The following is a 69729-nucleotide window of genomic DNA, read 5'->3' on the forward strand; positions in this document are numbered from 1 at the left end:
ATCCTCTGAGAACCCATCCTGTTATCCTTTCTATCCCTCTAGAGCTGCAGAGTTGTTCCTTCTGTTCCAATAAGAGGCTTGGGCAGCCAGCGAGAGAGTTTTTGAAAAGTCAAGATGCCTACTCAAAACTCCGCCTCTTTTACATGCACCACCCGGAAAAGAGGAGAAGGACACACCCTGGATAAGAGATGGGCAACCACACTTGAGCTGATGCCCTCGCCAAGCCAACTCTTGCCACGTTAGCAAGCCACGGTTCCTCTCTGCATTAAACATACTCCTTAACAAGCATGGTATTGGACCTGGGCACTTGAGAGACCGCCTGCTGCCGATCACCTCCGCCAGACCGATTAGATCCCACAGATTAGGCCTCCTCCGAATCCCATCCGCCGGCCAGTGTCGACTGGCGACCACCCGGAGGAGGGCCTTCTCTGTGGCTGCTCCGACCCTCTGGAACGAGCTCCCCGTGGAGATTCGAACCCTCACCACCCTCCAGACCTTCCGCAAAGCCCTCAAAACCTGGCTGTTCCGACAGGCCTGGGGCTAAAGAGCTGTTGCCCCCGTCTCGAATTGGTATGACTGTTGTGTTTTTAATCATGCATTGTTTTTTTTATGTCGTTTTAAATTCTTGTTTGTATCCCCTTTCCCTGGTTGAGTTGTGAGCCGCCCTGAGTCCCCTTCGGGGGGGGGGGGAGGAAGGGCGGCATATAAATAAAATCAACATTCAACATGTACACAGGACCTGGTGAGAACATATTGGCAGCCACAATGCTCCATCCTGCCCCATCGGGGAATCGATTGAATAAATCAAAATAATCACAATGCCCATCAAAATCAGAGGGGGGGGGCTTCCACTGTAACACGGGGGGGGGGGAGCTGTCCTCTTGAACATTTTGACTATAATCTGCAAAAAGTTGCGTTCGGTTTTGCCACTGAGAACACGCAAGAATATCCCAGGACATTGGAAAGAAAGAACCCCCCCCAAAAAAGAAGGGGCTTTCCTCCCCCCCCCCCCACTTTCTGCATATATTTTTTTACAGTCTCCATTTCTGGCTGCTGTTGCTCTGGGTGCAAAAAGGCGCTGGCAACGGTGTCATTTTAATGAGGGCCTCGCTGCACAATGGGCGGCTGGGCAGAAGTGGCCGAGCGCGTCTTGGGTTGCATCCGTCAGATTAAATTCCCCCGATTGTCACGTCCGTCCGTTCGTGGGGGAGCCCCCCCCATCCATTTCATCTGTCAGCGAGATGTACGGCCGCCTTCCTGCCCTTCCAGATGGGTGATCTATCTGCGTCGCGGGCCATCCATCACTTTGAGGTTGGATTTGTCCCCTGCCATCTCTTGCTCGGCTGGCACCTTCCTAATTCGCCCCCCACCCCCGCCGTCCCGGCTGATCTTCCCTGACTCCACCGTCGCTGGTCAATAAACCCTGGGGGTGGGGGGGGGTACTCGGAGAGCCATTAGGGTGGGATGATTGAGTGACCCCCTGGCTCCAGCTGCAGCACCGCAACACCCGGTCCTTTTGTCTGGCCAGGCCTGGCCAAAAAGAGGAGATGGATGGGACCCATCTGTAGGGGAGAAAGGAGGGCCAGCGGGAGGGGTGGGGTGGGCGACGCGCTGGTTTCAGGTGAAAGAAAAAAGAACGTGCGTTTCTGGATCTGAAATTGGGGAGGGGGGCGATGGAAGTTTGTTTAATAAATGAAATAAATGGAAAAAAGAGCCTGATTTGGAGGCCAGGGGGAGGAAGGTTATTTTATTGAAAACGCCGCCCCCCCTCAGGGGAAACAGGTGGTTGGGGTGGGCGAGGTACCAGGATGGAGAAGAGCGGAAACCTTGGCATGATTTTTCTTCCCTTCCTTTCCCTTTTCTCTCCCTCCCTTCCTCCTTTCCTTCCTTCCTTCCTTTCCTTCCCTTCCATCTCCTTTCTTTTTCCCTTCCCTTTTCTCTCCCTCCCCTTCCTTCCTCCTTCCTTCCCTTCCTTTCCCTTTTCTCTCCCTCTCCTTCCTTCCTTCCTTTCCTTTCCTTCCAACTCCTTTCCTTTCTTTTTCCCTTCCCTTTTCTCTCCCTCTCCTTCCTTCCTCCTTTCTTCCCTTCCTTCCTGTTTTCCTTCCTTCTTTCCTTTCTCTTCCTTTCCTTCATCTTCATCTTCCTTTCCTTTCTTTTTCCCTTCCCTTTTCTCTCCCTCTCCTTCCTTCCTCCTTTCTTCCCTTCCTTTCCCTTTTCTCTCCCTCTCCTTCCTCCTTTCCTCCCTTCCTTCCTTTCCTTCCCTTCCATCTCCTTTCTTTTTCCCTTCCCTTTTCTCTCCCTCTCCTTCCTTCCTCCTTCCTTCCCTTCCTTCCTGTTTTCCTTCCTTCTTTCCTTTCTCTTCCTTTCCTTCATCTTCATCTTCCTTTCCTTTCTTTTTCCCTTCCCTTTTCTCTCCCTCTCCTTCCTTCCTCCTTTCTTCCCTTCCTTCCTTCTTTCCTTTCTCTTGCCCCATCTTCCTTTCCTTCCATCTGTCCTGTCCCTTCCTTTTTCCTTCTTTTCTCTCACTCTCTTCTCTCCCCCCTCCTTCTCTCATCTTTCTTTCCTTTCCTTCCATCTGCCCTTTCCTTTCTTCTTCCTTTTTCTGTCTCCTCCCTCCCTCCTTATTTCTTCCCTCCCTCTCTTCCTTTCCTTCCGCCTGTCCTTTCCTTTCTTCTTCCCTTCCCTTTTCTCTCCCTCTCTTCCCTTCCTCCATCTTTCCGTCCTTCCTACCCTACCCTACCCTACCTTACTCTCCCTGGATTTTGGATATTAAACCTGGATAACCCTTTCTTTTAACTGACTACATCTACCATCCCTTACTTTGCTCCCTTCCTCCCTCCCTCCCCTCCTCTCCCCTCTCTTCCCTTTCTCCTTCCCTTTCTTCACATGCCTGCAGTTTGAGGCAGGATGGCAATTATGTTCTCTGCACCAGGACTGGCTCAAAGCAGGGTCCTGTATAAGGGGCAGGGGCACCGCCAGAAGAGAGAAACCGTTTCTCTTCAGGATTCAGCATTCTCCGTTTGTTTTGAAACCTTCTGTCCTTCTGTGGCGGGATTCCAAATGCAATTTGGGCTCTCTTGGATGGAAAAATGGTCTGGCCATCGAAGCAAGAAAGGATGGGGGAAGGTGAAATCCAGGGGTGTGTATGTTGGAGTGCTGAAGGGTATGAAGAACAGTTGTAGGAATTGGGAATGTCCAATGAAAAGAAGGATTAGGGGAGACATGATAGTAGTCTTCCAGTATTTGAAGGGCTGCCCCAAAGAAGAGGGAGTCAAACTATTCTCTTTCATATTCTATTTTATTCTATTCTATTCTCTTTCATATTATTCTATTCTATTCTATTTCTATTATTCTATTCTATTTCTATTATTCTATTCTATTTCTATTATTCTATTCTATTTCTATTATTCTATTCTATTTCTATTATTCTATTCTATTTCTATTATTCTATTCTATTTCTATTATTCTATTCTATACTATTTCTATTATTCTATTCTATTTCTATTATTCTATTCTATTTCTATTATTCTATTCTATTTCTATTATTCTACTCTATTCTATTTCTATTCCTATTCCTATTCTATTCTATATTCAGCTCCAAATATCTACACTAGAAGGGAGGGAGGGAGGACTAAGCGGCAGGGAAGATTCCTGAGGAAACCCACTTCCTCCTCTCGTATTTTGGAGAACCCCCCCACCTAAGCCCCCTCCCCAGCATCTTTGCACCATCCAGCGCTGAGCAGAAGGGGAAAGTGTGTGTGTGTGAGAGAGAGAGGGGCTTCTCCCCCCTTCTTCCCCATGTCACCACCACCTTCTCCATCCATGAATCTTCCCTCTGCCTCCCAGCTGCAAAGCGAGGTACAATTGGGGTGGGGTGGGGGGCTGTGTGTGAGTGGTGGTGGTGGGAGGGCGCTGCGAGGAAAGGCAGGGAATCTCCTTTTTGGGGGAAGACCCAGGCGGTCGGTGCCTGGGCTGGCAGGATGATGGGGAAGGGGATGATGGATGGGGAGGAGGGAGGAGGGCGCTGCTGGCAGGGGGCGCGTGGGGTGGGGATGATGGATGATGGGGTGGGGTGGGGGGAGTGGGAGGCGCCGCTTGTGTGTGCCCCGAGCGAGGGGACGCGGTGGGGGGGGGGGAGAGGAGAAGAGATAGAAAAGAGGCAGATGGATGGATGGATGAGCGGATGGGGGGAGGAGGAAGAGGGAGGAGGGAGGGAGGGACGGGTAAAGGGCTCCCTTGGCCAGTTCGCGGTGCGGGACAGACGGAGGCAAGAGCTCCTGCGCTTCGCCCTCGCCTCGCTTCGCGGCTGCCTCGTCCGCCTCTCGCCCCGTCCCGTCCCTGGTCCTCCTGCCCTGCCTCTCGCCTCCGCCAGCCATGCCCAACTTCGCCGGGAACTGGAAGATGAAAAGCAGCGAGAATTTCGACGAACTCCTGAAAGTCCTTGGTAAGGCGCGGGGGGGTGGGGGTGGGGAGCGAGGAGGGCTCGAGTTTCAGAGGCTTACCCAAGGCGCTAGGCATCAAGGCGGCGTCTGGAAGAAACCCCCCCGGCCAATTACACACGCGCACACACACAAACACACCAGCCGCGTTGGTTTACTCGCGAGTCAGCGGGGAGGGAGCGGAGAAGGATGGAAGCAGCCACCCGATTCTTGGAGAGGAAGAGTACTTGGCGCTGGTAGAGGGGAGGACGAGGAGGAGAAGAAGAGAGGAGGAGGAATGGGAAGAAGGAGAGGAGGGGGAAGAGGGGAGGAGGAAGAAGAGGAAGAAGAGAGGAGAAGAGAGAGAAAAGGAAAGAGGGGAGGAGGAAGAAGAGGAGGAGGAGTGGGAAGGAGGAGGAGAGGAGGAAGAGGGGAAGAGGAAGAAGAGAGGAGGAGGAGTGGGAAGGAGGAGGAGAGGAGGAGGAAGAGGGGAGGAGGAGAAAATGCAGAAGAACGAGGGAGAATAGAGGAGGAGTGGGAGAAGGAGAGGAGGAGGAAGAGAAGAGGAGGGGGAGGAAGAAGCAGAGGAGAAGGAGAAGGAGGGGAGGAGGAAGAGAGGTGGAGGATGAGAAGAGAGGAGACCGAAGAAGCGGGGGGGGGGCAAGGCGCGTGAGAACGGGGCCAGATAACTTTCTAGAGAGTAGAGAGGCGCGGAGTATCCTCGCGGCTGGAGGTGGGCTCGGAGCGAGGGGGGGGGCAGGCTTGGAGCGCTGCTCTTCCATGGCACCCCTATGCTCCCCCCTTCTCTACCCCCCCCCCAAAAAGAGGCTTTAGACCTGAAGGGGAGGGAGAACCCAGGTTCCTCTGGCCAAGGGAGGGGACACTTGCCCTCAAGTAAACCTGCTTAGACCCCCTCCCCCGTTGCCATTGGGACGGCTCTTGAGGTCCCAGCCTCCCTCCCTGCACACCCAACAACAGGGCTGGGAGTGGGTCATCCGTGGGGGGGAGCAAGCTGCTTGGACAGTGGACCTTTGGAGAAGGCCAGTCCATCCAGGCGCCCGAAGGGCTCCCTGTTAACACCCCCTTGCCCCCCCCTCCCATGTCTACCCAGGAGTGAATGCCATGCTGCGGAAAGTGGCGGTGGCCGCCGCCTCCAAGCCCCACGTGGAGATCCGCCAGGACGGGGACCAGTTCTACATCAAGACCTCCACCACCGTCCGCACCACGGAGATCAGCTTCAAAGTAGGGGAGAGCTTCGACGAGGAGACGGTAGATGGGAGGAAATGCCGGGTGAGACTTCTCCTGAGGGTAGACCTTCAAGGCAGGGTGGGGGTCTTCTTGGGGCTCCTCCTCCTCCTCCTTCCCGAGGTTGGGGTGGAAGGAACATTTCCAGAACAGGAACAAATGTCCTGGAGATGAGGTCCTTCTAAAGCAGAGAACGTCCAACCTTGGCCGCTTTTAAGATTGTGGAATGTCTGGGGAATTCTGGGATTTTGCCCCCGGAAAGTCCCCAAGTCTCCAAAGTTGCCAAGTTTGGACATCCCTGTCCTAAAAGAAAAGTGTTCTCCGATCTAGAACAGTTCCTTGGAACTTCTTGAGAACATCACAGAAGGGTTTTGGCCAGTTGTCCTCTTCTAGAACTTATTGAAGCCAAGCTGGATGTTTTGATAGCGTGTCTCCCCTCCCACACCCACCCCCCAATGTGCTGGAAAAGCCACACCACACAGAAACCCATGGGGGGGGGAGGAAGAGTTGGTGGGACGAGTTGACCCCCATCACATTGGCATGGTGCCACCTGTTCAACTTTGGGGGCAGCAAGATCTCCAGAAATCCAGTGGTAAAATAAGAGCAAGATTCCCAAGTGGACTGCGAAGGCAGAGAAAGGTTTTCTCCGCCTGTTTTCTTGTGCACCTTTAACACAGATGCAGACAGATGCAACACCCCCCCACACACACAAAAAAAGAGGGAAGTCTAGGTGAATTTTGCTCTCCCCGCAAGCCACAAACCAGGGGATTGATTTCTTGACAAAAACAAAAAGCAGAGTTCGCTATTCTTTTGTGGCAAACCAGAGCCACAAAACATTTCTCACTTCCTCCTTTGGAGATCTTTAAAAAACCAAAAAACTCACTCGCTCTCCATGAGTCGCACAGGGATTCCCCAGGCTGATGAATCAGGATTTTGGGGGGTAGGAAGGTTTCGCTGTGGCTTCTCTGCCATCCCGGGAATTCGGATGCTGGACATCTCCCCCCCTCCCCGCATGTCCAATGGCCTGGCTTTAGGATTTCCCTCCGGCCTCATCCAACCTCTTCTTGGTATCATGTTGGCACTTTGGAAGTATCTCTCAGGTTGGCAGTTTTCTGAGTAATTGCCCAGCTTGGCAGTTGATGACCTCTTTTTAATTTTATTTTATTTTAAAGCATGCTTGATTTGGCTTTGGGGAAGAATTTTAGGGATGTCTAATTCTTGGTTAGGGACATGGTGGCTCAGTGGCTGAGATGCTGAGCTTGTCGATCAGAAAGCTCAGCTGTTCAGCAGTTCGAAACCCTAGCGCTGTGTAACGGAGTGAGCTCCCGTGACTTGTCCCAGCTTCTGTCAACCTAGCAGTTCGAAAGCACGTAAAAAATGCAAGTAGAAAAATAGGAACCACCTTTGGTGGGAAGGTAACAGTGTTCTGTGCTCCTTGGCTGTTGAGTCGTGCCGGCCACACATGGATACGGAGACGTCTTCGGACAGCGCTGGTTCTTTGGCTTTGAAACGGAGATGAGCACTGCCCCCTAGAGTCAGGAACGAGTGGCTCATCTGTGCGAGGGGAACTTTTAGCTTTTTACTTTAGGCCAGTGGTTCCCAAACTTGGCAACTTTAAGACTTGTGGACTTCAACTCCCAGAATTCTCCAGCTGGCTGGAGAATTCTGGGAGTTGAAGTCCACAAGTCTTAAAGTTGCCAAGTTTGGGAACCACTGCTTTAGGCTAAGGGGCAGGGATAAGACTGAGAATGGGGGTCCCAGTCTGTCTGTTCATCAGCTTAAGGAGAAAGATCATGATTACATGGAATTATTGGGGTGTCCTAGATGAAGACAAGAGAATGAGGAAACCGCAAACAGCATTATAAAAGAGTTAATTAGGTGTGGTATGCAAAAAAAAACAACCCACAAGAGGACTAAGTCATGTTCCTGGAAAGGATCAGAAGAATTATACCCCAATTCCGTGTGGGTTGTGGCTTGATCCAGTGATCATTTCCATTAGAAAAAAATATATAATTGTAATTGTCTTAAGATGCCTGGAGCAGCAATTTTCCCAAACTTGAAATGGAACCACCAGCCAAATCTTTGGCTGAAGGAATCCAACAGGGCAAACCTTTTCTTTCTGGTTGGGGTGTTTTACTGAATCTGGTTTGATGAAATCTGGCATTCAGTTCGTTTTTTGTTTTTTTTTAAACTTTAATGATAAAAGTCTGTCTGGGAGTTTTCCAGGAGAAAATATAAAGCCCTCAATCCTGGGAGGTCTGGAACTTCAGACGCAGAAACATCTGCCCAGCCATGAAGATCTGACCAACAAATCCCCCTCCAACCCCCGCTCTTGATTCCCTATAGTTTTAGCCTTAAGTCGTCCCCCCCCCCAGCCTTAACTAGAAGTTAGGCCCATTCTGAGCTGCCCACAAAATTGTGCACGGTGCTTCATCTCTGGGGGCTTTCAAGAAGAGATTGGACTGCCGTTTTGTCAGAAATGATGTAGGGTCTCCTGCTTCAGCGTGTGTGTGTGTGTGTGTGTGTGTGTGTGTGTGTGTGTGTGTGTGTGTGTGTGTTGGACTAGATGACCTATAAGGTCCTCTCCCAACTCTGTTCATCTGCTCTGCCTGGTATCTGCTGCACAGACGGAAGCTCATTTGCAGTGTGTTGAGGTGGCTGCTGCCAGATGTTTATTCCCGTTTGCTGCTTGGCTGCAACCGTTGGTCCTAACATCTGGCCTCCCCTCCTCTCCACCGGGAGGGGCAAATCTTTTTTTTTTTTTGCAGAGTTTGGCCACTTGGGAGAATGAGAACAAGCTTTACTGCAAGCAAACGCTGCTGGACGGCCAGGGTCCCAAAACCTACTGGACAAGAGAGCTGGCTGGAGATGAGCTGATTTTGGTAAGAGTTTTGAGCACCTTCCCAAAGGAGAGGGGCTCAATATTGGGGTAGCAGGCTAAAACGGCAACGAAGACCCCCCCCCCCCAAGTTTAAACTGGGTTGAGCACAGCTATAGCTTCTCCTTTTCAAGGCTCCATTCGCTTATAGTCAACCTTGGAATTTGGTGAGAAGGTTCAGCCCAGGATAGAAAGACTAAATTCTTAAAAACTTCTCCTCCTCCTCCTCCTCCTCCTCTTCCTTAGAACAAATTATGTTCTAAGCTTCTTCTTCTTTCTTCTTCTTCTTCTTCCTCCTCCTCCTTCTTTGTAAAGGTGCCTTGGAAGTGAAAGAGCTCAGCCTCTTAATTCCCATGCCACCCCTCAGCCCCCCGTTAAGTCCGTTCCACTTGGAGAAAATTGCAATGAGATTTTGACTCCACCTGAACAATTTTTAAGGGTTTTTAAATAAGGGTATAGCCCTCCAGGCCCATCGGCCCGGGATGAGGTGAAGATGGGAGAAGGAGGGAGTCAAGTTCCAAAATTGCTTATCACCCAAGGCAAAGTTTTCAAAAGTTCAGTATCAAAAGATCAGCGGTCTTGTCTTCCTCCCTTCTCGAGCTCACTCAACACACATGCGCACCCAAAGGCCCACATGTCATATAGTGGGGTGCAGACCAATGAACCTTCTCCCAAATCACGTGCCACAGGTCCACTGTAAGATCTGAAAGTTCAGATCAACTTTTAAGACTTGTGGCCTTCCAACTCCCAGAGAATTCTGGGAGTTGAAGTCCACGAGCCTTAAAGTTGCCAAAGTTGGAGACCCCCGATCAGGCATCTCTCTTTGACCTGGAGTGATGCCAACGTACCCCCCCCTCTTAAGCCATCACTTGGGCTCAACCTAGCTTGAATCCTGGCTCTGCATGTTCTGGAGAAGCACCACGAGACCCAACTCTGAGCAGTACAGCTAGTCCTCATCTTACGACCAAAATCGAACCTGAAACTCCTGTTGCTCCTTGAGACAGGGGTGCTTTTTGCCCCACGTTAGGGCCTTTCTTGCGACGGTCGTTAAGCGACTCATGGCAGCTGTTCAGTTAGCCCCACGGTTGTTAAGGGAATCTGGTGTCCTCTTTTAGTTTGCTTGTCGGAAGGTCACAAAAGATGATCACACGACCCCGGGACATTGCAAATGTCATAAGAGTCGGCTGCCAAGTATCCGAATTTTGACTATTGGGGAGGTGCAACAGTTGTTCGAGTGTGAAAAACCGTCGTAAGTTGGCTTTTTCGGTGCCGTTGCACTTTTGAGCGGTCACTAAACCAAACTGGTATTAAGTTGAGGGCTACCTGTAGATGAAAGGGTTGCACACGTGATTTGGAGGTCTTCCAAATTCTAGGCACATCCCAGCAACGCAAGAACTTCCCAAGAATTTAGGAGACCACATTTCTTCAGACACTTTTGAACCTTGCGAGGAACAACGTAGAAGGCCTCCAAGTCGGACGAAGGTTCACCAGCTTCTCCCCAAGCTGTCGAACCTTCTGTAGATGTTGGCTTCCTGGTCTCAAACCACCACGGCCTTCTCTAACAAAGACTTAAAAGAGAAAAAAAGTCTTCTTCTGGTTTCAGGTTCTCTTTTATTTTTCTTCCCTCCTCCTTTGCAGACCTTTGGGGCCGACGAAGTTGTGTGCACGAGGATTTACACGCGGGAGTGAAAAAAAAAAAAGGCCAACTTGCCCTCCCTCCCTCTCCCCCACCCCCTTGCAGGAAAAGCCGGAGGAGGATCAACCGCAGGTGTTGTGAACACAAATCCGGCCGAGTAAACATCCTCGCGTGTTGTTTGAACGGGCTGCCTCCTGCGTGATCGTACATGTCGTTTCAAATCCCAGCTCGCCGGCCGTATCTCGAGATTTTTTCCCCTCCTTTGTTTTGCTTAGATGGCGAATCCAGGTCCCCGTAGATTTTGTGGGCGTGCGTGCATGTGTGTGTGTTTGCGGGTACAAACCCCCCTTTCATTTCCCCTCCACCCCGCTGCTCACTGGTATTTATATACCTTCACATTTGTACGAGCAGACGATTAAATCTCTTGGTTCTTGTTGACCAGGCTTTGCAAACCGATGTTTCTTTTACTTATTAAAGTACATCCAGACACGTCAAAGGACACCATGGGAGAGGGGTAAGACCTTCCAAGCTCACACCTTTGCTACTCTAGGTGTCTCATCTGGTTGTTGTCAGGTTTCCGAAAGATGCCCTGATTTAACTTACGAGCCTCGAGCCAACTTGAGAACAAGACATGGAAATGCTTTACCGGTTTGAGTTCTTTTAGCTCCCCGTTTTTGTACCAAAAAAAAAGGAGTTTTCCCAACCAGCTGCAATCGCTCCGTGCTGGATTTTTGCACAAAGGCAGAGATACTCTTTTTCTGTTTAACTTAAGGAATTTGTTGCTGCAAAAGATGAGTGGAAATCAGTCCCCGTAGACCAGGTTGTTGTTCTCCCCCCCCCCCCCATCATAGTTAACTACCTAATTATTATGGCCTCTATAAAGTTGGGAGAGTATTTCAGGTCACGTCGCAAAACATAGGCTTGTCCCCTTTCGAATCATACACATCTGTGTGTGTTTTTTTCAGGTGACTGGAGCGGAGTTCTGCCCCCAGATTTAATTTTTGCAAACGAGAACGTCAATCTTAATCTGGAAAGAATAATCACTGGAGGAGAATATTCATAGCTCAGGGCTGAAATGAGGGGTTCCTTGGTGCTCTCTGAGCTTGGTTGTTTTCTTGCGGACGTTTCGTGACCCAACTAGGTAACAGCATCAGTGCTAGAAAAGAGCAACACCCCCCCCCCAACTCCCTTTCAGCACCTGCTTTGGGAATGAAACGTCCGCACGGAAAACCCCAAACCCCTGAGGTTCCTCTGTGCAGGACAGCCTTTTATAGAGAAAATTCCTGAAGAGAGAAAACCAGCAACTTAAGGAAACATTTTCAATGGTCTCGTGGCCTTTCCTGAAGGTACAAATTGTGCCAGTGAAGGATTTCTCTTCTCCAGGCTGAGAAACACACGGATTGAGGATCCCACTGACCAGGACAAAAACATGCCTTCCGTCTAATGGATGCCATTATTCCTCAGCCTCCACTTTTATCTGCTTCTATCTGCTACAGGCGAACCTGTAGCACCCAGGCCAAAGGTGGCACACAGAGCCCTCTCTGTGGGCACGAGCACCATCGCCAGCGGCTCTTCTGGTTTCCGGAACGGATATGCACACTGGCCAGCTGGTTTTTGCGGGGGCCGCATTGCCGGAAAACGGCCTAAAACCCAGCCAAAAAGCAGGCCATTTTCCAGGCTGTTTTCAAGCCATTTTCGGGCTGAAAACAGCAGAAAATGGCCCAAAAAACACCCCCCAAAAACAGGCATGCACGCACTAGCCAGCTGGTCTTCCAAGTTTTCGGTGTGCATATTCCAGTTTGGCCACTCGGTCCTGAAAAGATTAGCCATCTCTGCCATAGACATTTCCAAGCTGGAAACTATTTCAGGAACCTTGTAGTGGCGATTTGGGGGGAGCAGCCCTCCCCAGATCTTATTTCTCTTCCAGACATTCGAATTGTGTGTGTGGGGGGGGGGGGGGAGAAACACTTGACCAACAATTTAATTTTTATGGAAACGATCCACTTCAGCATCAAACTCTCCTGAATCAGAGGAAGCTTGCCAAGAGTCTCTTCGGATCTTGGCCACGGAACGAAAGCTCGCCACAATATTTTCCTTTTAATGTTTTTTTTTTTAAGGCAGCATTTATACAGAAATGACGGGGGCAGATCCCTTAATTGTGTGACGTTCCCTCATTAGGACCATCGCCTGCTTCATCTGCCTTTGACCCCGATTCCTTCGTGAAAAGGGGACACCCCCCCCCCCTGGTGGCTAATTTGGCACAACGTTGAGGAGCTGACAAACCGAGGCAGTGGCCTGTTAAATTAAGTCTGAATCCATTCAGGCCGCGTTAAATTTTATGGACACTTCGAACTCAGCCATTATATTTTATGGGTGTGTTTGTGTGTGTGTTTTCATCCCGAGCTTGCCATTCAGAAGCTGACCTAATTAAGAGATAAGGACACTAGGCCAGAATTTGTATGACTATTTCACATGCTCCCAAAATAATAATAATAATAATAATAATAATAATAATAATAATAATAATAATAATAATTGCCAGGCTGGTATTTAAGGGGGGGAAAAAAACAATGTGCAGAAGGATTCGGAAATGTTTCCAAATGGATTCAACAGCAACACACAGAGAGAGAAAACTCTCTCATCACAAGGCAAACAAAACAATATTGGTCTTGGATTCACATCGTGCCTGGTGCACACTTGAGTTAGCACACTGAGGTTTATGGGCTGCGTTCACACTGGATGAAATCCATCGACATTCGGCGCACCCCCCACCCTGCTGGCAAGTCCATCCTGTCCTTATTAAAAATCCTTTCAGCTGGGGAGCCGAGCGGGGAGAGAAATAAAGGGGAATTTTGCTGGCTTTCCAACTTAATTTCCTTGTATTTGAGTACAAGGAGAATGAAGATTATACTTCTACTTTGCAACCTCTCTGAATTTGAAGAGACGTTGACAGGCGCTCTCAAATGCCCTTTCACAGAACGGCGAGAGCTGGAAGGGACCTTGGAGGTCTTCTAGTCCAACCCCCTGCTCAAGCAGGAGATCCTAGATTATTCCCAGACCAATGGCGGCCTGATGTCTTGTTCAAAACTTCCAGGGATGGAGAACCCACAACTTCTAGAAACAAGCTAGTCCCTTAACCGTTCTCACTGTTAGGAAGTTCTAAGGTTGCGAATGCTGGCTGGGGGATTCTGGGAGTTGAAGTCCAGACATCTTCAAGTTGACAAGGTTGAGAAACACTGCAGTAGAGAATCAATCCCTCAGATGGGGCAGGGAAGTCAAGTGATCAGGTAGAAGCTGCAGGACCTTGGATAGCTCCAACGAGATCCCACAACTTCCGAAGGCAACTTCTGTTCCATGGGTTGATTGTCCTCACTGTCGGGAAATTCCTCCTTATTTCCAGGTTGAATCTCTCCTTGGTCAGTTTCCATCCATTCTTCCTTGTCTGACCTTCGGGGGCTTTGGAGAACAGCTTGACCCCCTCCTCTTTTGGCAGCCCCTCAAACATCCCCCTTTCCCCCTTTTTGAATTGTTCGCCGCCCTGAGTCCTTCCCGGAGAAGGGCGGCATACAAATAATAAAATTCAATTCAATTCAATATGAGACTCTTGCTTTATGAGGCATGACCCCCGCCCCAAAACCTTGCTTTATGAGACACGGATGGTCTTAGGTGGAGGTGGCGAGTGGTTAAATGTAGCACTGCAGGCTACTTCAGCTGACTGCTGTTCTGCAGTTCGGCGGTTCAAATCTCACCGGCTCAAGGTTGACTCAGCCTTCCATCCTTCCGAGGTGGGTAAAATGAGGACCCAGACTGTGGGGGGCGATATGCTGACTCTGTAAACCGCTTAGAGAGGGCTGAAAGCCCTATGAAGTGGTATATAAGTCTAACTGCTATTGCTATTTCTGAACCTGCAGCCTAGCACCTTCTACTCATTGTCCACCTCCTTGGAGGAGGTGGTGGTGGTGGTGAGACAAATAACAGAACCTGTTAGCATGGATAGCTATAAAAACGTCAACGAATTCAAGAAATATATGAGCCTCCATCTCCAGTAGCACCAGAAACCAGACCCAAACCATCATTCTTTTGCAAAACTATCTTAGCTTTGGAACCGGAAGGGAATCGTTGCTGGCGCCAAAGCCCGAATGAGAGAGACAGAGAGATCCGACTACGTACTTTTCGGATCCCGTCAGTGAAGACTGGGGGGGCTGACCGGGGGGTGATCAGGAAGGACGACCGACATGGATAATACACAAGTAGCCCTGATAGTTTTAATGGACATACTGCACTACAGTCAAGTTTACAACATCTGTATAGAAATCATCACATGAATAGGTGGCAAAAAGAAGGAGAAAGAAGAAGAAGAGAAGAGAAGTAAGAAAGAAGAAGGGGAGGAAGGCTGAGGAGGAGAAAGAAAGAGGAGGAGAAGAGGAGGAGAAGCACATTACAGAATACGAAAAGCCATTTTTTTTTAAAATCAGAAGGAACACCTTGTGTTGCTGTTGGCACAGGCCAGGATTGGACCTTGGATCTTAAGATGTCAGACACCAGGGTGATGGGGACCGGAGAAGGGGGAGGAGGGAGAGAGAAAAGCAACATTGGGAGACACCCCCACCCCCACTAGAGGGAGGTCTGGAGTTTCAGTAGACTTGAAGGCGATTGTCCCCCCCCCCCCCAAACCCCAGACCTGGGAGATGCAAGGATTCTGCCCTGATTTTTATCTGCCCTGCTTAAGGAAAACCTCGGGTGAAATTCATGGAAGAGAACCAGGGCGAGACGTTCTTGTTTTTTGGAAACACCCCCCCCCCCCCACGAAGAAGCGCCGGAGATGGTTCTGAGAGCGGAGCAGAGGGAAGAAGCGCACAGGCCGCGTGGGGGGGGGGGACTCCGCAAGGGCCCTGCCGAGACCCCCCCCTTCCCCCAGCCCCTCCCCAACCTTATTTACAAGGCCGGGATGGGAGCCTGGGGCGGGGGGTGGGGGGAGGTTAAGTTTATTGCTGGCATACTCAAGATTTTGCTTATTGGATTCTGGCTCGGAGGAGCTGCTACTGCTGTGCCCCCTTCTTCTTCCCTGGGGAGTCTTTCTCCCCCTCCCCGCCTCCCTCCCTACCAACTCCAAGCCCCCCTCCCCTTTTCCAGTAGCGTGAGAGAATTCCCGCAGGTGTCTGCTCTCTTTTCTGTCCTGTTGCCTTGGACCATCACCAGGCTGTTCTGAGAGACTGCCGCACTGATTTAGGTGTGTGTGTCTCTCTCTCTCTGAGAGTGTCCATGTGTTTGTGTGTGTGTGTGTGTGTGTGTGTGTAAGCAAAAACCAGCCCCCTCCCTCCCATGTGCAGGGAAACCCATCTTTTTGAAAAACACAAAGCCACTCTGTCAACTCATAAATCATTTGCATGTGGATTAATTAGGGCATCTTTCGGAAACCTAACACACCAACTGCTCACAACTTCCAGGCCAGTTTTGCAAAGATATGTGTGTGTGTGTGTGTGTGTGTGTGTGTGTTTTCCATATATATACGGAAGGCAGCCAGAGAAAGAGGAAAGGGGCTCTTTGCAAAACTGGCCTGGAAGTTGTGAGCAGTTGGTGTGTTAGGTTTCCGAAAGATGCCCTAATTAATCCACATGCAAATATATATATATATATTAGATTTCTTTTACAACCCCCGGTATGCCCAAATATAGGAGGAAGATCACTACTTCCATTCTCTGTCCTTCGGCTCATCACAAGAGACCATCCAGGCAGAAACCCAATATTTTTACTGTTGTCTTTTTGTTACATTTTGTTGTATTTGTGCTGATTTATTTAGATAAATAAATAACCTTTATTTATTTATCAGCACAAATACAAATATACATACATACATACATATATATATATATAATGTTTTCTGAGGTTTTCGCGGGTGTTAGTATGTAGGTCTTTGGTTATTCGGGTTTTCTCCTGTGTAAAATTGGAAGTGTCTTGGCGACGTTTCAACCAAGTCTCATTCGTCATCTTCAGGCTTGTTTGCTCAACTTGGTGCTTCCATGAGCAATGTGAGATTAAAAGGAAGAAACAGCCGAGATCTCACATTGCTCCTGGAAGCACCAAGCCGAGCAAACAAGCCTGAAGATGACGAATGAGACTTCGTCGAAACGTCGCCAAGACACTTCCAATTTTACGTGGGAGAAAACCCGAATAACCAAAGACATACATACATACATACATACATACATACATACATACTTGTGTTGCATTTGTGTGATAAATAAATAAAGGGAGACTAGTATAGATCTATTCCAAGCTATTTAGCTCTCATCAACTAGCCATACCTTTACTGGGATTCGGCCCTGGGCTGTTTTTACATATTAGGCAGTTGTCTTAGCCTCTAAGCCACAAGCTCTCCTCCCTTATCAGCTGAGCCAGGGGAATGATTAAGAGTTATGTCAAAGCACTGGGTACGCCCAAATCCCACGAATCCCAGTAAGGGTATGTCTAGCTGACGAAAGTCTCACCGTCTTTCAATATTTCTGGGTTTGTCCCCGCGCAGAGGAACGCAGCTCTGTTAAAATGCTGGATGGGAAACTTAACCATGTTTTTATTTCCCCAAAAGCAGCAGAGAAAGTCATACAAAAAAGCCCCCGCCATCCTCAACGAGGGAACCCAGCCTCCCTTTCCCCCCTCCCCCCCTAAGTGTGATATTGGCTGGGTTGGAAGACGCTGTTGGTGGATACAAAGCCCACCCACCCAAAAACCTGAACTGAAAACGAGAGTGAGATTTTTTATTAAAAAAAACAAACCCTGGGCTTATACAGGCAATAGATTTTTGTCTTATTCAACAGCAGCTTGAAATGTGTCGAGCTGCAGCTACGTGTGTGTGTTCTCACTCCCCCACACCTGTGCTCAAGCTGCCTATAGGTCAGGTAGATTCTCCCTGATGAGTAGATCTCCAACAGATCTCCTCCCCCCCAAAGCAACCTCTCAGAACAGAGCGAAGGGTCCAGGCAAACCCTGTCTATCTTTCCCAGGAAGAACTAAGATTCTTCTCCTTATTGTTCATGTATTTGTGTGTTTGTGTGTGTGTGTGTGTGGCAGTGGGCGGGGAGGAGATGAGGGGTTTCATTTATTTTTACAAAACAAAAAGAAGAAGAGAGAAACAACCTTCCACACGAAAAGCATCGCAACGACAACTCCCTTTGGTAGAAAGTGTAATAAAATGATTTCGCCCGCTCTCTCTCTCTCTCTCTCTTAAGGTACTAAAAACCCTGAAACCATCCGGTAACTCCAAAAGGGGGGGGGGGGAAGGCTAGTAAGAATTGTACTAGCACGTTAAGCACACTTATTCTTTTAATTAAAAAAAAAAATCGACAAATATGTACATTTATTTACAAAAAAAAAAGAAAGAAAGAAAACCAACCAGGAAGAAAGGGGCGGGGGGCGGGCGGGGAGCGGAAGGCGAAGAACCGGTTTAAAATCGGTTGTGGCTGCTATTGTCAAAGCGTGCATGTGTGACTGATAAGATTGTGTATGTGTGTGTCTGAGAGAGAGAGCGAAAGAGAGAGAGAAAGAGAGTGTATGTTTGTGTGGACAGCTGGTGCGTGGCACTAAGAGCCTAGTAAACAAGCAGGTACAAAAACATAATAATAGTCATAATAATAATAATAATAATAATAAAACCCAAATAAAACGGTAGTTCCACTGGCACTAGAAAGAACAGACTGATCTTAAATCGGTGTTTAGGGGACATTGGGAGGAGTCCCCGCTCACAGGAACGCAACGGATGAGAAGGAAAAGTTGAAACGGCAGACCCGTAGATGCCCAGGGGTCTGACCCCCCCCCACACCACCCCCCCCCCGGTTAGTCTGCAAAACTCAGGAAGCGGCTCAAAGTTTGCAAAAAGTCTGCCCCACCAAGTCCCGTGGAGACGAGGGGACGCCGCACTCCCGGTGTTCCTTAAAAGATTCTCTGGCCTTAAAACTCGTGTCTTTCAGGAAGGAGACGAGGAGGGGGAGAAAGCGCGGGGGGGGGGGATATATGCCACGCACCGAGAGTCTCGTCGAGCTACTCAAAAGCACCCGAAGGGGGTCAGGGGCTGCTGCTGCTGCTGGTGGTGGGTAGAGAGGCCAGGTGTGTCTCCCCTCGGGCGACTCGCGGACCTTCCGTGCCCCGCGGGGCGCTGATCCTGGCTGCCGGGCCGGCTTTGGTTCCACAAGACCCAATGGGAAAACAGGCCCCCGGGACGTCTCTCCGGTCGGAAGTGGCAGGTCGCGGAGCCGCGCGAAGGAGGGGGGAAACGGGGAGACGAAGCCGTCCTCCTTATTTGGCCCACGCCGCGCTGCCCTCCCGCGGGGTGTGTGTGTGTGTGTGTGAGGGCGCTTCTCCCCTCCCGCTCCAACCAAACGCGTTTCGTTTTCCCTCTTTCCCTCCCCGCAACCGGCGTTCAGGGCGTCTTACAAATTGGGCTGTATTTCACACGGTATTTGTTGATGCTCACAAAATGCAAGTCCTCGGCCTCGCGGGTGGTGGTGCAGGGCAGCAGGCCCTCCAGGGCTTCGCCCATTAGCCATTGGCTCGTCTCGGCCGCCATCTCCCGGGTGATGTGCTCCTTCGTCCACCGGTCCACCCAGGCCTGAAAACGCTGGTGCAGCCTCTTGCTGACTCGCTCGTGGGACTGTGGGGGGGGGAGGAAGGGAGGGTGACGTCTTGGCTTGGTGGAAAATTCCCCCCCTCCCTGTGGGGCTGCAAGCAATCAAGCCAGTGTGGACCGAATCCTAACCTGGGAGGGTCACATTCCCCCGGGGCAGGAATCTGACCCTGTGCTTGATGATCATCATCTAACAGGACTTGGGTGCTAACCTGAGAGGGGTGCCAATTATTGGGGGAGGTGGCATTTTGAGACGATGTTGATTGGCGAAAGTACATTCGCCCCGGTCCATTAAATAAAGGCAAAGAGGAGATGATGGGCAGCACAGAGCAGGAGCAGCGATAAAAGGTTTTAGATTTGTGTGTCAGGCCTGCAGTCATCTTTTCTTTTGGGTCTTTGGCCTGCCACACTTTCTATTATTCTGCTATGCCTTTTTCTATTGTGGGAAAATGGGATTGTATGGAGTTTAGATGCTATGTAGCCATAACAACATTCTTCTTAGAAAGCCAAGGTCATCTTTGTCTCTGCACCTGGCCAGATCTGGATGGGAGGAATCTGTCTTCGTGGTAGTGGGAGATTGGACCATGGGATGGACTGGTGGGTGTGGGGGGCAAGATCTTGAACTTTCAACTGGGTGGGGAAAACTGGGAAGCTTTCAGATTCGGGTTTTCCCAGATGTGCCAACATGTCTCTCTTCATGAATTGAAACTTTGAGGAATCCTTTGCTTCGGACTCTGATTTAATTTTTCGATGCTATTTTGAACCCTGACACTGTGTTTCTCAACCTCAGAAACGTTACGGGGTTTGAACTTCAACTCCCAGAATTCTCATTCCTTCCTTCTCTCTCTCTCTCTCTCCCCCTTGCATTTTAAGACAGAAAACGTGGGGCAGCGGTTGCTTGAGGCCTAAAACCGCCAGTGTGGTTTTAAATTCCAAGGAAACCCCCCCCCCCCTCAAAAAAAAAGGACCTGGGAGAAGAGCAAAGGGAGAGAGGTGGACACTCCCACCTCCCGGAGTTTCGAGTTTCAAGGAGGGGAAGGGAAACACACAAAAACTACAAAAGTACAGGCCATTTAAAAACAACCAACAGCCACACGATTCGAGAGGGGAAACTCATCGACTCCAGGCCTGCCGACACAGCCAGGTTTTAACGGCTTTTCGGAAGGCCTGGAGAGAGGTGAGGGTCCGAATCTCTGCGGGTCTTGTGGGGTAGCTTGACTTGACCGTTGCGCAGGGTGGCCCTATCCCCTAGGGTCCTTCCCCACCTCCAGCCGCCCCCAACAACCACCCTTCCCTAGGTGCCCCTCTCCCCCCCAAAAGAGGATGGGGCTCATGGGCTCCCCCACACCCCTCCGGGCTGACCTGATGGGCGCGCAGCAGAGCGGTCCTCCGGTACATGTAGTCTTCCGAATTGATGACGTAGACCATCTTGTAGGAGTTGAGCTTGAACTTGCATTCCAGCTTGTCGAAGCTCTCCAGGTTCTCCAGGGGCTTCTTGCCCAGGCCTTCTTTGCTGTCCTTCTCCTGCTGCTCCCGGCCTCTCTGACACTTGCGGATCTGCCGAAGGTTCCTGAGAAGCAGAGACAGCGCCCCCACCCCCGATGCTGGAATTAGGGTCTGCCTGAAAAGCCCCCACCCCACTGCTTCCGCTGCGTGGAAGGCTTGACTCACGGAAGACGGTGGCGTCCGGAAAGTAGGAGGTTGTTTATTTATTTTTATTTATTTTATTAATTAGACTTCTATACCGCTTCATAGGGCTTTTAGCCCTCTCTAAGCGGTTTACAAATTATTTTTTTAGCAAATTGAGTCAGCAACTTGCCCCCAACAGCCTGGGTCCTCATTTCACCCACCTCGGAAGGATGGAAGGCTGAGTCGACCTTGAGCCGGTGAGATTAGAACCGCTGAACTGCAGATCACAGTCAGCTGAAGTGGCCTGCAGTACTGCACCCTACCCACTGCGCCACCTCGGCTCTGGTAGCTGCCCCATGGAGCCCCCCCAGCCAGCACTTATCCCCCCACCCCGGTCAAAAGAAGAGAAGCTCCGTAGCTCAGGGTTGAGCTGTGGAGGGGGGGGGGGAGCTTGGTGGTTTTACTGCAGACGTTTTAAGTGAAAACCACCAAGGGTCGTGCCTGCAAGCCACCTTTCCTTTTGGGCTTTAGGTCTGCCCCACTTTCTACTATACATTTTCTATGGTGGGGAAATGGGAGGGGGGATTATACGGAGTTGGTTGATAAGATTGGATTACTGTAATGCGCTCTACTTGGGGCTGCCCCTGAAAAGTGTTCGGAGACTACAATTAGTCCAGAATGCAGCCGCGCGAGCGATATTGGGTGTACCAAGGTACACCCCTACACCACCTATCCTCCGTGAGCTGCACTGGCTCCCCATTTTTCTCCGAGCACGATTCAAGGTGCTGGTTATCACCTTTAAAGCCCTACATGGCCTAGGACCCAGATATCTACGAGACCGTATCCTGCCGCATACCTCCCTCAGACCAATAAGATCGCACAGGATGGGCCTTCTCCGGGTGCCTTCAGCTGGACAATGCCGGCTGGCGACGCCTCGGAGTAGGGCCTTCTCTGTTGCCGCTCTGGCCCTATGGAATGAGCTACCCCCAGAGATCCGGGCCCTAGCCACTCTCATGGCCTTCCGTAAAGCTATTAAAACCTGGCTTTTCCGGCAGGCCTGGGGCTGTTGACCTCTTGACTGAGGTCCAGCCCCCCCTTTGATTGGGTGCATGTTTTGTTTTCTTCTTATTCTTGTTGTATCTTATTGTTTTAATCCTTTTTAACATTTTTCATTTCTGTAAGCCGCCCGGAGTCCTCCGGGATTGGGCGGCCCATAAATTCAATAAATGAAATGAAATGAATGAAATGTAGCCATAACAACATTCTTCTTAGAAACTCAAGGTCATCCTTGGTCTCTGCACCGGGCCGGAACTGGATGGGTGAAAGCTGCCAGCGTGGCAATGGGAGATTGGACCATGGGATGGACTTGTGGGTGTGGGGGGACAGGATTTTGAACTTTCAACTGGGTGGAACAACATGGAAGCTTTCAGATTCGGGTTTTCCCAGATGTGCCAACGTGGCTCTCTTAATAAATTGGAATTTTGAGGAATCCTTCGCCTCGGATTCTGACTTGGATGCTATTTGGAACCCTGAGACCGAGCTTGGGGAATCGGACTCCAAAAACCGAGACAGACACGACGAGGTCCTTCTAAGTCCGGGTGTCTCAAACTTACGTTGTCCCGCCAATATCACATGATGGATCAGGACTTTTTCCCGCTTAGCTAAACCGATGTGGGCGTGGCCAGGACATCACGCATCCGGGGTGCAAATTTGACAGCCCTGCTCTAAGCAGTTTCCTTTATCTTTCCATCCCCCGTGGATGGAAACCTTGCCAAACCGAAAAGCAGAGTCTTTGCAGCATAAACCCCAAGTCTCTGGGAACTCTTGAGGAGGAACTGTCCTTGCCCTCTTTCTCATACACAAGCAATTTAAACTGTGTGACCCTTGCTCGCACGCCGCTCCCTCCGGGAAACTTTTCATCACGTTCAGAAAGCACCAAGGACTCCACCATTTCCCCCTCCCCAGCCCAGCAGAGCGGGGCGGACTGTGGCTAGAGGCCACACAGGCCTCAAAAACAGCGCGACGGTTGCTTTGGACAGGTGTGAAGGGCGTTCTCTCACCTGGGCAGAAAGACCGGCTTCTGGACCAGCTGATCCCGCAGTTCGGGAGACGTGGAGTCGGAGTTGACGTAGCGGTCCACGTAATCCGTCCAACGCTGGAAAGGGAACCGAGAGACGATTAGTCAACTCCTTCTAAAGGCGAGGGAAGAAAAAAGCAGCTTTTCTGCCGTATGAAATTCTAACCCCATCTTTACCGTCAGGCTCCAGGAAGAGAATCTCGCAAGCCTGAAAGCGTTTTCTTTATTTTGACTTCCCACGAAATTTGAGATCTTTTTTTGAGATGCCTCCAACGCCCCATTTCGGTCTGGGAGCTGAGATGCATTTGCGTTCTGGGAGGAAAAAATTATCCCCAAAGTAAATAAATTCCCAAGTGGTGTTTCTATTTGCCTTCCTAAAATGTAATTGGTTAAATCTTAACTAATTAAAGGAGAGAACCAACCTAGAACTAAGGAGAAATTTCCTGACAGTGGGAATAATGAACCAATGGAACGGTTTTCCTTCGGAAGTTGTGGGTTTTTTTTTCAAAACGCTCGTGCAATTGGGAACCAAAACATGGCAGAAACCGCTCATGGGCCACAGCCCACCCTTACCTCCGCCTCAACGGGATCGTCCGAGTTCTCCTCTTCGGTATCCAGCAGTTCAATGGTTAACTGAACATGGGTTCTGCCCTGTATGAACATCATCTACACACCAAAAACACACATCGTTCTTATTTCGGTCACATCAAAGAGAAGCATTGCTAAATCAGGGAAGGGCATTTATCTTGTGGGAGCTCTGGAGGCTTTCAAGGAGGGGTTGGACTGCCCTCTGTCAGAAATGGAGTAGGGTCTCCTGCTTGGGCGGGGGGGGGGGTTGGACTAGGTGACCTACAAGGTCCCTTCCAACTTGTTCTTTCTTTCTTTCTTTCTTTCTTTCTTTCTTTCTTTCTTTCTTTCTTTCTTTCTTTCTTTCTTTCTCTTTCCTTCCTTCCTTCCTACAGCTTGCCTTCAGAAGCTGTGAGAGTTTCATCCCTGGAAGCTTTCAAGGAGAGACTTCCCTCTGTCAGAAATGGAGTAGGGTCTCCTGCTTGGGCGGGGGGCGGGCTGGGCTAGAAGAACCTACAAGGTTCCTTCCAACTCTTGTTAATCTGTATTGAATCCCTTTGATATCTGGGCCCCCAAGGCCGCAATTCTCTGCAGACCGTACGAGACAGCCAGAGTCCCATAAATGGACTTTGAGAAGTATTAAATGCACCTTTCGAGGGGAAAGATCAACCCTGTCGTCATCCCCCCTTTCTAAAAAGCAACCCAGTTCCTTCCAAGGGGCCAGCAAAGGCTCCTGCCCAGCCCTGGTTCACCTTGAAGCAGTTCTCGTCCTGCATCAGCTGCTCGGCTTTGCGCTGGTAGGCCGTTTCCACCAGGGAGCGAGAGGGCTGTGAGGTCAGCAGCCCTCCCGTGGCACCGTTGTGGCTCTCGGACAGGTAGAGCTCGGTTACCTGCACACAGATTTCGTCACTCACTATGTGCTGGAGCTGAAAAAAACGTTTTTAAGAAGAAAGAGAGAGAGAGAGAGAGAGAAAGATGATTAAGATCGACTTTTTTGAAGCTCCAGCACCAGGTGCCCGCTCTCTTCCGCCGTACGGTGCATATGCTACGCCCGAGGCCAGCCCATGCCAGCAGGCAACATGTCTAGGCAGAAATAGCTCTCTCTGCTGAACTTCTAACCTCCGTTCTCTCTGCCCCGGGGACAAACAAGGCACGGAGTAGAGCAGATGCTTCCTCCAGCCACCGACGCGGCTTTGTTCCTGCCCCGCCACGCTGGATCCAGAAGCCGGCCGTGAGAGCAAGCGGGTGGGGAGGGGAGGAGCCCAGCAGTGGCCGCAATGGGCATGTTGCGGAGTTGGGGAGGGTGAAGGAGAGTTTCTGCCTTAAAGGTCCCGGTAGCCCTCCTGACTTCAGGCTGTGGCCACCTCTGCCTCTGTTGTTGTCTTGTAGAGGCAAGGAGGAGCCCCCTTGGGTTTCTTCCCACCCCCCCAATCTCTCTTTCAACCACCCTATATACACATATCCATACACCCTCCCCATTCTTTCCTTCTTTCCCTTTCCCTCCTCCCTTCCTTTCTCTCCACCCTTTTCCATCTCCCCCTCCATCCTTCCTCCCTTTCCCTCTCTCCCCACTTTCCTTCTTTTCCTTTCCTCTCCATCCCTCTCTTCCTCTCCCCCTCCATCTCCCTCCCCTCTTTCCTTTTTCTCCTCCTTTCCTTTCTCTCCTCCCTCTTTCCCATTCTCCCCCTCCATCCTTCCTCTCTCCCCCCACTTTCCTTCTTTTCCTTTCCCTCCTCCCTTTTCCATCCATCTCTCCCTCTCCCCCCGCCCCAAAATCACCTGTCTGACAATGCTCTGGATGAGCTTGTCCATGGTGAAGGCGATGTAGGCGTGAATGGTGAACATGTCACGCAGGGAGTCCTCATATTGGGAGGAGTCCATGTTGCCATCCAGGAGATTCCGCACCATGTCCAGGAAAGCAGGGTAGTAATCTTCCACCTCGATGTCCACTGAAATTGAAAGGGGGGGCGGGGGAGAGGAAAGGGGAAGGGGGGGGGGAGACAGACAGAACAAACTCATTATAATGGCTTTGCACGGGAAGGCCAGGCCTCACCGAAAACAGAAGCAGCAGAGATGCTGGAAGGGCCCAGGTCGTTGCCTGCGCAATTTAGCTGTTAACTGTGACCGTTGCAAAGCCTCTCCAATGTCATAATCCCTTTTGAATGGTTCATCGACAAATGCGCGCTCGACAAAACCGCGCCGCGACGAAACAAACAACATTCTGCGACGCAAAAACAACGTTATAACCCTAACCCTAAACGTTGTTTTTGCATCCCACTATGTTGCTTTTTTCGTTGCGGTTTTGTCGGCGCGCATTTGTCGGGTGACGCTTTTGAATGGCATCTGTTCAGAGAACCCACAGTTTGCTCTCCAGTCTTTTGGCCAAGAACCAGAAATAAAAGCCCGTTCCTCCCCTCCCCCCCCCCAAGAAGAAAAAAAGAAAGAAAAATCATAAATAGGAGGTGTGGCTGCATTATTATTATTGACCCCTTTGATTATTATTTTTTACTTTCCGTGTTTCATCGGCTGTACGCTTTAGCGTTGTCATTTCATTCTGTTGTTTTGCAAGCACACCGAGGGGCTTCTTGCCACCAACAAATAAGTACCATATTTTTCAGAGTATAAGACGCACCTCCCCCCACCAAAGAGTGTGGAAATGTTGGTGCGTCTTATAAACCAAATACAGCCATTTCCGGCCTCCCAAAACCCCACCCCCAGCATCCCATTTTTGTGAAAAACGGGGGCATTTCTGCCTTCCCCCAGCCCTGCTGAAGCCTGCAGAATGCTCCTAGGGACGGAGGAGGACAAAAACATTTTCCCTTACTTACTTCTTCGAGATCTTGGTGCATACTATACACTGGTGTGACTTATGGTCCGAAAAATACGGTATTATTTTTATAAATTATGGCCATGGGACTGTGGGACCCAGGTTCCCCCCCCACAATCCCACATCGCAGCCACCGGAAGTGGGTCCTAAGTGCCTATTGAGGCGTCTGTCATAACTTACAACTGTCGTTAAGCTGGTGGCCCCCCAACCCTTTGGGACACCAGGGACCGGTTCCGTGGAGGGAGGATTCCTGTGGATCGGAGGGGACGTGGTTTCAAGTGGTGCCTGAATCCCACGGATGGGGCTTTGCTTGTCTGCGCGGCCCAGTTTCTGGCCTGCCGCAGCCTCGGAGGCTGGTCCATGGACTGGGGGGTTGGGGACCCCTGGGCTAAGCAACCGGTCGTTAAGCCGAGGACTACTTTGCACTCCCACCCACAATGCTGTCCATCTGCCCTGCCCTAGACAGACACTCTGTGGTCGCCTGTCGGCCCCTCCAGCAGCCGAATCAGAGGAGGAAGGGGGGGGCGCGTGAGAGTCAGGGTCAGCATCAGGGCAATCTGGGAGCTTTGAGGGGGAATGGAGCTTTCAGAGAGAGAGAGGAGGGGGAGGGAGGGAGAGAAAGAGAGGGAGGGAGGGGGAGGGAGAGGGAGGGGGAGAGAGGGAGGGAGAGGGAGAGAGGGAGAGAGAGAGGGAGGGAGAGAGAGAGAGAGAGAGGGAGGGAGGGAGGGAGAGAGAGAGAGAGAGAGAGAGGGAGGGAGGGAGAGAGAGAGAGAGAGAGGGAGAGGCGGAGCATCGCCGGCCGGCCGGCCGTCAGCCCTCAGATGGAGAGTCAACAGCCCCCAGGTCTGGAGGTGGCTGATGAGGAAAAGGAGGGTCCAGTTGGGTCCGGTGCCTAACGCACAGATGCCCAGACAGCAGAGGAGAGAGCAGTGGAAATCTATGGGACGGTCCTTGGGACGGAAAAGCCACCACTGCTAGGAAAGCCCCACCCTAGTTCTGGGGATCAAAGGCAGGAGGCGGAGATGAGCAGATGTGGCAGACAACTACTCATCTCCCTGCCGGACGGACTTGTTAGCCTGCGGTGAGAGAGAAACTTTTTGCCGGGGCTCCTAACGAAGGAATCTTTTGAGTTGACCCCAAGAGGGCTTGCCGTGTTTGGGGAGGTGGGTCAGAAGACACTCACTGGGGTCTTTCAAGCGCAGCTGGATGGCTGGACTGTCGCTCTTCTCTCGCTTCACCCCCAGCACTTCCCGTTCCCACTCCCGTTCCCGGCTGTCCTCCTCGATCTGCCGCTCGGCCTGGCTGTATATCCGCAGCAGCCGCAGGCAAAGGATCTGGTGGAGCCGCAGGAAGATGTACCAGTTGTTGTTGACGTGGAAGAGGTTGTAGGCCTCGTCCAGGCTGCGCAGCTTCTGAGCCACCGTGCCGCTGAAGAGCAGCTTGGCTTTGGGGGAGCTGCCCCCCACCCCGTTGTGCTTCTTCACCGCCCCGGAGCTTTCGTCCACGTCCATCTCCTCCTCCTCTTCCTCCTCCAGGTCGGAGAGCTCCCCTCGCTGGGCGAAGAGGAGGTCCGGGATGAAGTGGTACATGATCTGCTTGATTTTGTACTTGTCCTCTTTCTGGATGCCCGTCTGGCGCTTCACGTGGTGGATGATCAGGGAGGCGGCGTCCTCCAGAATCTGCTTGTCCTCGTAGGCCAGGGAGAGGTGAGGGCCGCTGCTGTCGTCCGAGGTCTGTTCTTGCCTCTGAAAACCCAGGAAATGAAGAGTCTGAAATAGTCCTCGAGGCAGTCGGTCTGTTCCTCTTCCCCCCTATTTATCTCTCTTTCCCTCTTCATCACACTATTTATTTACCTCTCTCTCTCTCTCTTTCCCCTGTCTATTTATATATAGTATCTCTCTTCATCCTGTCTCCCATCTCTTTCCCTGTATTTCTTTCTCTCCCTCTCTTCCCCCTCTCTATTTATCTCTCTTTCTCTCTTTCTCTATCTATCTATCTATCTATCTATCTATCTATCTATCTATCTATCTATCTATCTATCTATCATCTCTTTCCCCTCTGTCTATTTATATATAGTATCTCTCTTCGTCCTGTCTATTCATCTCTCTTTCCCTGTATTTCTTTCTTTCTCTCTCTTCCCCCTCTCTATTTATCTCTCTTTCTCTCTTTCTCTCTTTCTCTATCTATCTATCTATCTATCTATCTATCTATCTATCTATCTATCTATCTATCATCTCTTTCCCCTCTGTCTATGTATATATAGTATCTCTCTTCATCCAGTCTATTCATCTCTTTCCCTGTATTTCTTTCTTTCTCTCTCTTCCCCCTCTCTATTTATCTCTCTTTCTCTCTTTCTCTCTTTCTCTCTTTCTCTCTTTCTCTCTTTCTCTATCTATCTATCTATCTATCTATCTATCTATCTATCTATCTATCTATCTATCTATCTATCTATCATCTCTTTCCCCTCTGTCTATTTATATATAGTATCTCTCTTCGTCCTGTCTATTCATCTCTCTTTCCCTGTATTTCTTTCTTTCTCTCTCCCCCTCTTCCCCCTCTCTATTTATATCTCTCTTTCCCCTATTTCCCTTTCGTTTTTTCTCTTTCTGTCTCTGTCTTTCTCTCTCTCCCCCTCTTCCCCCCTCTCTTTGTCCATTTATATACAGTATTTCTATTTCTTTCCCTATCTCTCTCTCTCCCCTGTCTATTTATCTCTCTTTCTCGCTCGCTTCCCCACTTTTGGTTTTTGTCTATTTATATATCTCTCTTCCCGTTTATTTCTTTCTTTCTCTCTCTATCTCTCTCCCTCTCTTCCCTTCTCTTTCTCTCTCTTTTTCCTGTCTTTGTCTATTTATATACAGTATCACTCTCTTCCCTCATCTATTTATCTTCCCATCTTTCTCTCTTTGTCTTTCTTCCTCTCTTCCCCCTTTGTCTGACTGTCTCTCTATCGCTCTCTGACTTTCTCCCTTTCTCCCTCCATCCATCCATCCATCTATATCTTGCCCCATCTATTTCTCTCTCTTTCTGTCTTTCTCTCTCCCCCTCTTCCCCTTTCTCTGTCATTGTATATTTATATCTCTCTTCCCCCTCCCTCCCCAATCTGTCTATTTATCCTTCTCTCTTTCTCCAGCTACAAATTGCTGAAGGACGACTTCTTTCTACAAAAGGTTCTACTGCTTCCCTCGATTGTCCCCAAGTCGAAGGACAAGCACCCTACAGCTCTTTGATGTTCTTCAACCTTCTCAAAACCCCGCTGTCGGAAAGTTACCGCGGAAGGGAACGTTTGGTGGACTTTCCCAACGTACCTCATCGTAGATGGTCTCAATCTCGCTCAGCAGGCTCTTGGACCGCAAGACCTTCGTGTCGTTCTGCTTAAAGTTGATGCCTTGATGGTCCAGGGATTTCAAATAGTATTTCTCGTTCTGTTCCCGCCACACTTTGTTGAATCCCCTCTGGGCTTCCCGCCATTCCTCTTCTTTCATTTTCAACCTAGGCCGGAAGAAGAAGAAGAGGGCAAGAGGGAGAGAGACCTCTAGGTTTAGGACATCTGGTACAGTGGTGGGATTCAAAAATTTTTACTGCTGGTTCTGTGGGCGTGCCTTGGTGGGAGTGGCAGGGGAAGGATACTGTAAAATCCCCATTCCCTCCCCACTCCAGGGGAAGGATACTGCAAAATCCCCATTCCCTCCCCACTCCAGGGGAAGGATACTGTAAAATCCTCATTCCCTCCCCACTCCAGGGGAAGGATACTGCAAAATCCCCATTCCCTCCCAACTCCAGGGGAAGGATACTGCAAAATCTCCATTCCCTCCCCACTCCAGCGGAAGGATATTGCAAAATCTCCATTCCCTCCCCACTCCAGGGGAAGGATACTGCAAAATCTCCATTCGTCCCCACTCCAGGGGAAGGATACTGCAAAATCTCCATTCCGTCCCCACTCCAGGGGAAGGATACTGCAAAATCCCCATTCCCTCCCCACTCCAGGGGAAGGATACTGTAAAATCCTCATTCCCTCCCCACTCCAGGGGAAGGATACTGCAAAATCCCCATTCCCTCCCCACTCCAGGAGAAGGATACTGCAAAATCTCCATTCCCTCCCCACTCCAGCGGAAGGATATTGCAAAATCTCCATTCCCTCCCCACTCCAGGGGAAGGATACTGCAAAATCTCCATTCGTCCCCACTCCAGGGGAAGGATACTGCAAAATCTCCATTCCCTCCCCACTCCAGGGGAAGGATACTGTAAAATCTCCATTCCTCCCCACTCCAGGGGAAGGATACTGCAAAATCTCCTTTCCCTCCCCACTCCAGGGGAAGGACACTGCAAAATCTCCATTCGTCCCCACTCCAGGGGAAGGATACTGCAAAATCTCCATTCCCTCCCCACTCCAGGGGAAGGATACTGTAAAATCTCCATTCCTCCCCACTCCAGGGGAAGGATACTGCAAAATCTCCTTTCCCTCCCCACTCCAGGGGAAGGATACTGCAAAATCCCCATTCCCTCCCCACTCCAGGGGAAGGATACTGCAAAATCCCCATTCCCTCCCCACTCCAGGGGAAGGATACTGCAAAATCCCCATTCCCTCCCCACTCCAGGGGAAGGACACTGCAAAATCCCCATTCCCTCCCCACTCCAAGGGAAGGATACTGCAAAATCCCCATTCCCTCCCCACTCCAGGGGAAGGACACTGCAAAATCTCCATTCGTCCCCACTCCAGGGGAAGGATACTGCAAAATCTCCATTCCCTCCCCACTCCAGGGGAAGGATACTGTAAAATCTCCATTCCTCCCCACTCCAGGGGAAGGATACTGCAAAATCTCCTTTCCCTCCCCACTCCAGGGGAAGGATACTGCAAAATCCCCATTCCCTCCCCACTCCAGGGGAAGGATACTGCAAAATCCCCATTCCCTCCCCACTCCAAGGGAAGGATACTGCAAAATCCCCATTCCCTCCCCACTCCAGGGGAAGGATACTGCAAAATCTCCATTCCCTCCCCACTCCAGGGGAAGGATACTGTAAAATCTCCATTCCCTCCCCACTCCAGGGGAAGGATACTGCAAAATCCCCATTCCCTCCCCACTCCAGGGGAAGGATACTGCAAAATCTCCATTCCCTCCCCACTCCAGGGGAAGGATACTGTAAAATCTCCATTCTCTCCCCACTCCAGGGGAAGGATACTGTAAAATCTCCATTCTCTCCCCACTCCAGGGGAAGGATACTGCAAAATCTCCATTCCCTCCCCACTCCAGGGGAAGGATACTGTAAAATCTCCATTCCCTCCCCACTCCAGGGGAAGGATACTGCAAAATCCCCATTCCCTCCCCACTCCAGGGGAAGGATACTGCAAATCTCCATTCCCTCCCCACTCCAGGGAAGGATACTGTAAAATCCCCATTCCCTCCCCACTCCAGGGGAAGGATACTGCAAAATCCCCATTCCCTCCCCACTCCAGGGGAAGGATACTGCAAAATCTCCATTCCCTCCCCACTCCAGGGGAAGGATACTGTAAAATCTCCATTCCCTCCCCACTCCAGGGGAAGGATACTGTAAAATCTCCATTCTCTCCCCACTCCAGGGGAAGGATACTGCAAAATCCCCATTCCCTCCCCACTCCAGGGGAAGGATACTGCAAAATCCCCATTCCCTCCCCACTCCAGGGGAAGGATACTGCAAAATCCCCATTCCCTCCCCACTCCAAGGGAAGGATACTGCAAAATCCCCATTCCCTCCCCACTCCAGGGAAAGGATACTGCAAAATCTCCTTACCCTCCCCACTCTGAGGCCAGCCAGAGGTGGTATTTGCCGGTTCTCTGAACTACTCAAAGTTTCCACTGCCGGTTCTCCAGAAACTAAGCCCCCTGTGGGCTGGATCTGGCCCGTGGGCCTTGAGCTTGACACCCCTGCCCCGGACCTCAGGATACCTCAAAGCTTGCCTAGCGTTTGTCTTTCAACACTGCAACCTTTCAACGTAATTTTGTTTGCGTTCCATTCGGACGCTCCTCCCCGTTTCCCCCAATGACCGGGGGTTACCTTTTCAGCACAATGGGGACAGCCACGGCGGGATTCTTCCGAAGGCCGTCGATGATGTCGGCCGCTTTGTCCGCGTATATCCTCTGCAGGGCTTTGCGGTGGATGACTTCGGAGGAGCCCCCCAAGGTGTTGTCGAGGCGGAATTTGGCTTGCTCTTCGGCCGATAAGCGGGAGAGCTTCTTTTGTATCGTTTCCAAGACGCGGATGGTGGCCAGGTTAGTCTCCAGGACCACGTCCAGCTGGGAAAGGAGGAGGAGGAGGGACGTCAGCTTCGCTAAGGAAGGGAGCTCGTAATGCAAGTTGACGTTGGAATTGGGACCCCAGGGTGATTTTGTTTTCCCACGAAGCAACTGGACTCTCTGGTTTTTCTTTGGAAGACGTTTCGCTTCTCATCCAAGGAGCTTCTTCAGCTCTGACTGGATGGAGGAGAATGGAAGGATTTATATTTCTTGCAGACAGCTGGCCATTTGCGTCCTTTCAGAGGGTCCTTGAGGTCATTCCCCACCATCCAGTCAGAGCTGAAGAAGCCTCCCGGATGAGAAGCGAAACGTCTTCAAAGAAAAAACAGTTGCCTCTTGGGGGGAAAAAAAGGACCTTTGGGACAACTATAATCTGGAGGACAGAGAATCTCTACAGACTTTTAGCTACACAATTTGGGACGAATTCCCTTTGAATGGTGTGGGAGTAGGAATGGGTTTCCAGAGAGGGAAATAAAAATTGCAGACTACAGAAACCATTTGCACCACTCAGGATGACCCTGAGAACATGGATAAAACCTCCAAGTAGCCTCAACGACGCTCTAAAAGGGATGCAAATGACCAGCTGTCTGCAAGGAGTATCAACCCTTCCCTTCCCCGCCATCCAGTCAGAGCTGAAGAAGCTTCTTGGAAGAGAAGCAAAATATTTTCCAAAGAAAAAGCAAGAAAGTCCAGTTGCCTCTTGAAAAAAGCATCTTTGGGACAACCACGGCCTGGAGGATTATCTGACCTACCTCAAACCGTTCATCCTCACATCGGTAGATGTGCTCTTCATACTGAGTCTTCTTCGAGCTCACAAACGTAGAATCTTCAGACCAGGAGGGGAAGGAGACCCAGGTGTCATTCAAAACCTGAGCAGTGGAGAAAAAGCGAGAGAGAGGAGGAAGGGGGGAGAAAGAGAGAGAGGGGGAGGAAGAAAGAGAAGGACGGAAAGATGAAAGAAAGGGAAGGGAGGGAGAGGGAGATAGATATAGACATATATATATAGAGAGATAGATAGAGATAGAGAGAGAGAGAGAGAGGAGGGAGGGGGGAAGAAAGAGAGAGAGAGAGGGAGGAAGAAAGGAAAGAAAGAGAAGGACAGAAAGTTGAAAGAAAGGGAAGGGAGGGAGAGGGATATATATATATATATATATATATATATATATATATATATATATATATATATATATATATATCGAGAGAGAGAGAGAGAGAGAGAGGAGGGAGGGGGGAAGAAAGAGAGAGAGGGAGGAAGAAAGGAAAGAAAGAAAGAGGACGGAAAGATGAAAGAAAGGGAAGGGAGGGAGAGGGAGATAGATATAGACATATATATATATAGAGATAGATAGAGATAGAGAGAGAGAGAGAGGAGGGAGGGGGGAAGAAAGAGAGAGAGAGAGGGAGGAAGAAAGGAAAGAAAGAGAAGGACGGAAAGATGAAAGAAAGGGAAGGGGGAGGGAGAGGGAGATATAGATATAAAGATAGATATAAAGATAGATAGATAGATAGATTATATATATATATATATATATATATATATATATATATATATATATATATATATATATATATATATATATATATATATATATATATATAATATATATAGAGAGAGAGAGGGAGGGAGGGAGGGAGGGAGGGAGGGAGGGAGGGAGAGAGAGAGAGAGAGAGAGAGAGAGAGATAGATAGATAGATATGGATGATAGATTCTAGATTAGCTGACATTGCTAGTCAGGTCACCATCAAGGAATATGGTAGTTTGTCACAAGAGAATGGTCAGCTGTACAAGGGCGCCCCTTTGTGGGTGGAAAAAGGACTCCCGCTGAGATACTACAGGAATACTACGAGCTTTTGACTCTTTGAATGTACACTACTCGGCATACATTAAAATGAAACAGTTTACGAAGTGCACTCCACAATGGGTTAGGCTTTAAAAATTGTGTTTTTAATTCCAACCTAATAATGCACCCAATAAATATTTTATGTTATGGGTATCTCCCCTGCTGAAGGAACTTCACATGCAACGAGAGATTCAATTTATTCCACTGGTCATGTCTAATTCTCTTGGTACTCCTTCAGCTCTTCTTCACGTCCTTCCTGGGCACGTTTCAGAGCGTTTCTTGAAACTAGAAGTTTCAGACCGTTGGCTCTTCCTGTCACCAATTCCACTCGGTGTAGTAATGGACCCCACGGGACATATGAAAAAGGCTGATTGGTAATCTCCTTACAGGCAGTTCTCGGAGTTGAACGAAGGGACCTTGGGGTTCCGGCCCCCGAAGTGTCCTGCGATCACATGAACACAATTCCTGACATTCCCTGCCGGCTTCCTACAAAGTCAGTGGGGAAGATGGCGGGAAATCAGAAGTGGCAGTCAGGTGAGGTCCTTGCTGAACTACGCAACGTAACCTCTGGGCTAAGCCGCATGGTCCAATGACGTTGCGCTCTCTCTCTCTCGCTTCGTTTCAGCAGTTCCAGTCCCCAACTGCTGTCATAAGCCAAGGATTACCTATACAGGTAGCCCTCAACTTACGACGGTTCATTTAGTGACTGTTCAGTTACAACGGCGTTGAAAAAAATGGACTTAGGACCATTTTTCACACTTATGGCCGCTGCAGCAGCCACTATGGATGCTTCTATGACAGTGGCAGTGCCCTAGGTTCACATGACCCTCTTTTGCGACCTTCTGACAAGCGAAGTCAGATTCATTTGACGACTGGGTTATTGATTTCACAAGCTTAGCAATTCGTATAAAGGGATTCGAAAAGTCGTAAAGTGGAGCAAAACTCACTCAACAAATGTCACCCTTAGCAACATACATTTTGGGCTCGATTGTGGTCGTAAGTCGAGGACTGCCTGTAATTATTGGGAGGGGGGAGGGGAACGGGAATCCCTGGAGACCCCACCAGTCTTGCTGGTTTTCAGCAATATTTAAACCCTCAAAGGGGGGAAAAGATGGCCGGCTTAACATGAGTCGTGGTGGCCCAGTGGTTAGAGTGCAGAACCGCAGGCTCCTTCTGCTGACTGCAATTTGGCAATTCGAATCTCACCAGTCTCAAAGTTGACTCAACCTTCCAAGGTTGGTAAAATGAGGACCCAGAACTATTGGGGGCAAGAGGCTGACTGTGTAAACCACTTAGAGAGGGCTGGGAAGCACTACAAAGCGGCATATAAGTGTAACGGGCTCTTGCTATTACCTCCTTGCACAACGGCGTTCGACCCGTGCATTTGGGCTGCTGGTAGCTTTTGGGCAAGGCTCGGTAGCTGGAGCCCAGCCGTTTGCAGGAAGCATAGTCTATCTCCATCGCTATCCCCTCGGTCGCTCGCTCCTTCGGAAAGCTTTCCAGGTGAGAGGATTCTTTGTAACCCAGGAAGTTTTTAAACCAAGTGAACAACTCTGGAAATTTTCTGAAAAGGACGAAACCAAAAAAATAAACCAATGAAAACCGAACGCACTAGGTTAGCGCCGCTGCTGTGGCAAAGAGATTTTTTTTTACACTTCTTAGTAAGGTTTAAAGTTTGCATAAGCTTCTGATCATCTTATAGGGCCGGGATGGGGAACCTGTGGCACGCGGAGCCTTTTCTCAGGGCACAGTGAATTCAGCCTTTTTTAAAGGCATTTTTCGCTCTCCGCAGGCTCCAGAGGCATCATAGGAGCGACTTCCGGTTTGCTCCTAGGGTCATTTTTTGCCCTTCGGAGGCTTCAGAGACACCTCCTGAAGGTCCCTGGAGCCTCTGGAGGGCCTTAGGGGGGTAAGGGAGGCTGTTTTTGTTCTCCCCAGGCTCCTATAAAGCCTCTGGAGCCTGGGGAGGGTGAAAAAAGCATGCAAAAAATGGGGGGGTTGCGCCTCTCATGCGTGCATGTGCATTGGGGGGTCACGCACTGCATTATGGGTGCAGCATGCCCACATACGACCCCCCTGCACTCCTCCCTTATGGCACGCAAGCCAAAAAAGATTCGCCATCGCTGTTAATAGGGGGAAAGGTGCAACTGCTGCTTTTTAAAAAGCTTCCTCCTGCACTTTCTGCAGTGAAATTTGCTAGGCTGGTACCACAGGGCGATTTTGCCAATAATTGAGGCAGGAGTATCTCCGTTCCTTGAACTCTTGAGTTTGTTGGCAGACGGAAAAGGTACGATGCTCTCTGCCCGTCAATTTTACATATTATTTGATTTGTTAAATTTACCCCCTGCCCGTTTACGATGCAAACAACTTCAGGTAGCTTGTTTTCAATTCTTCAGCGTATGTTGTCTGTCCCACAAAGGAGGATATTAAAGGCTCAGTTGCTTACCCCAGAAAGGGAGAAACCAGCTGGACCAGCTCAGCTCGGGATATGACCTCCTGATTGAAAATGACGAGGCACCGGAGGAAATTCTCGTAGGCCTCCGTGCTGCGCAGTGCTTTGCGGACCTGGAAGGTGGAGTGAGAAGAGGAAGAAAGAAGGATGAGAAAGTTGGGAAAGAGAAGAGGAGGCTCTCTTGCAAAGCAACAACTTAATCTGTTGTAATATAGTTCCTTGCGTAGGTGTGTGTCCCCCATGGCCCAGTTCATACCAGGGCATGCAGAGCCACGCTGAACCACACAGGAGAAAACAAACTCCTAAAACGCCGTAACATCCTGATAGTGCATAACATAACATTCTGAGATGTGCCCTACCAATGACGTCCAGGATTTGACCATATATAGACAGAACTTCTCTGAGCAGTAGATTAGAAATTGTACTTTTACAGGCTGTTTTTAACCACATTGTACTTTTACAGGCTGTTTTTAACCACATGCTATTGCTCCTCCTGCCTTTGTCCTATCTCAATAAAAGGGGCTCTCAGACCCCCAATCTGGGTCGCTCCATCCTGAGAAAGATCGTGTCCTGTCTTTTCTCCACATTGGCCTCATGGACGACCCACGGGAACATCGCATTTGGTAGCAGAGGATGGTTACGTTACATTAATCCTCCCCCATTGGCCCAATTGTAAGCTCATCAACCGATAGCCACGACGTAGGTGGAGCTGGGGAATGGTGCGTTTATTCCAGGGGGAGCTGAAGGGTGAGGAGGAATCCACCAGCGCCCAACTATGATTCCTTGTAGACCCAAGATGATTGCCTACATGCAGTATCCTTGAACAGCTGAAGAATGTCATAAATTATGAACTCAAATTTTCTCTCGTGAATAATCCTCAATTTACAACAACCGAGGGAAGAATTTCCTTTGCTACACAAGTGGTTTAAGTAAGGGAGGCCCAATCTTATGACCTCTTTCGCCATGAGTGTTAAGCGAAATCCCTGCAGTTGTTTTAAGCGAACCATACGGTCCTTAAGCAAATCCGCATTTTCCCCAGTAACTTTGCTCGTTGGAAGCCAGCTGGGAAGGTGGCAGAGTGTGACCCTGGGGAGAAGGCACGCCAAGTTGCCAAATTTCGATCCTGGGATCGTGGGGATGCGGCAACCGTGGCAGGAGCAAGGTCTGGTTGTTAAATCTCATTTCCCAAACCTCTTGCAACTTGGAACAAGTTGTAAACCGAGGGCTACCCGCGTGGCGCTGCTATTCCCCCATTAGCGCAGAATAATGCTGGGGGATTAAACGGGCACCGTTTTATCGGCTCTCCTACCTTGTCAAAGAACAGAGACTCTGTGCCGTGTTTGCCAGCTTCTGCAAAGGATGGGTCCTTCAAATTAAGGAGCTTTGGCTTCTTCTGTAGAGAGGAAGAGCACAGAAACACACAACACACACAAAGGAATAAATAAGGGATTATCTACCACAGCACATTTTAAATTCGCTGAGCTGCCGCGTAGTTAAAAGAATAGGAGAGGAACAATGGCACAGTATTGATACTACTAGCTGGTAGGACAAGCATTTGTCCATTAATTCAGGGGTCTCCAACGGTGGCAACTTTATGACTTGTGGACTTCAAACTCCCAGAATGTCCATGCTGGCTGTGGAATTCTGGGAGTTGGAAACCCACAAGCCGTCACGGGCGGAGACCCCTGAATTAAGGGCCTCAGAAGCAGACACAACGTAAGAACAACAGGGGTTACAGTTCCCTGCACTCCTTCCTTACGAAATATGGAATAATAAAGTAACCCATTCAAAATTAGATTAATCCTCCAGGCAGCCTGAGCGTGGAACTAATAAGAAAGTGTTGTTATACACCATTTATTTTGCATCACATTACCATTCCAGTTTCAGCCCCATTATTTCCTTCCCATATTTCCATCTTAAAATTTAGATTTTTCCCATTTTTCACCCTTTCAGAAAAATATACCAAATTTATCATTTCATTTTCCATTCGTTATTCTAAATTCTAGAGGTAGCTTCTATCCTCAAATTCAACTTTTAATATAACAAGCACGTTACTTAGCTGGTTATACACAATTAACAATGTTATTTTATTTAACTATATATTCATAATTGTGTATAAGGGAAGAGGAAAAAGGGAAGGAAACCCGGACGATCCTTTGTTCGTAAAAGAACTTAAAATTTGTAACAAAAAAAATATATTATTGGACAAAAAAAAAAGAGACAACTGTTGTTCTAGATTACCAATTCTCTATTCTCAGAGTTCTGCTTTTCCTTGGGGCTGGACCAGACCTGAAGTATTAGAAATTCTTAACTCAGTAACATCGATAAAATGTGGAAGTGCTGTAGAAAATATTGCTTTTATGGCATTAAAGATCCCTCAGGTGTCCTTAACTAGTTCCTAAAATTAAAGCCCTATATTATCATTGGGAGAAAGTCAAGATGTGGTATATTGTTTTCATTTGCTAAGGGCTTATTATCCAAGTCAGAGGTGTCCAAACTTGTGGACTTTAAGACTTGTGGACTTCAAATCATGCATGGCTGGCTGGGGAATTCTGGGAGTTGGAAGTCCACAAGTCTTAAAGTTCCCAAGTTTGGACACCCCTGATCTGAGTACTGTGCAATTGCCACCAGCTGTGGGCCTTGAGATGAAAGGGGTGATAAACGGGGGTCTTACCTTCACTGGCGGGGTGACCCCCGGAGTGGCGTGCCTCCGGATTTGACAGCCATTCTGATTGGGCCTCTGCTGCTTACTGTTCAGCTGGGGCTTTTTGATGGTGCCTCCGTGGTCGTTTCTCACCGACTCCACTTTCTCCGCCGTGGTCTTGCTCAAGAGCTGATGGGGGAAGAACCACAAACAAACCCGTTACGGGGGCCCCGTAGGTGAGAACATGGGGGAAAAAAATGCTTCACAAGAACCAGCCAGTTAAGGGGATGTGAGCACAGGGCACTTGAAGATTAAAAATGAATTTTGACCGTGGGGTCATATTCTGCCCAGGCCTTCTACGCAGAATGTCCTTGAGTTACGGCTGTAAAGGAGTTGTAACCGAAGGCCCAGGTTACTTGTGGGGCTGTCTCGCCCCGCGGGGATTGGCCTGCCCCACTCGTGCCGGCAGAGGAGGCATGCTATTGGTCCCAACACCTCAATTATTTTCGACTGGTGGGGTCTACGAGGGGGGCCTTCTTTGCTGTGGCTCCTGCTCCCTGGAACATCTTGCCCCCCAGTGTGAGGTTGGCCTCAACCCTCCTATCCTTCTGTAAGGCTTAAGGACATGCATCTTCCCATTGGGCCAATGGGGAAGCAGCACAATGCAGGTGGGTGATTGCGTAATCACAGATCCCACCTCTCTCTCTGACACACACACACCCAGCACGGTCTTTGATTTAAATTCATGTACGTTTTCATGTAGATACCCTGTTTCCCCAAAAATAAGCCCTCCCTGGATAATAAGCCCAGACAGGCTTTTGAGTGCATGCGCTAAAATAACCCCACCCCTGAAAATAAGCCCTCCCCGCTAATGTGCAGCCGGTACCTGTCATTTCCTGGGGGGGGGGGGGAGAACGACATGCCCCAGGCGTCCCACATACACCTGCCAGCCAGGCAGAACGGCCTCACGGAGACCACTCCCGCAAACCCTGGCTCCCGCGCCCCTTCTCTTAGTGGCGGTCGCGGAAATAGAGGCAGGCCCAGCGATGCGAGGGCTGGCAAGGGCGTGCCAGAAACAGAGACAGAACCTCTGGGCTCTCTCTGGATCAGCGGGCCGAGGTTAGGGGGGCCTCCCGCACCTCAAAAATAATAAGCTCTCCCCGAAAATAAGGCCAAGCGCTTCATTTCGGGAGTCAAAAGAAAATAAGACCCTGTCTTATTTTCGGGAAAACACGGCGTATATTGTATGACTGCAAGTTGCCCAGTTACCTTTCGGTAAGATGAGCGGCTGATAAAATTTTACCAATAGAACGAGATACTAATAAAGGAGAATATCTGTAGTTCAGGGTTGACACGAGGGGCGCTTGGTGCTCTCTGAGCTCCCCCGTTTTCTTGCAGGCGCTTCAGGACCCAAACTAGGTAACGCCAGCGCTCACACCACCGGCCCTGGTGATGTTACCTAGCTGGGTGACGAAACGCCTGCCAGAAAACGAGCAAGCTCAGAGAGCACCAAGGGCTCCTAATAATAAAATGGGATAGATAAAACTCGCGATGGTCTAAGTCGGGTGACCCATCTGACCCGGCCCAATTTTACTATCTTTTTTTTGCAGCGGTAGCGAGGCAAACGTCCCGCCTGTTTTCAATGAACCCATGGTTCAACTCCGGAGGTGGTTTTTGCCGAAAACCCGGACGTAAAAGGCAAGACGGCGCATGCGAATTCACTCACAACGGAGCTATTTGCATCTGGCAAGAACTGCCCGAATTCGGAGAGCAAATCCTCCTGGTTCTTAAAGAGGCGTGCCACCTGGGCATAGACTTCCTGCTCGGTCAACGCTGGGGTGTAGTTCCCACCGGCTTCCTTGGCATTCCGCTGCTCTTTCTGTTAGAGGAGACGGAGGAGGAGAAGGTTCAGGAAGAAGAAGAAGAAGTAGGGGGGGGGGGAAAAAAGATGGCAACTTTTAGCAGCTGCCCCTTGAAATAAAAATTAAAAACAAAATAAAAAAAATTTGAGGACACCCAGCTGCGAGATTTCCAAAGAAGAGTAGCAAGGGATGGGCTGAAAAAAAAAAAAGATATTGGAGGCACCAATAAAGGAGAATATTTGTAGTTCAGGGTTGAAATGAGGAGTCCTTGCTGCTCTCTCACTAGCACTGATGGTGTTGCCTAGTTGGGCCACGAAACGCCTGCAAGAAAACAAGCCAGCTCGGAGAGCACCGAGGAGCCCCTCGCGTCAACCCCGAGCTACAAATATTTTCCTTCATTGGCACCACATATGGGTGTCAAACACTTCAGGCAGCACGCAAATGGGAGACTAGTACGGATGATGTTACCTAGTTGGGTCACGAAACGCCTGCAAGAAAGCAAGAAACCTCAGAGAGCCCCCAAGGACGTCACAATCCTAACCCTCTTCCCTTCTAGCACTGATGATGTTGCCTAGCTGGGTCGTGAAACGTCTGCAGGAAAACAAGCAAGCTCAGAGAGCCCCAAGGGACACACATTGGAGGCGGTTGGTGCTTTGCCCCAAAGAGGTCACCAAAAATCGGACCCCGGAAAGGGAACTCAGCTCTCCCTACTTTCCACCTGCATCGATTTCAGTTTTTTTTTTACACTCGGTGAAAAAGTTTCCCTCTTGCAGCCAAGGTAGACAGGCAAATGCCAACGATCTCACGCCAGGAGGGATGATCCTCTGTCCCACTGCCCACCCACAAAAAAAATCCCCCCCCCAACAATCCTTCTTCTGCTCAGGTCCCCCGATTCAGAACCTCCAAAGGAAGGGCTGGCTGGCAGAACTCTCACCTGATAGGTGTGGAGAATCTCCAAAAAGGCCTTATAAATGTCCGGCTGCCCTTGGAAACGGTTCTTGATCTTGTTGACGTAGTTGATGGCGTGGTTGAACTCCACGGGCTGATTGTTCTGCAGGGAGGGGGTGGTCCCCCCCAGGGAGATTGTCACAGGCGTGTGGGGCTGGACTGGCGGAGAGCGAGGGGAGGCGTAAGGGACCGGAGGAGCTTGCTGGCTGGTGGGCGTATGGGTCTGGAGCTGGGAGGGCTGGAAGAAGCAGAGCCAAAGGATTATTTATTTATTTATTTATTTATTTATTTATTTATTTATTTATTTATTGGTTTTGTTATGTCGCCCACTCTCGGAAGACTCCGGGTGGCTTACAATAAAAAGGGGAGGGGGATATAAAAATAAAAACAACAATTTAAAATTGCAACAACATTCATAACTTAGAATGGGGCTGGATAACAGCCCCAAGCCTGCTGGAACAGCCAGGTCTTAGTCGCTTTGCGGAAGGCCGGAAGGGTAGTAAGGGTCCGGATCTCAACGGGGAGATCGTTCCAGAGGGCCGGAGCAGCTACAGAGAAGGCCCTCCCCCGGGGGGTCGCCAGCCGACATTGACCGGCAGATGGAATCCAGAGGAGGCCTAATCTGTGCGATCTAATAGGTCTCTGGGAGGTAACTGGCAGGAGGCGGTCTCTCAGGCAGCCAGGTCCGATGTCATGTAGGGCTTTAAAAGTAACGACTAGAGTAGCTTGAGACCAGAGGGGTCGAGAATTACAAGTAGCCCTCGGCTTATGACCGAGGAGGCTTAGTATCAGTTTGAAGTTTGAAGGATACCCCCCTCCCCCCCAAAAAAAAATTTGACTTAGGACAGGTCCCCACACTTAAGACCAGTGGGCAGAGTCAGACTGCAAGTCTACATTCTAAGCATTGCGCCACCACGGAAGTAAGGGAGGGAGAAGTAAGGGAGGGAGTCCTTGGGAGAAGGGCGGCATATAAATCTAATAAACTTAAACCTGAAAATAGCAATATCCCTTAGACTTGTATGGCGCTTCACAGTGCTTTTACAGCCCTCTCTAAGCGGTTTAGAGTCAGCCTCTTGCCCGCAACCATCTGGGTCCTCGTTTGACCGACCTCGAAAGGATGGGAGGCTGAGTCAGCCTTGAGCTGGTCAGGATTGAACTCGACTGTGGGCAGAGCTAGCCTGCAATGCTGCATTCTAACCACTGGGAGGGAAGGAAGGAAGAGCACCTAGACTTATATACTGCTTTACAATGCTCTGTAAGCGGTTTACAGAGTCAGCCTCTTGCCCCCAACAATCTGGGTCCTCATTTTACCCACCTCGGAAGGACGGGAGGCTGAGTCAAACTTGAGCCTGGTGAGATTTGAACTGCCAAATTGCAGGCAGCTGGCAGTCAGCAGAAGTAGCCTGCAGTACTGCATTCTAACCACTGCGCCACCGCTCATCTTCCTTCCTTCCCAATAATCCTTAGACTTATATATCACTTCAGTGCCTTTACAGCCCTCTCTAAGCTGTTTACAGAGTCAGCCTCTTGTCCTCAACAATCCAGGTCTTCCTTTTACCCACCTCGGAAGGGCGGAAAGCTGAGTCAATCTTGAGCCTGGTCAGGATCGAACTGCCAAATTGCATAACCACTGCGCCCCCCCCCCCCAATCTTCCACCTGTTTCAGAAATGCCACTTTTCAAAACCCTGCTCTTCTCACCTGTCCTTCAAGAGGCCCTCCAATGCCTGGGGAGCCATCGTGTTCAAGCCCCCCACCCTTCTTCCCCTGCTCCTACACCGCTTCCACCTGCGCTCTCACCTTGCTGATCTTGGCGGGTGGCGGCTGTGGGGCTGGCTGCGCCGGGGTGGGAGCCGATTGTGCTGAAGGTTGAGACGGGTGCTGGGGCTGCGGCGGGGGCTGCGGCTGGAGGCCGTGAGCCGGGATTTGATGCACCTGCCCTGGCGTGGTTACATTCACCATGTCGTTGGTCTGCACTTCGATTTTGTAGCCGGGAGGCAGGAAGGTGTTGAACCCCATGATCAAATCTGGGTGGCCTTTGAAGAGCTGAGAGACGCGGCTGATCACCCCGGGAGTATCGATGCTGTGCGGGGAGCCGGCAAAAAGAAAAGAAAAGATGTCAGGCCTAAAAGCCATCTTTTCTCTTGGGTCTTTGGCCTGCCACACTTTCTATTCTGCATTTTCCATTGTGGGAAAATGGGAGGAGGGGATTGTACGGAGTTAGATGATAGGTAGCCATAACAACATTCTTTCTAGAAAGCCAAGGTCATCCTTTGTCTTTGCACCTCTGCACCTGACCGGAAATGGATGGGTGGAAGCTGCCAGTGTGGCAGTGGGAGATTGGACCATACGACGGACTTGTGGGTGTGGGGGCAGGATCTTGAACTTTCAACTGGGTGGGGAAAACCGGGAAGCTTTCAGATTCAAGGTTTCCCAGATGTGCCAACGTGGCTCTCTTCACCAATGGGAACTTTGAGGAATCCTTTGCCTCGGACTCCGATTTAATTTTGGATGCTATTTGGAACCCTGACAAAAGAAAGCTGTCAGATTCCTGCAGAATTATTGCAAGATTGCTTGAGTTTTAAGCATTAGCCTACATTTATGTTCACTACTGTTTGTTGAACAAGCCGTAACAGTTGGATTCCCATCAAATATAGGAAAATAAAAACAAATGCAAAAAAAGGGGGGGAAAGCAGCCATTCTTTATACCTTTGAGATTTAAACTCCTTCATTATGTCCAAGAAATCATTGTAGACTTGAGGCTGGCTACCGAATTGCAGCTTCACCTGGTCAAGGTAAGAGAGAGCATCTTCGACCTGTAACCAAAATAGCTCAAGTTAAAAACATCCCTTTCCAACAATATTTTCATCTCCACGCTTTCAAGAGTAAACTTAGTCCGGATACCAATGATAAAATACAGAGAAAAGCGAACTTTATTTAAATGTTCAAAACTGAACCAAGGGCCTAATAATATTTATAGAGCAATATCTTCCCAACAAATTTTAAGTAAAAGAATTTGAACTTACAAAGTATCGGGAAGATTGGTTTGGCTAATAAAAAGAAATGAGCTGTAATAAACCTACATTGTGAGGTTAATCTCATTTAAGTCTATTAATAATCATGATTCCAATTAAAAGAAGAGAATCGCTGGTATTTTATTCTGATCCTGGAGATACGTGCTCTTCGAAGAATTCAGAACTGACTCCGCTTCCAAAGCTTTTATGCTTTTTGCATCCTTCAGCAAAACCCAGGCAAGAAAATGATTAAATGTTAAATACAACTTTGCACGAAGTCTTCCAAAGCTATTAGTAGGCACAAAGTAGCAGCTTCATTTTTTACACCACTGAGGACGGAAGGAGGAGGGGAGTGAATAAACACCGTGTCTTCACTGGTTATAAAAGTATGAAGAGAATAGAGTTGAAAAGTGGAGCACATAAATGAACAAACCGACAAATATATCCGAAGATGCAAATGCTGCTTTGTGTGGAGCGGGAAACGTACAACACAGCCCCATTAATAAAGCATAAGCAGTTCACATCTGAACAAGAGGGACGATCAAAACCGCAACTCAACAAACACGCACAAAACACGGAATTTATTTTACGGTCTAGTTTGAAGATGCTTTACGCCCGTGTCTCTCAACCTGGGTGCTCCATCATTGGAAGCTTTTTAAGAAGAGACTGGACAGACGCTTGTCTGAAATGGTACAGGGTCTCCTGTTTGAGCAGGGGGCTGGACTAGAGGACCTCCCCCGGTCCCTTCCAGGTCTGTTCCGATCCCCTGCAGCAGCACGTGGAGGATCAAACGGATTAACTCACCTTCAGCCTCTGGAACTGCTGCTGCCCTTGGACTGGTGCCGCTGGTGGCGTCGGGTGGGCGTGGCTCTGCACCACTTGGCTCCCGTGAGGCTGAACCGGGGCGGGGTGATGATGCCCACTGTGGACGGCGGCTAAAGTGGGTCCGTGGCTGTTGGAGCTCTGGGGAACGGTGGACACCTGGGGAAGGGAGGCAAGAAGAGCCACGGGGGGGGGGGTTAATTCCCTGCAAAGATCCTGCCTGGAGTCAAACAATCATTCTTTCAGTTACGGTGAAAAAAGGAAAAAAAAAAGGGTGATGCTACTAGCTGCACCATTTCAAAATCCAACTGACGACTCGGGCAGTCCTTGACTTACGACCACAACCGAGCCCACCATTCCTGTTGCTGAGCGTGGCAGTTGTTCAAAGGGAATTTCCCTGCACTTTACGGACTCTCCCCCTCCTGAGGTTAATAGCAATAGCAATAGCAGTTAGACTTATATACCGCTTCATAGGGCTTTCAGCCCTCTCTCAGCGGTTTACAGAGTCAGCATATTGCCCCCCACAGTCCGGGTCCTCATTTCACCCACCTCGGAAGGATGGAAGGCTGAGTCAACCTTGAGCCGGTGAGATTTGAACCGCCGAACTGCAGATAGCAGTCAGCTGAAGTGGCCTGCAGTACTGCACCCTAACCACTGCGCCACCTCGGCTCTAGTTTTCTTCCTTATATAAACAATTTATAGCATCAGAGCAATTGGCTCTTACAAGTGAACGGCTGCAGTTGTTTAGTGAGCCACGCGGCTGTGAAGTGGATCCGGCTTCCCCACTGACGGGAGGTTGGAAAAAGGAGATCACATGATCGCCTGGGGACACTGCAACCGCCGTCATAAATGAGAGTCAGTTGCCCAAGCCTCTGGACTCTGATTACAGGGATGCTGCGACAGTCGTGGGTGTGAAAAATGGGCGTAGCTTGTAACTTGGAATGGTCACTAAACAAATGATTGTTTAAGTCGGGGGGGGGGGGGGGGGAGAACACCTGTATTATCTTGAGCAGGGCTCTCCAAACTTGGCAACTTTAAGCCTTCTGTGCCAACACCCAGAATTCTTTTTTTTTTTTTTTGGCCTGTTAACTTTTTCTTTACTAATCACAAGGAAATTAGTATAGTAGTTTCTCATCTTCTGTCATCTTTCCTACTATCTTCTCTATTGGTTTCAGTTTTTTTTTTTTTTTAAATTAAATTGAATAAACATTAAAAACATTGGACACAGAGCGACCTTTCTGGCTTTTGTCATTTCCATACATGTTTTAACAGAACAACAAATACGGTTTGTACTTATCGTGCATAGCTATGGCATTGAACACATATCCCTTATCCTCCTTTACGTATTCATCTACGTATAAATATCTACGTACATATTGATCTATGTATAACGCCCAGAATTCTTGACTGGTTTCTAGGACAGTAAGAGGCGCGGTGGCGCAGTGGTTAGAGGGCGGTACTGCAGGCTACTTCTGCCGACTGCCTGCTGCCAGCAGTTCGATTCTAACGGGCTCAAGGTTGACTCAGCCTCCCATCCTTCCGAGGTTGGTAAAATGAGGAGCCAGATTATTGGGGGCAAGAGGCTGACTCTGTAAACCGCTTAGAGAGGGCTGTAAAAGCACTGTAAAGCGGTATATAAGTCTAAGGGCTATTGCTATTCCTGGTGTCCTCAGACTTCTGGTCATAAATTCCTCCATTTTCCATTGGTTTGGCTGCATAACACTGCTTCTCAATCTTGGTAGATTGAAGGTGGGTGGACTTCAACTCCCAGAATTCTCCAGCCAGTTGGAAATCCAGGCGTCTTCAGGTTGCAGGATCAATCACTCTGGGAATTGAAGTCCACCAGGCTTAAACCTGACAAGGCTGGAGACATCTTCACCTTGAGGATGTTGGAAAGTCTTCTCCACACTGTTGTGGTGGGGAAGCTGAAAGCCCTTTGGTATCCCTACCTGCAGCTTTGCTTGCGATAGCCGCCGCGCGCAAATGCAGGGACCCCCATTAATTGTGTGATCGAAAGCGTTCGCTTGCGACAAGGAGCACAAGGATTTGTCGAAAGCGGAAGAGCGGAAAACCACCCCACCCCACCCCACCTTTTGCTGTTGCGCAGCTCCCGGGAGCCGTTTCAGAGCTTCCGAACCAGACGGGCAACGGCCTCTTACCTGGTAGGTGGGAGTGACCGAGTACTGGATCCCGGTAGCGGACTGCATGGTCTCCGAAACAGGTTCATAGACAGGGGGGGCTGGAGCGAGCACGCGGTGCTGGTGCTGGAAGGGCTCGCCGCTGCTGGCGATGCGCCTCTGCTGGGACGCGTAGACGGGGGAGTCCTGTTCCTCCACTCGCCGCTTCATCCTGAATTCATGCTCAGGAAAGCCCTACGAAACCTGCGGAGAGGGACCGAATTCATGCTCAGGAACGCCCTATGAAACCTGCGGAGAGGGACCGAAAGGATCAAAGACAGGCAGTCCTCGACTTACGGCTACGTCCTGTGGCTAAAGGGGGCGGCAGTGGTTAAGGGAGTTTGACCCATCGAACACCTTTCCCGCCGGGGCGGCTTGGAAGGAATCGCCGCGGTGGTCATATTAGCAACGCCGTTGTTAAGCGAGCTCCCACATTTGATTCTGCTTGTCAGGAGGTCAACAAAAGGGGATCATATGACCCCCCCCCCAGGGAGACTGCAACGGTCATAAATGTGACTCAGTTCCCAAGCGTCCGAATTTGGATCATGCAATGTTGCAACGGTTGTTAAGTGTGAAAAATGGACAAAAGGGACACATTTTTCAATGCTGCTGTAACTTCGGTCACTACGTGGAAGGTTATAAGTCAAGAACTATGTGGAAGGACAATCAACCACCCCCTTCACAACCTTAAATGATCTAAGTGAGGGGCGCCCATCCTTTGCCACTTTTGAACTCAACTCCCAGAATTGAATGCATTTTTAAATATATCTTGAACATGATCTGCAGCCGAGAGGTTAAGGTCCCGAGTGGCTGCAGAGGCGACCCAGAAGTAATTTGAGCAATGCGCGATCTTCACTTGGCGTATTAATTCTAAAACGCGTCGTGTGAGCGAGAGAGAGAGAGAGAGCATTAATTGCATCTGGAGCATTTATTGTAAGCTTTGCTGGCAGCGCAGTTCCATGAATGAGTCACTTAGATTCAGCAGCCTTTCAAGAGCATAGTAAATATTCTCCCTTGTTGTTTCCAACGAAACACGCACCTTGCACATGGCTTTGAAGCAGCTGCTATGGAACTGCCCACAGGATTAGGCAAGAAAGAGCCGCTGGAACGGATACTGGGGGATTAGAAATTGTTTTCTCTTTCAGAACGGTGAGAGAGAGAAAAAAAAACCTTTTGAAAGTGTTCCTTTCCACTGCCGTCCCTCTTTAAGGTCCTCCTTAAATTGACTTTCCAGAATACAAATGTATTAAATGAGAAGGGCTCCCTCCCCCACAATTGTCCTTCACACCTTCAAATCAAATCTGTGCCAGCCGATGCCAACATCTGCCTTTGATTATTATCAGTTTTTATTTATAGAACGGAAAGGATAATTCAGACGAATGAGCGTAATTTCCACCCGGGCTTAAACCCCCGAAGTCCGCAGATCTGTGTTGAATGAACTTAACCAAGTGCCACAGACATGTTTTATATGAATTACCAACCCCACTTAAGGTTGACGGAGGCTACCTATTTCCCCTCTTCAGCACCTAAAAAGGAAAAGGAATTTAAGGACTGGAGATGTGAATTCCTGCTGTGCTTTTTGTCTTTCTGCCTGCAGTGAGGATGAATTATACAAATGTACGGGCCTTTCATTGCAGTAATGGAACATGCTTAGTGAGCCACTGAGTACATGAAAATTAATCCGTGAACATATATCTGAAGAATGCATTTGACATCAAGGGATGAACCTTCACCGCTAAGGGGGAAAACTGAAGATGCTGAGAACGGAAGGGGCCTTGCCACATCTGCACCCCCAAACCTGAAGGCATATTTATTGGAATAGCAAATACACACAAACATGGGCCAAAAGTTAGGAGAGGGGGAGTCATGAATAGCGTTTGAAAAGATACACTACACTAACCAATTTCGTTGTATACATGATGTTCAATGACAATAAAGGCAATACTATACTTTCTACCACTTGGTAGAGCTAAAGCAGTGGTCTCCAAACTTGGCAACTTTAAGATTTATGGACTTCAACTCCCAGAATTCCTCAGCTGGCCGAGGAATTCTGGGAGTTGAAGTCCACAAGTCTTAAAGTTGCCAAGTTTGAAAACCTCTGATCTAAACGTTAAGGACAAATGAAAACATGGGACCAAAAAAAAAAGTAGTAGTATCGCCTGTTCTGTTTGCAATACAATTTTCAAGACAAAGATTCACGCCAAACTTCTCTTAACTCCTTCTCAAAGAGAGAAGGAATGCATAATCCACAATTAGTCCCCGCAATGAGTATTTTCCAGAGAAGATCTTTCAGTCTTTGGGGTCATGACAGAAGGAAAGTGGAAGGGACTTCATTAATTAAAATTTGATGTAACTACTCGGGTAAAAAATTGTGGAAATGAACAGAAAAAAGAAAGGCTAAGAATAAAAAAAGTAAGGTGTATTTTCAGTTCATAGAATAGAAATAGAATAGAATAAAAAGAGTTGGAAGGGACCTCAGAAGTTTTCTAGTCCAACTCCCTGCTTAGGCAGGAAACCTTACATCACTTCTAACAACTTCTTAAAAACTTCCAGTGTTTTGTTTCATTGTTCAAGCTTTCCAACACTGGATTAAATCTAAACAATTATCAAGACAGGGAGACTATTCAGAAAACTTGGCTGCCCATAACAGTTCTGACATGTCTCACTTTTTAAAAGCTCACAGGGTTCTGGAACATCTTTAAGGGACAGTCTTGGATGAAGCCTGACACACACACCCCCCGGCAGTCATGAGGGATGCTGGGAGATGAAGTTCATATATCTTAAAGTTGACAAGCTTAGGGGCGACACTATAGTTGTATCGAGCATGGATGCAACACATTTGGGATGTCGCAGGTTGGAAAAACGCAGGATTATTACGTCAATCCCTAACATACATATTATTAATAAAGGCACGAAGTAATTTTATTGTTGACGCATTAGACTGGTTGGAAAGCTTACTGAAGCGGTAGTGGATCTGATATCTGATAGATTTTATGATGTACTGGAAGGCATAAAATATAACCCCAGTAAAAATTGGAAATTCAGATGCGTGTAACTTTTTTTCAAGATCTAAAAAGCTTCTGTCGAAGTGTCCTATACAAGCAACATCTAAGTATGGCTCCTTGAGTTTTGAGCTTGAACCTGAATAGCCTTTTGAATTTAAAATAAATGAACTGTGGCTAGCATCCTAACTGTATGCCTCTAAATCAATAGACTTGCATCTAACTAAGTATTTTACACTAAACCAAAACATCACTTTAGTGTGTTATACAAACACAGCTACCAATCGTGGTTTATAAAACCTAGTGTGTGTTTTTAGTTCAAGATATGAATATATATGTATATATGTATGACTTTAAATACACACCTATCTCCCTGGCTCAGCTGATAAGGAGAAGAACCTTGTGGCTTAATGGTTAACACATTTGCCTAAGATGCAATACAGCACAGATTCGAATCCCAGTAAGGGTATGGCTAGCTGATGAGAGCTAAATAGCTTGAAATAGATCTATACTAGTCTCCCTTTATTTATTAGCACAAATACAACATATATGTATATGTATATGTATATGTGTGTGTGTGTGTGTGTATATATATATGTGTATATATGTGTGTGTGTATATATATATATATATATATATATATATATATATATATATATATATATATATATCTTAAGCCATGGTTTAATATATTTACATGAACCCAACAGTTTGTCTGATGATAACCCCATTTTTGCTTGGCATCCAACCAGCAAAATAAATAAATAAATAACATGAAAAATAAAAATATACAAAATGAAACTTTAGCCCCAATGAACTATTAATATTACTGCGTTTTTCGGTAGTTAGCATCACCACAGGAAACCAAATATAAAGGAATCTTAACGTTACAAAGGGCTTTGCAAATAGATCGTGCACGCTTAACTAGCAATGCGGAATAAAAACATAAAGGAATTCTCATATTTCTCAAATAAATAAAAAATTAGCTCAGTTAAAAAAAAAAAAAAAACACACGCACACACACAATCTTGTAATCGAGAGAAATATTAGGTGCTCACTCATCCATGCTAAGCTAGATATCTATTTCTGACCAGGGGGGATTAATTAAGCTTTGCATTCCTAAAATAGGAAATAAACAAGAGGAAAAAGCCTGCCAGCCCTCCAAATTTCATACTGCCAACAACTATGATATTTAAACAGCCTCTCACAAAGGCTGCGCACTGAATCATTCCATTTAAAGCACACTCAAGAGGAGATTTAATAGGAGTAAATCCCATTTTAGCACACCCTGGTGTCTGGCCGAGGACTGCCTGTTGGTGTGGAGATATGGAGCATCTGAGGACAGAAAGCCCAGCCGAGAGGTGAGAGATTCAGAGCAAGTAGCCTGGAACAGCAAAGAGCCGATATGGAAAAGGCCACGGACGTCTCACAAGGGTGTCCCTGATACACTCTGCAAAGACAGAGAGTATCTGGACTGCCAACACATCCATCCTCAAAAGATTTCTCCAGCAGACACAGGGACGCTGCTGCATTTATCGCCAACAGATGCTTGCAATTAGGTGCTCGGGTTAGAACTAGCCATTCCTTCTCCCCCACTCCCTCTCTCTTTCTCTCTCCCTCTGTCAAGGATGTGCCACCCCCCCCCCCCACAACAACTCCCCAGGATTGCATACCTAAGCTGGAGAGCAGCATATAAAAAAGCAGCCACCAAAGTAAAACGGAATGGAAATAAGCGAAGGAAGGAAGGTTGGCGAGATGGCAAGAGAGGATCCAGAGGTCGGATGACCATCTATTAGGTGTAGGGCACAAGTAGATTCCTGCACTGGGTGGGATCCGACTGCAGTTGGCAACTTTTGAGATGTATGGATTTCACCTCCCAGAATTCCCCAGTCAGCTATGGGAGGATTCTGGGAGATGAAGTCCACAAATCTTAAAAAGTTGCCAAGGTTGAAAAAAAACGCTGATCTGAAAAGCATTGGATGGGTTAGATAAGGTCTAAGTGGAAGAGTTCTGGGAATTGAAGTCCCCACATATGGTGGCTGGGGAATTCTGGGAATTGAAGTCTTAAAGCCACCAATTTTAAGAAGCACCAGATTGGAAAATCTCTAAGATGCCTCCTAATTATGAATTCTTTTTTTTCTCCTTGAGAAAAAAGTCTCTGCCAAACAATAAGACAATCCTTAGATCCCCTGCCTTGAATATCCTACGTTAATTTCTCTTTGCTGCTGCAACAATTAAGGAAGTCCCCCCCCCCCCCCTTAGAAGCTCCATCATTCAGCAGGTCTGGGCAGCTCCCAATCCCATGTGTTTGTGTTCAAAAGGACAGGAGGGAATTAGCAGGTGGAGATGGAAGAAAGGAAGCCCTGGGACCCCCATACCTTTGGAGGACAACCTCCCCCCCCCCCGTTTTAAGGGGGCAGACTCAGACCCATCAGCCTTCCTCCCACTGTGGCTCTCTTGTTTATTGATTTCGCATATGGCATCTACAGGTCATACAATCACTGATGTAGAGTTTAAATCAGCAATTATATACGTATATAACAACACTTGTAGTATCCTGGGCTCACAGGATTCCCCTTTTGATTAACTTTCTGACAAAGACAGCAACTGATTCCCTTAAGAACCTGTGTCACTAACTTAACACACCTGCAGCAATTCATATAAGAACAGTGTCAAGAAAGGTTGCCACAAGGGGCAAAATCCACTTAGCAAGTGTCTCGCTTAGCAGTGGACATGTTTGGGTCAACTGTGGTCGGAATTTGAGGATTACCTCTGTGTGTGTGTTTGTGTGTGTGTAGTTACAGATGATAGACAAATGGAGAGAAAGAGAAGGGGAGGAAAAGGGAAACGATAATGATGATACACAGAGATATAGATAGATAAATGATAGATGGATGGATAGATGGATAGACAGAGAGACAGATAAAGGATAGATAAATGGATGGATGGATAGATAGACAGACAGATAAAGGAATAGATAGATGGATGGATAGATGGATAGACAGACAGATAAAGGAATAGATAGATGGATGGATGGATAGACAGACAGATAGATAAAGGATAGATAAAGGAATAGATAGATGGATGGATTGATAGATGGGCAGACAGAGAGATAGATAAAGGATAAAGGAATAGATAGATGGGTGGATAGATAAATGAATAGGTGGATGGATAGATAATAAACAGAAAGATAGATATGAGAGAGAGGTTAGAGATAGATACTTTTATAAAAGGTATGTGGACAATACATACATGGGAGATAATACATTACATTAAAATAAAACCCTAATAAAACCACCCTCATATGGAGCCACAGAATTCCAATGGGATGCTCCGAGATCTAAGGGAAGGACCCAGCTGTGGCTCTCCAGATGTGCTGCCCCCTCCCCAATTAGCCTAGAAGGCGGAGAAAAGGGCCAAGGGCGATGCTGGCGAGGGGGAGCCCCAAAAGACACGGAGGGGGGGGGAGGGGGAAAGGCATTGCAGCATCCCAGCCACCCACCCCCACCCCAAGCAAGGAGCGGCCCGTAACCCGCGCCCGGCTGGGGATGATGGGCCTGGGGAGCCCTCCCGCCCGCCGCGGCAGCAGCAGCAGCAGCAGCAGGGAGCTGCCCCGCCTCTCCGCGTCGCCGGGGAGGAGCCTGGCTGGCCACCGGAGGGGAGGGGGGGGGGGGAAAGAGGCATGACGGGAGTGGGAGGAGCCCCGCCGGAGGGCCGCCCCCGCGGTGGGCTAGGAGCAAAAATTGGGGCGGAGCCTGCGGGGAGAGCGGGGGCGCCGCGGCCGTTCGGGAGCCAAAGGGGCGGAGCCCTGGAGCACCCGCGGCCGCCATTGGCCGAGCGCCGGCGGCCGGGCCCGCCCTCCCGTTGCACGCTCGAGCGCGCGCGCCACACGCCTCCAGGCCCCGCCCTCTCTGCCTCCCTCCCTCCCCGCGCGCGCCCCCCCCCCGCAGACTCTCGGGCTCTCGTCACGCCGCGCGCGCTGCCGCCTCCCTCCCTCCCTCCTCGCCCCGCGCGCGCCCGCCTCCCCTCCCCTCCGTGCTGCCGCCGGTGAGCGCCGCCTCACCTCGCCTCAAGAGCCGGCGCGGCGAATCCTCGTCCGCGTCCCCCGTCTCTCTCCTCCCCGCGCTGAGGAAAAGGGCAGAAGGCCGGGCCGGGCGAGTGGGCGGCCAGGCAGGTCTCGGGCTCCCGTGAGGGGGTCCTGGGGGAAATGGGAAGGGGCGCCGCTGCCACAGACCAACCGTCTCAGGACGGCCGCCGCCGAGCGCTGCCCGCTTCTCTGTTCCCTGAGAAATCCCGCCCCTCCCCTGCTCCGGGGAGGCCTCCCGCGCGGCTACAGGGCTGCCGGGCTGCCGCTCTAGCGCCTCGGCCAATCCCCGCGCGGCGCAGCCTCCCTTCCGCCGCCCCGATTGGCTGCCAGCTCCCAGGAAGGGGATGCCAAAGGCGGGTTGGGAGAGGGAGGGGGGGAGTGTAGAAAAAGTGGGCGGAGAGAAAGGCGAGAAAATGTCCGTATGGGACGCGGAGGACCCGCCCTGCCTGGCGCTCATTGGCCGGAGCTACGCTACCGCCGCTGCCCCTTGGACGAGAGGCGACGCCAATCAAGAGAAAGGGTGGGATTTACAGAGAGCGGGCGAGGAAAGAGGCGGCTCCGCCCCTCGACGCTCTCGGGCTGTCTCCGCCCCCCTGGCTGGCGGGAGGCCCCGCCCCTTCTCCGGGGAGCCCTATTGTGGAATGTTTACATCCGCGCTGCTGCCGCTGCCGCCGCCTTTGCAAATCCGCGCAGCGCCCGGGCAGCGTGGCTGGCGTGCAAGCGCAAAAGGGCTCCCAGCCCCGTACAGCCACGCTTGGGAAAAGGGGGAAGGAAGAAGGCAAAACCACCGGCCCACAACCACGACTTGCAAAAGCCAAGGCTTGCAAATGCCAGGCGCTCTCGGTTGCAAAGCACACACACACACACACGAAATCTCCCAGCTGATGTTGCTGCAACTGCATCTCCCCCCCCCTCCCTCCCCGGCACGGGAAACCCACGCAGCCCAACCCCTCCCCTTCCCGGAAGTCTGAGGCCGTCCTCTGTGGGCGGAGGCAACAGGTCTCCCTTCGCGCTTTGCAATCGCGGGGCACCCGTTCCCAAATGCATGCAACCCCCCCCCCCCAAATCATCAAAACCTCGGCCCAAGCCACTTTCTGCAAAAAAAGTAAAATAAACGCATATAAATTCTTGGTTGCATTTGTCAAGTTAGCAGGACTGAAGCTCCCCCTTGGAAACAACCACTTGCGCGGCGGAGTAAGTCCAAACGTGGCACTTGGACAGGGTTGCAAGAAAGCGCCGAGCGGCTCCGTTTCTCTTTCGAAGCCCAATAAAGAAACTCCCCACTCCTCTTTTTTTAAAAAAATAAGGTAGTTTCCCCCCCCCCCATAGATGCGTTTGCTCGAACGCTTAAGAACAAGATGTCCGGAAATAAGCGCTATGCAAATCGCATGCGATATTTCATTGAAAAAAAAACACCCCAATGAATTACATAATTAAGGCAGTCTTGGGAAATGGGCTCTCCACCATGCAGTCCACAAAAACCTGGATTGAGTTTGTGTTTCCGGGTGATTATTTACTTTTAAGTGCCCAGTTTTAACGTGGGAGAGGCTTGGTGGGAATTTATTTTACAGATTCCCAGCCTAGATTCTCCTGGAATTCCTTGTTTGCACTGCAGCATAGGCTATAGAATGTATTGACAATAAACTCATCTTCCAAGTGTGGCTATTTAAATACTCCATCCGCACATAAATGTGGATATTTATACACTCCCTCCATTCACAAATACACCTAAGATAAAGAGACACAAGAAGAACTATCTCCTTAAGACGGGAGAATCCTTGGAAAGGACAAGGTAGAAAATCTGGAAGCAGACAGATTTTAAAAAAATGGAATGATCTGGTTAAAACAAAAGCTACGTTCTGCTCCTGAAAAAGGATATTTTGTAAAGCGACCCTGATTGCTCTGCTGAGCCAGGTATATTATAATTCAACCTGCCATGTGATGGCATGGCCAGCCACGGGGCAGTGTGTCAGTGCAAACACACAACCTGAATTACGTGACTGTTTGCTATCCCTGGTCTCTGCCCAATTACACACTGCATTAAACATCTGTCCCTTCCAGCCCAGTATCCGGGATGGCTCAGAAAGCAAGTGACACCATCCTCCTCCTCCGCGTCAGGAATAATCAAGCTAATTACAGTTCAGAGTAAGAGGGCAGGCTGTGCTCTGGATGGGAAGCACAACCAATTCTCAGATGCTGCAGTAAAATTGTTTTTCATTTATTAAACTTATTTGTATGGCTGCCCAATTCACACACACCCCCGACTCTGGGCGGCCAATTCACTCCAAAACTGCAGGCATCTCGCAGTAAACCAAAATAGCAGGAGTAGTCCTCACTCACACTTCCACCCGCCTCCTTTTTTCACATCCACATCTTTCCACGTGGCTAAAAGCTGCTACCTCACCGCAGTTTAGTCCTCTCCACAGCCAGGAATGCCTGCAATTCAAAGTCAGCTTCCCTCCTCCCCATTAAAAAAATTTTTAAAGTCACCCAACATGACTAGACTTGAATAAAATCAAGGAAAGCAGGGCCAACTTAGAAACACGAGGCCAGCAGACACTCAAAAGCACTGAGAAACCTGCATTTCTTTTTAACCTTTGGTGACCAGTGGTGGCTGAGTTATCTTCTGAACATGGAGGGAGGGGCCTAGTTGGGTGGGTGGGGGGAGAAAGGTGTTGTACAATGACAACTTGGTGGTGGTGGTGAGGGGGTTCCCCAAAAATCAGAACATTCAAATTTAGGTTTGAGGAGTCTCCAAAATTCCCTGGGTGATCTTAAATCAAGGGTGTCATTCAGCCTGATCTAACAAGGAAGGAAGATGAGAAAAGGAGAAGGAAGGAAGGAAGGAAGGAAGGAAGGAAGGAAGGAAGGAGGAAAGGAAGGAAGATGAGAAAAGGAGAGAGGAGGGAGGGAGGAAGACAAGAAAAGGAGAAGGAAGGAAGAAGAAAAGAAGATGAGAAAAGGAAAAGGAAGGAAGATGAGATAAAGTAGAAGGAAGGAAGATGAGAAAAGTAGAAGGAAAGGTGAGAAAAGGGGAAGGAAGGAAGATGAGAAAAGAAGAAGAAAGGAAGAGAAAAGGAGAGAGAAAGTGAATGAATGGATGGATGAGGGAAGGAAGGAAGGAAGGAAGGAAGAGGGGATGTTGCTGTTGGTAACAGCTAGCCTTCAGAACAAGCAAAGTGTAATCAATTTTGATTATATCCACTTGAACAGTTAAACGCCTTTCTCCCCCACTCTTTTCCTGTCCTCGCCCCCCCTCCCCAAATCTTTGAAGCCACCTACCTAGCTCTCAAGAGCCTCCTGCCTGCCCACCCCCCACCCCCCTCAGTCTATTCCCACCTTTGGCTTGGCCGGACACAGGACAAATGTCCCACTTGCCCCAGGCAAGGCAAAAATGCAAATCCTTTCCCTATAGGTGGAAATCTATAAATCTTTCTCTAGAGATAAGCCCGGCCTTGGACTGTCTGGATCTCACCCTTCTAGGACAAGGCTGTGAATTGGGGGGGGGGGGGGGGGCTTTCAAAAGACCCTCTTGAAAACAGAGCCATTCTGCCCACCCGGACTGAAAACCTGGAAGTTACACTAAGCAAGGTTTGCAACCCTTTTAAAAAAAAAAAAAAAACCTGTTATGTTGTCCTCTTTTAGCCAATGCACTTGATTCGGATAACCTCAGTTTAAAGAAACCCCGTTGCATAATGGGGGGGCTGTCAATTACTTCCAATTTTCCAATTTTGAAGAAAGCAAGCAGCTTTGGAAAATGCAGCCAAGGGTGAGTTAGTGACACCCCCTCCCCTCTTTTTAAAGTTATCCAACCCCTTGTGGCCGTAGGGCATCCCTCAAACTCATTCCTCATTCTGTGTTTTTTTATTTAATGATGTTTTAGAAATCTTTCCTTGTGCCCACCTTCTACATTCTTTCTTTCCACCAAGAAACTGCAGTCTTCAACTTACAACCACCTGTTAGAGCAGTGTTTCTCAACCTTGGCAACTTGAAGATGTCCGGATTTCAACTCCCAGAATTCCCCAGCCAGCATTCGCTGGCTGGGGAATTCTGGGAGTTGAAGTCTGGACATCTTCAAGTTGCTAAGGTCGAGAAACACTGTGTTAGAGTGACCGTTCCACATTGCAACGGCACTGGAAAGAGTGACTTGACTGTTTCCCAGACAGCAAATCTTGCGCTTCTCTGGCACCAAAATCGTCTTTCTCCACCCTGGCCGTTTGAAGGTGGGTGGACTTCAACTCCCAGCGTGCTGGCTGGGGAATTCTGGGAGTTGAAGTCCACCCACTTTCAAGTTGTTAAGGCTGAGGACCACTGCCTAATAAATAAATAAACATACACAGACGCTTTTCTCTTTTATGAGACATAGAAATAAACACACAAACACTTCTCTTTTTTCTGAGATATAGAAATAAACACACACAAACACTTCTCTCTTTTCTGAGATATAGAAATAAACATATAAACACATGCAAACAATTCTCTCTTTTCTGAGATATAGAAATAAACACACGCAAACACTTCTCTCTTTTCTGAGATATAGAAATAAACATATAAACACATGCAAACACTTCTCTCTTTTCTGAGATATAGAAATAAACACACGCAAACACTTCTCTCTTTTCTGAGATATAGAAATAAACATATAAACACATGCAAACAATTCTCTCTTTTCTGAGATATAGAAATAAACACATAAACACACGCAAACACTTCTCTCTTTTCTGAGATATAGAAATAAACATATAAACACATGCAAACAATTCTCTCTTTTCTGAGATATAGAAATAAACACATAAACACACGCAAACACTTCTCTCTTTTCTGAGATACAGAAATAAACACACGCAAACACTTTTCTCTTTTATGAGATATAGAAATAAACACATAAACACACGCAAACACTTCTCTCTTTTCTGAGATATAGATAGAAATAAACACACACACACACACACACAGACACCTTTCTCTCTTTTCTGAGATAAATCTATAGAAATAAAGACAGACACACACAAACACACACTCTCGCTTCTGAGATGCATATATAGAAAATCTATATATGTAGTAACCGTGCTGTTTGCTAGAATGAATGGGCGGCGAATGAAATCAACCGAGGCAGGGACGATTCAGCGCCCATTTATGGGTACCCTCCCCCTGGAGAGGGAAGCTCCCTTCCTTCGCCCCCCACCCTTCGCCAAGGGGGCTTCAGCACCTCCCTCCCAGACCGGAAATGCTCCCCTCCCCCCTCCTGCACTGCAACTGCCAGGTTTTTTTGGGGGGGCGTCGTCTCCCCTTCCCCACCCCCGGGCATAGAGGGTTTGACTTCCGGGGTGGTGTTTCTTTGAATGCCACCTGGTGGGAAGGGCTAATGCCCCCCCCTCTGCCCCCCTCCCGGCTCTGGGCTGGAGAAATGGGGGGGGGGGGTTCGACCACCCTCCCCGGAAAAAACCCGCTTCCGATCCCGTTCGCTTCTGCCTGGCATGCGGTAGCAGAGAGTAGTCCGAATCTCTCTGGCTGCATCAGTGCCAGGGACTCCGCATCGCCAGGGCAGCCTCTGCCCGGGAATCGAGTCCGCGGAGAAAGCGAGATCACGGACCCCTCCGCCGCCGGGGTCCGGTCGAAGCCTTGCCAGGGTCGCAAGACCCCCCCTCCCCAGACCATTGCCAGGATCTTCATTCCCACGACCCCTCCCCTCCCTTGCCCACGCGGAACCCCCCCGTCGCTTCCTTTCGCTTCAACTGAATCCGATCTGAAAGCCGAGCGTCACGTGTGAATGGCGTTATCTAGGGGTCTGGAGTCCCCTTCAGGCGGCCACGGACGCCGGTCTCTGGTTCGGCCTGGCCTACCTCGCAGGGTTGGAGTGGAAAAATACAATATTAGGGGTACGGGGGGTGGGGGACAAACCGCGTGTGCTGCTTTGAATACTAGAACAATGGCGCGTTCAGCGGGGAGCGTCCTTTGCCCCACCCCCGCCTCGGTTTCGCGTCCCAGGCAAGCCAACAAGAACACGCTTCTTCTCCCCATTCACACGTGCAGGCGAGCCCTGCCTCAACGTGCGGACGCGCCGCGTGGACGGCCCCCCTGCCTCTCTCTTCTCCCCATTCAAAAATCAGCCAGCCGCAAAGTCGAGCGAGAAACTCCGGCGCCGCCGCAGCCGACGCGGGGAAGCCCGGGATCCGCCCAAGGAGGGTCGCCCGGCCGTTCCGAAAGGGAGACGCGGCCAGAGGACCCACCCCGGTCTACCTGGGCTTCCAGGTACGCGCGTGGGGAGCAGGGGGGGGGAGACACAAGAGGGAAGGAGGGAGAGACAGGGGAGGGGGGAATAAGGTGTAGGGGAGGGGGGAGGAGAGGGGATAAGGGGAGGGGAAAGATACACAGAGGGAGGGGAGGGGGGAGGAGAGGGGATAAGGGCAGGGGAAAGATATACAGGGGGGAGAGACAGGGGAGGGGGGAATAAGGTGTAGGGGAGGGGGAGGAGGGGATAAGGGGAGGAGGAACATAAGCAGAAAGGAGGGGGATAGGCGGAAGGGAGGAGGGAATAAGGTGTAGGGGAGGGGGGAGGAGAGGGGATAAGGGCAGGGGAAAGATATACAGGGGGGAGAGACAGGGGAGGGGGGAATAAGGTGTAGGGGAGGGGGAGGAGGGGATAAGGGGAGGAGGAACATAAGCAGAAAGGAGGGGGATAGGCGGAAGGGAGGAGGGAAATAAGGTGTAGGGGAGGGGGGAGGAGAGGGGATAAGGGCAGGGGAAAGATACACAGGGGGGAGAGACAGGGGAGGGGGGAATAAGGTGTAGGGGAGGGGGAGGAGAGGGGATAAGGGGAGGAGGAACATAAGCAGAAAGGAGGGGGATAGGTGGAAGGGAGGGGGGGAAATAAGGTGTAGGGGAGGGGAGAGGAGAGGGGATACGGGGAGGGGAAAGATACACAGAGAGGAGGGGGGAGAGACGGGAGGGGGAATAAGGTGTAGGGGAGGGGGGAGGAGAGGGGATAAGGGGAGGGGAAAGATACACAGAGAGGAGGGGGAGAGACAGGGGAGGGGGGAGGAGAGGGGATAAGGGGAGGGGAAAGATACACAGAGAGGAGGGGGGGATGGGGGGAATCTCCCAGGCTCCTCCCCCGCATTTAGGGCTCTCCCTTGCTCCTCCCCCCAGCCCCCCCCCCCCAAAGTGTGTGTGAGGGGTCGAGACGCAAAGAAGTTTCACAGCGGGAGGAAGAGGAAGATGCAAACTCCGGCGAGGAAACTCAGCGCAAGGGTCCCTTCCTTCCCAGCCCCCTCCCCTCCGAGCTTTGATTTTTTTTGGGGGGGGTTGTCTTTTAGGCTTCCTGCTCCTCCTCCCCTCCTTTCGGAATCCCGAGCGCGGAAAAAAAAAACACAACCCCCTCGCCACTGCGGAACAGCCCCCCTTCCTCCACTTAGCATGGGCGGGGGGGGGGTTCCTCCTTGGCTCCTTCTCATCTCCCCCTCCCCACTCCAACTCCTTTCCCGCCCTAAGGAAATTCAGCCTGCTTCTCCACCTCTCTGCCCTCCCCCTTTCTCCTTCATTTACTCCTCTGATTTGGGAAGGGTCTATTGCCCCCCACCCCCCACCCCAGGGAGGGGAAAGCCCCCGAGGTTCCACGCCTCCCCCCCTCCGGGGAAAAGCAGCAGCAGGAAAAGAATAACAATAATTAAAAGAAAAGAAAACCGAGATCCAGCATTGGGGGGGGGGGAGTCAATTGAAAGCAGCTGTTACATACCCTTAAAGCCCCAAGCCAGGAATCCTGAATGGAGGGACACACCCCCCGGCGCTGATTGGCCGAGGGAGAGAGGGACCGTTGTGGGGGAGGCGGGGATTAAAGCTATGATTTAGGCCACGCCTCCCCTTTCTTCTCTGCCCCCACCCCCGGAAGTTGTATGAAAAAGGCTTTGATCAGAGGTCTTCAAACTTGGCCACTTTAAGACTTGTGGACTTCAACTCCCAGAATTCTCCTCCCAGAATTCTCCAGCCAGCTGGCTGGGAGAATTCTGGGACTTGAAGTCCACAAGTCTTAAAAGTGGCCAAGTTTGGAAACCCCTGGCCTTTGATGGACAATCAGCATCTGTAAGTTATTCGGCCCTCCTAGAGGGGAGGCTGGGAATGGCCCTCCCCTCCTGTGTTTTTTTGGGGGTTTTTTTTTGCCTTTGGGGATCTGCCTCTTGCAAAATTTAGGAAGCTGGGCTGGTCCTGGGAGCATTCAAACCGCCTTGGCACCCAGCATCAACTTTGGGAAAAGTTGCCTTGCTCCAGAAAGGTTTGAGGAGCGGATGGGTGTCCCAAAAGCGCTTTTTCAAGAAGCAAACAGACTGAATATGGTGCAAAGCGCTTTTTCAAGAAGCAAACAGACTGAATATGGTGCAAAAAACCTGTTTTTGGGGGGGCTGTTTTCCGGGTCATGCTTAGGATTTTTTCGGGCTGTTTTTGGGGCCCAAAAATGACCTTTTTGGCCATTTTTTGGACTGTTTTTTTCAGGTGCTCTGGAGCCCACAAAGACCAGCTGGCTGGCATACATGCGTGCACTGGAAACCAGAAAAACAGCTATCTATCTATCTGTATATCTATCTATCTATTTATCTGTATTTATTTATATCTATCTATCTGTATTTATCTATCTATCTCTGTATTTATCTCTGTATTTATATCTATCTACCTATCTACCTATCTATCTCTGTATTTATATCTATCTATCTACCCCTGTATCTACCTCTCTATCATCTATCTATCTATCTAGCTCTGTATTTATATCTACCTCTCTATCTACCTCTCTATCTACCTCTCTATCCACCTACCTACCTACCTACCTACCTACCTACCTACCTATCTATCTATCTATCTATCATCTATCTCTGTATTTATATCTATCTAATCTATCTACCTCTCTATCTACCTACCTACCTACCTACCGATCTATCTATCTATCTATCGTGTGTGTGTATTTATAGTGTATCTATATATCCCTATCACTCTTATCCAAATTCTTTTATGAGGGGGCATCAGAACTTCATGTTTTAATATCTGCCAGTGTGTTCCTAGGAAAAAGTGACAATGAAGGTCAGCTTCCATCTCATAAGCAGCATTCAAGGGGAGTTTGCTTTGCTTGTGGCTACCTAAGGATTCTAAGCTGATCCCTCTTTTGACTCCACCTCTGCCATCCCTTCTCCTACCTCACCTCCTCCACCTTTTTCCCTCTAAGCCCCCTCGAAACCCCCTAATGCGTGCCCCGTTCCGGGTTATATCGACACATCTTTTCAGGAAAGGCGCGTTATGGGCCCCATCTGCAAAGGGCAGAGTAGGCTGGGAGAGACAGCAAGGGCGCAAATGCCGAAGCCAGAGTCTGCCGCATTCCCTCACTGGTGCATTCAGCCTAAATTTGCACTTTTGAGTCAAAGCAGCCCCATAATAGCAGGTCCTTGAACCCCGAGTTATTACTCCTCTCTCTGTCAGGGTTCCAAGTAGCATCCAAAAGTAAATCAGAGTTCAAGGCAAAGTTTTTGTTGTGCAAACGCTGCGATCCAGGCTACAAAAACAAGCCAGCTACCTTCAAAACAATCCCGCAAGGGGGTGGTGGTGTTGTTTTTTGCTACATGCCTGAAAGGCAACGTCCTTAAAAACAGTGTTTCCCCGGATCTTGCGCAACGTTAAGATGCCCGGATTTGAACTCCCAGAAATCCTCAGCCAGCATCTAACGCGGTGATGTTTGTCGTTGCGCGACAAAAAACCGGCGCATGTGCGTGTTACAGCACAGCCGCCTGCCTGCATCCATAGTGCAATGTGCGTGCGTCCCCCTCAGAGTGGTGGGATTCAGCCGGTTCGCACCTATTTGGGAGAACCGGTTGGTAACTTTCTAAGCAGGTTCGGAGAACCGGTTGTTGGAAGAAATCTCCTTTTGTTTTTCCCCACTTTACAGGGCTAATCCTGTAAGGAAGGCAGGAAGGAAACATTCTGGTATTATTTCTAGCCTAATCTTTATTGCCCTGCATACAGAAACTGCCTCTCCGGTTAACCCTTATTACCATTGTCACAGCTAAGGCGAAGCGCCCATCGACCTGAGTGACGTTGAGTTGGCCACGCCCAGCCAGTCACATGACCGCCGAGCACCACCTACCCAGATGTTGTAATATAGTTCCTTGTGTAGCCGTAGCGGTCACCCATGGCCCAGTGGATAACGGGGCATGCAGAGCCACGCTGAACCACACAGGAGAAAACAAACTCCTAAAACGCCATAACATCCTGATAGTGCATAACATAACATCCTGAGATGTGCCCTACCATTGACGCCCAGGATTTGACCATATATAGACAGAACTTCCCTGAGCAGTAGATTAGAAATTGTACTTTTACAGGCTGTTTTTAAGCACATGCTATTGCTCCTCCTGCCTTTGTCCTATCTCAATAAAAGGGCCTCTCAGACCCCCAATCTGGGTCGCTCCATCCCGAGAAAGATCATGTCCTGTCTTTTCTCCACATTGGCCTCATGGACGAACCACGGGAACATCACATTTGGTAGCAGAGGATGGTTACGTTACACCCAGATAGTCATTAGGGTAGAGAACCGGATGTTAAATCATTTGAATTCCACCACTGGTCCCCCCCCCCCCATCCTCCCCATGCTCCCCTCCCCTCCCACATATGCACCCCACCTCCCTTCACCCATTTTTTCTGCCTCCAGGTTGGTGCAGGAAACCTTCCAGGCCCAAAACGGATTGCTGGGGGTGGGAGGGCTTGGAATGCCCCCTGCACCAACCTGGAAGCCGCAATGGGGCACGGGGGCACCGTGCGAGTCCCCGAAATGCAATGCCAGTTGCAGGCAAGTGAAGTGGAGCTCGGCTGGGGCAACGGCTCTGGTGCCCGCCGAGGGCTCAGCGTGCTATCTGTGCCACCCATAGGGTTTGCCATCCCGGATTTAGCAAGAGTGGCGATTTTTTTGCCACAGACCTGAATCGCTGGCTTGCCGAAAGGAAAGGGGTTGGAATTGGGCCAAGGCCCGCCAAGAGGAGAAAGGCCGCGAGTTGCCGAACCCGGCCTTCAAACACGCATTTGCAGAAGCTGCCGAAGGACATTCAGCCCTGAGCCAGTCGGTTGTAGGCATATTTAATGGTGAATACCAAAAACAACCCCTCCCCTGCCCTCCCCCCCCCCCCAGAAAGAGCCCATAATTCGCTGTTTAAGCAGCGACTGGAGAACATGTACAATTATTTCCAACTTGGATGTGCGCAAGTTAAGATTAAATATAAAAACCGAAAAAAAGGAAGGGGAGTGGGGTTGGGGGGGCGGGAGAGAAGAGGATGTAAAAAATAAGAAATATACACGTTCTAAAGATCTGGTTCCAGTATAAAGTTACTCGCGCGGCTCGAGGTGGCCACTTTTTCCTCTGCAAGCAGAGAGAGAGATGGAGAGAGAGAGAGAAAGGAGGGGGGGGTGTCCCTGGAGCTCCGGAATACGAGCCCCATGCTATCTTTGCTGCTATGAGGCCCCACATGCTACAAGGATTACTGGGTGCCCCACATCCATACAACCTTCTCTGTCTCTTGATGCCTTAAAAGTATATTTCCCCCCCCCCCGCTTCATATGGAAGAAGACCATAGAAGAGAATTGTCCCATCTTAAAGCCCTGCCTCTTTCTGCCCCTGTGCCCCCCCCCCAATCCTTCTAATTTGGCCCCTCCTTCTGGTCCCCAATTCGTACCAGCTGCTTAGCATTTCCAGCGAGGAACAAACACACAAGCTATTCCCTCCCTCCCCCCCGCTGCTCCTGCCTTCCCTACGGGGCTGCTAAACCCCTCCCAAAGAGCCACCGATGGATGGACGTCACCCTAATTTGTCTTCGCAACAGTTGGGGTTCGCCTCTCCCACCTCCTTCACCCACTCTTGGGCATCGGTGCCCTCGTCCAAGGGTGCGGCAGAAAGCTCCCTTGTGTCAGTGTGCGTGGCTGAACCGAGGCGGGAGTGGGGCAGAGCTGGGTGGAGGGAGGGGGACAGAAAGCGCCGTTAAGGTGGGACGTTGCCCCTTGGAATGAGGCTACGCTGAATCTTGGCTAGAAGCAGCTACACCTATCATCAATGGGAATCGTGGTTCGATCCCGGGCAAGAGAAGGACGTTGCATGGACACTTGGACGATAACCAGGCAGGCCCCAGCGGTCGTTAAGACTGAAGCGTTGGGTTGTTCTTCCGGGGCAGCCTCTGGTAAGACAGGCCCATGGAGAAGAGTCAAGATTTTCCCGCTCATGGACTCCGTTAACGCAGCCCGTGGGTTTGCTTCCTTCGTTACTAGCATATATATATATTTTTCTCAATAAGGCACGGGTCAGTCAAGGAAGTGGGTTCAAGGGAGTCCTTGTCCGTGGTTACTGGTCGTGTGGCTCATCGTGGCCGAGCAGTCCAGGAAAAATGTCCTCCAACCTTGGTGGTGGAGAATGGGCTTGCCACTGGCCAGGTCCAGCTGAAAGCTCCGACCAAACCTACTTGTTGAGCAGGAGGAAGGAAGGAAGGGAGGAAGAGGAGAAGAGAGGCAGGAAAGGAGGAAGGGAGATGAAAAAGGAAGGAGAGATGAGAAGAGGAAGGAAGATTAGGAAGAAAGAGGAAGGAAGATAAGAAAGAGGAAGATGAGGAAGGAAGATGAGAAAGAAAGATGAGAGGAAGAAAGAAAGGAAGATGAAAAAGGAAGGAAAGATGAGTAAAAGGAAAGAAGTTGAGAAAAAAATGAGAAAAAGGAAGAGAAGAAGGAAGATGAGAGAGAAAGATGAGAGGAATGAAGGAAGAAAGATGAAAAGGAAGGAAAGATGAGAAAAAAGATGAGAAAAAGGAAGATGAGGAAGGAAGATGAGAAAGGAAGGTGTGAAAGAAAGATGAGAGGAAGAAAGGAAGGAAGATGAAAAGGAAAAAAAGATGAGAAAAAGGAAAAAAGATGAGAAAAAGGAAGATGAGAAAGAAGAAGGAAGATGAAAAAGGAAGTAAAGATGAGAAAAAGGAAAAAAGATGAGAAAAAGGAAAGATGAGAAAAAGGAAGATGAGAAAGAAGAAGGAAGATGAGGAAGGAAGATGAGGAAGGAAGATGAAAAAGGAAGGAAAGATGAGAAAAAGGAAAGGTGAGAAAGAGGAAGAAAGATGAGAGGAAGGAAGGAAGGAATCTGGCATCATAGGAGATCCTCCTGTGGCTGAGGCCTGGGTGAGCTTCCAAGGCCTTCTGAACCTGAGGACATGGTGAGCTTCCAGACCTTCTAAGGTGGACCTTCCGATTAGCTCTTCTCCGGACCCCTCCTGGGGTGGGAGATGGGCAGCAGATTTTCTCTGTAGGCGTACTCAAGGATGGCCAAGTAGCAGAAGTAATACTGCTCAGGGGTCTGGATGCTGAAGGCGCGCTGGGTCCTCATCCTCACCACCGCCTGGTAGATGTTGAGGGTGCCCACCTCGTGCAGTTGCGACAGACAAATATCCAGTGCGCAGAAAGTACCTGGGAGGGAGGAAGGAGGGGGGGGGGGGAAGGAAGGGATCACCCATCGTCCACCTTCCGAAACAAATCTGTCTTCGGCCCCAACTTCTTTGGAGCCTGCTTTTTGGTGAAAATATTGGGCTTCCAGGTACCCATAACCCCCAACTGCAGGGCCTTGGGGGAGATTGAAGGTTGATTACAGGGCAGGGCAACGGGTTGAAGATCGCTCCTCTGCATCCCAAAAATTTTAAGGAAATGACCTCCTCTACCCCCACTTTTACAAGTGGGCAGAGTTCTGACTTAGGCTTCCCGAGAGCCTGAAGCCAACTGCTGGTCCCGACAAAAACCTCTGATTAATTTGCAAATTCCTCCCAGAAAGGTTTTTCACAGGAGGATTTATAGTCACAGACCTTATCTGGCTTGGAGAGCTGACAGGCCAATTGCTCCAAAACTTGGCAAGGAGTCTCGGAGAGTCATGAACCAATGAAGCGAACTAATGGTCTCCTGCAAACTCCACTCCCCTTTCGCTCCTCTTTTATTCCCTCTGGGAGGGGCCATTCACCGTCCACATGTGGCCTTCCTCCCAAGTCGACCCCTGTTCTTTAGCTTTTCCCTTCGTCTAGCAACACTGCGCATGCGCACACTGGGAACAGGTTCCAGCTGTTCTTCTGCCTCACTGATGTCTGACTCTGAAGGCAGCTGATAACTGGCATACGGCCCTGGCCCCCTCTCTGCCTCCGATACAGAGCCCTCCTCAGAGCCTTCCCCAGACTCCAGGACTGGCCCAGGTTCCTCCCCAACCTCCTGCTGCCAGCTCTGCTGGTGGGCCACCAACACAGGTTGGAGAAGATCACTTCTCTGCATCCCAAAAATTTAAAAGGAAGAGGAAATGACCTCCTCTACTTCCACTTTTACAAGTGGGAAGTCTTCTCCAATGTGGGCCTCCAAGAGGGGCGTGAACTTCAACTCCCAGGTTCCTAAGCTCTGACTTTGCTAGATGGGGCATGCTGGGAGGCAGAAGGTGGAACCATGGGAAAGAAGTTTCTGAAGTTCTTGGAAACCTAACCCTCCACTCAAGATCCCAGGACAATTTTAGTTACCTGTCCTCCCGATACCGGCACTGCAGTGTACCACAATGGGTGGCCCGCCCGGGTGACCTTTGTAGCGTGGTCCCAAGGCGCTGACGGCCACCCTCTGCTGCTGCTTGACGGCTCCCAGGAAGTCAATGAGTGTGGCCGCCGAGGAAGGGACCCCGTAGTCGGGCCAGCTCACG

General features: G+C 49.6%; 3 protein-coding genes across 4 annotated transcripts in view; 1 reads left to right on the forward strand and 2 right to left on the reverse strand.

Annotated features, from left to right (window-relative positions):
• Positions 1-4374: 4374 nt before the first annotated feature.
• CRABP1 (cellular retinoic acid binding protein 1) lies at positions 4375-10230 on the forward strand. Its single transcript, XM_032233624.1, has 4 exons — positions 4375-4444; positions 5530-5708; positions 8432-8545; positions 10180-10230. The coding sequence occupies exons 1-4, from the start codon at positions 4375-4377 to the stop codon at positions 10228-10230; spliced, it is 414 nt and encodes a 137-aa protein (XP_032089515.1).
• A 7054-nt stretch (positions 10231-17284) lies between these two features.
• SIN3A (SIN3 transcription regulator family member A) lies at positions 17285-55247 on the reverse strand. Of its 2 annotated transcripts, XM_032232792.1 has the most exons (22): positions 54990-55247; positions 47907-48128; positions 45730-45906; positions 44621-44727; positions 43712-43994; positions 41900-42151; positions 40830-40982; positions 39134-39292; positions 37769-37852; positions 36454-36572; positions 35361-35571; positions 32919-33035; positions 31928-32166; positions 29203-29386; positions 27078-27639; positions 24847-25016; positions 23820-23993; positions 23074-23166; positions 22678-22812; positions 22484-22578; positions 20157-20364; positions 17285-18821 (listed from the first exon to the last, which is right to left on the reverse strand). In XM_032232792.1, exons 2-22 carry the CDS (start codon positions 48093-48095, stop codon positions 18591-18593), a joined length of 3942 nt encoding a protein of 1313 aa, XP_032088683.1. In that variant the 5' UTR covers positions 48096-48128; positions 54990-55247; the 3' UTR covers positions 17285-18590. The 2 variants fall into 2 exon arrangements, with proteins under 2 accessions (XP_032088683.1, XP_032088684.1); XM_032232793.1 differs by lacking the exon at positions 22678-22812.
• Positions 55248-68127: 12880 nt separating this feature from the next.
• The window catches only part of PTPN9 (protein tyrosine phosphatase non-receptor type 9), a 29951-nt gene continuing 28349 nt past the window's right edge, over positions 68128-69729 (reverse strand). The window contains exons 12-13 of the mRNA XM_032232874.1: positions 69557-69729; positions 68128-68477 (exon numbers count right to left, since the gene is read on the reverse strand). The exon at positions 69557-69729 is cut by the window's right edge and continues 35 nt beyond it. Of these exons, the coding sequence (XP_032088765.1) occupies positions 68263-68477; positions 69557-69729 (388 nt within the window). The 3' untranslated portion in view covers positions 68128-68262. The remainder of the gene's footprint in view (positions 68478-69556) is intronic.

Source organism: Thamnophis elegans, chromosome 16, assembly GCF_009769535.1.
Source record: "Thamnophis elegans isolate rThaEle1 chromosome 16, rThaEle1.pri, whole genome shotgun sequence".
NCBI classification, from domain to species: domain Eukaryota; kingdom Metazoa; phylum Chordata; class Lepidosauria; order Squamata; family Colubridae; genus Thamnophis; species Thamnophis elegans.

Bases quoted from the DNA above. Each gene is read 5' to 3' on its own strand.
- CRABP1 (XM_032233624.1), top strand. From the start codon at position 4,375: ATGCCCAACTTCGCCGGGAACTGGAAGATGAAAAGCAGCGAGAATTTC. The intron at 5,709-8,431 runs GTGAGACTTCTC...TTTTTTTTGCAG, and splicing joins TAGATGGGAGGAAATGCCGG to AGTTTGGCCACTTGGGAGAA. The intron at 8,546-10,179 runs GTAAGAGTTTTG...CCTCCTTTGCAG, and splicing joins CTGGAGATGAGCTGATTTTG to ACCTTTGGGGCCGACGAAGT.
- SIN3A (XM_032232792.1), bottom strand. From the start codon at position 48,095: ATGAAGCGGCGAGTGGAGGAACAGGACTCCCCCGTCTACGCGTCCCAG. The intron at 33,036-35,360 runs GTAATAGCAAGA...TCCACTGCTCAG, and splicing joins GAACGCCGTTGTGCAAGGAG to GTTTTGAATGACACCTGGGT. The intron at 23,167-23,819 runs GTGAACCAGGGC...TTTGGTGTGTAG, and splicing joins AGGACGAGAACTGCTTCAAG to ATGATGTTCATACAGGGCAG.